The sequence below is a fragment of the Lissotriton vulgaris genome, chromosome 7 (genome assembly GCF_964263255.1).
Source record: "Lissotriton vulgaris chromosome 7, aLisVul1.2, whole genome shotgun sequence".
Lineage (NCBI taxonomy): Eukaryota > Metazoa > Chordata > Amphibia > Caudata > Salamandridae > Lissotriton > Lissotriton vulgaris.
In genome coordinates, this window is record NC_141695.1 from 66350847 (window position 1) to 66422935 (window position 72089).

At 46.0% G+C, this 72089-nt stretch overlaps 1 protein-coding gene across 1 annotated transcript; it reads right to left on the minus strand.

Moving 5' to 3' along the window:
• Nucleotides 1-8769: 8769 nt before the first annotated feature.
• LOC147700747 (olfactory receptor 5G9-like) lies at nucleotides 8770-9723 on the minus strand. The gene has a single exon (XM_086929211.1). It carries the CDS (start codon nucleotides 9721-9723, stop codon nucleotides 8770-8772), a length of 954 nt encoding a protein of 317 aa, XP_086785337.1.
• Between the last annotated feature and the right edge of the window lie 62366 nt (nucleotides 9724-72089).

Sequence of the window (72089 nt, forward strand, 5' to 3'; positions counted from 1 at the left end):
CTCACTCTACATAACTCCTATACTCTAAATACTGCATACTTTCTATCCACATAATTTCACTGCACAAGATTCCACATAATACCAATACACACAACGTACACCCACTGTACTCCTAAGCATGGGCGGAAAATCCGTTCCGCCCGCGGATTTTGCGGATTTTCGGTAAATTCGCAATCCGCGAGATTGGGGTATTTCCCGCAAAATCCGCGAGGGGAACGGATTGGGTCAAAGTTCAAGCTGACTTTTTGTAACTATTTTAGAATGGCGCTGGCAAGTTGCCAGAGCCTCTAAAATAGTTACAAAAGTCAACTTCAACAGGAAGCACTAATAGATAAAGTAAAGCAGGTGCTAGAGTTGAATCTCAAATTCAGTTACACAATCATTAATCACCCCAGACTTGGGGTGATTAATGACTGTGTAACTTAATTTGACCTTCAACTCAAGCACCTGCTTTACTTTATCTATTAGTGCTTCCTGTGAAGCTGACTTATGGCTGAGGGCAGAAGGGCACAAAGTGGGATAGAGGGCATGAGTTAGGCAGAGAGCAGAAGGGCACAGAAACCAGTGGGGCAGAGGGCAAAAGGGCACAAACAAGAGTGGGGCAGAGGGCAGAAAGGCACAAAAACAAGTGGTACAGAGGGCAGAAGTACATAAAAAACGAGAGGGTGGCAGTGATGAACCAGGCAAAAAAACCCGCAAACACGCAAAGCGCCCCGGAAATACGCAAAGTTCTCCACGAACACCTGCGAACACCCGCAAACACGCAAAAAATTTGCATGAATTTGCAAATTTTGCGGATTGCGAATTTGCAAATCCGCAAATTCGCGGATCGCAAATTCGCAAAATTCGCTCATTAGTAAAAAACACCAATAGATGTAACTTTCGCAAATGCTAGACCTATTACATTCCAAATGCTTCTTTAACTACTAGTCGTGTTTGTAGAGTGGTAGAGAAAGGGGGGCTTGCCCTCCAAAGACTTCTTACAAAATCCCACTGTATGGGACTTACTGGAGGCAACAGGAGGGGTGGTTGGCCCCCAAGGACATCCTTGGGGCCAACTATCCCTTCTATTACCTCCAGTAAGTCCCACACAACAGGATTGCTAAGTTCTCATAGCAGGCCATGCACCCATTGACCACCACTCTGCAAACGCACTCCCTGGTGAGCTCTTCGATGGGGATTAACGTACCCTTTGATGATGGGGGTCTTACCTGACATCTCCAGTAAGCCCCAGATAATGGGATTGCTGAGAGGTGGACATAGGCCACTTACCCTTTCTGCACCACTCTGCAAATGCATCTCCTGGTTTTGTATGGGAGAAATGTCCAGCTAACTATCACACCCCTGAAACCTATGTTTTCTTTCCAAAGAATTTCTAAGGATTTTTAAGTGATAATTCCTCACTATAACCTCCTTGAAACCTATGTTTTTTTCAGTGAATATATATATATATATATATATATATATATATATATATATATATATATATATATATATATATATATATATATATATATCGATACTTTGTACAACTATATCTATGAGATCATTATTGTTTTTCCAATATTTGTGTACTTACCATTATAAGTATATAGTTATTACATCGATATTTTGCTCACAATATTTTTCCATTGTCAGTGTACCAACATACGAACCAGGATTCATAAAAATATCATATGACTTAAACAAGAAATAGATTCCACAAAGACATTCCAAGCAATTGATAAGAAGGTCTAACACAGTCTGCAAAAAGGCATTGTTCCCTTACTCCATACTACAGGGGAAGCTCCATGCCCACCTCTGCAGAAGATGCCAGATATGTTCCTCCTTTCTCTACCCTTCTTTCCCTTCCATTGATATAGGCCGCATTCCAAATTACCTATCGAGAGAAGCCGAACTAACCACTGTCTGAGTGTGGGGCTGGAATTAGTTTACGCCACGCAGCACCGGACAAAAAGACAAACTTGGAATGCCCAAGAGCACCCCTTATACTACTATGCACTCGCAATATTATCAGTTGGGAGGTTAATGTAACATCCAGGTGAATTATGAGACAAATAAAGTTGTCCACGTCTTGCATAAGTGGTTCAAGCACTGGACAGACACTAAACATATTCTCAAGATTAGCTTCCCTCGTTATGACAGCGCGGGAAGCAGGTTCCTGCACTTCCTCTCCAATTTAGCCGTTTTTGTCAGGATGTCACACAGATTAAAATTTATAATATTGTGCCTGTAGTCCCTCCGATAATAAATTAGTTTACCCGAATGCATGTGATTGATAAAATCTGCTATCTCGTACCCCCAGGTTTGTCTGCAATTTTTCTGACTGTTTTGCCAGATCAACTGGCATCAACTCCACCAGATAGCCATAGAGATGACTTAAAGTGCACTCAGGGCTGTTACAGATAAGCTCCAACAATACTTGTTTTCCAAAACCAATGGAACCCCCAAACTTTTTAAGTAAAAAATCCTGAATCTGAAGTTATTAAAAAAATTCCCTCTTCTCTACACCATAATCTGGTTGCAAATTCACAAATGAGAGTATGCTTTCTCTATCCTACGGATCTCCTAATTTCTCCAACCCGCTAACCACCCACCTAAGACAGCACGGATCTGGAATTTTTGCTAGCATAAGTGGGGGCCTCCAGATGGGGGAATAATAGATGTAAATCCTTATACCAATATTTCTTCTGATAATGGCCCAGATCTTGAAAGCAGCCCGTAAGGTCTTGAATTTGGTTTTCCACTGTCTTTTTTGCAGTGTCTTCATTGATAGCAGATTTGGCAATCGTCAATCTATTCTAAATTTCCTGATAATTAAAACCCTCTGAATCTTGCCACAATGAGTTGGACTTCTAGCTCGGCTAGTTCTTGTATTTGCCCCTTATAAACAGAGACTGAGATTTCTGGTGGTGTAAACTGAAGCTGAAGGTTTTTGTGCAGAGTTGGAGAGGAGCAAGATGGTGCTCGTGTGAGCAGATGTGTATGGCTCAGCTCCTCCCCAGACTCACTCGGCTGCTGGGAGACAGATGTCTCATTAGGAGCTACAAGACATGTCTCTCCTTGAACTTGGGGAAGCTTTTGGTGGTGGCTGTCCACTTAGTTTGGTGGACTTGGCTGCGTTCCATTCCTTGACATGGTGGACGCCTCTATCCATGACAGTCTGAGTGTTGCAAGGAGCTAGTGCTCTCAGTTGCAAAAATGCCACCTACAAATTTACAGACCACCAGGGATTGGGTAGAAAATAATCAGTTGGAGGTCTCCAGCACTTCTGGCCTATTTTGCATGAAAGTGGAGCATGGTGGATGCGGCACTGGTCCGTCAAATCCCAGCACTAAAACGATTGACTCCTTCACTCCAAGAACAACACAGAAGAGAGGAAAAGCAAGGACACTGCAACTATGAGTCATGAATCTGGCCGTCAACTCTCTATTGAGGATTGTATTTCTCCTGCTGGAGGTTTGCTATCACTCCAGGCATCGAAGGACAACTGCCTAAACACTAGAGATCGGCTTGGCTCAGACAGTTGCGGCAGGTCTCATGAAACAGCAAGCGCAAATCCAGACCCCACTACTCAACTACCAGTAACAGCAATCATGGAGGAGTCTCAAAAGGGGCATCCGGCTCAGCAGTCTGGCTTCACGATGACAATGACCAATCTCCAGGTCAGTTTCTTTTCTACTAGCACTGGGGGAGGTGGTCCGACTGCACAACCTGGCATTGACTCGGTGATTAATAACCTGCTACTTGCTTTGCCTACCTTGCCTGCACCCCAATTAGTGGTAACATCCCCCATGGAAGGCTCATCATCTGGTACTTTAATATTCCCTGCCTCCTCACTGTCCTTATCATAAGTATCATGGCTACATATGGAGTGGAGGGAGGCTGGAAGACCACCAAGGCGCCGGCGGTGGCCTCTGATCAGTTATTTGTCATAACTGGAGGTACTTTGTGCAACAACATAAATTAAGAGGATCTTACCGAAAAAAAGACCAAATCGGGTGCTAAGGACATAAGATCATTGGTGGACAGTGCTTGAGGGTTCAGGCAACCCTGTTGGCTCAGTGGCTTCCAGCATGGAAGACATTGAAAAGGTACCAGTTCCTCCTGCTCATCAGGCAGTATTGTAAGCAGTGCCTCTGATAATTTGATCGGTACTGTAAAGAAGGTGAAGCACCGCCAGAAAATTAAAAATACAAAGACAAGTGGTAAACTAATTGGTGCACTGCATAGGAATGCCACGGCCCCAGCCTTAAAATGGAATTATTCCGCAACTCAACAGATTTATCCTAGATCACATAAGGGATTAATGGACAAGGCTGGGGAAGCCTCATGCATGTTAATATGCAACTGTTTTAAACAGCACCATCATGGGTTAATTGCCAGAAGGCACTGTAGAATAATTAATGTGGGCCAAATAAGATGGTTTGCTGAAATGGCCTTCGTGATGGTGGAGTTGTCATTGACGTTGTCATTGGTAACACTGCAAATCATGCCCTTTAATTTGGGTGGTGGAGCAAGGAGGAGTTCAGGAACCACCTTTGCCTGAAATCTTGTTCCTGCAATTCTTTTAAACACACCCTCACAACGTGATTTCGTTTTCAAGGATAATTGAAAAATATGTAAACCCCGGACAAACTAGAGAAGAATTTGCTCCATCACAGAACTAGTGTGGCGAAGGACATTTAACCAATATTATACAATCCAGATTTAGCACTTCATCGAAAATTCACAAGATTTATCATAACAACTCTCAAATAAAACAGGGGCCTTTATCAAGCACGAAGATATCAATGTTTTTTGGCCAGGTATAAGATGTAACAGAACAGGAGCATCGTTGCATATCTACAGAGCTCAAACCTCACAAACAATATGTAGAGGAAGTGAACCACCAGTTTTCGAACAGGGGACACTCAGCTGGCTCTTCCCTTGGGAATCTTCAACTGATGGCCCATCTGCCATTTATACTCAAGCTAATGAACATCGGAAGGACCACACTATTTAGACCTTCTGAAGTTCATCTTTCCTGCCGGGCTGCAGTGAAATGCAGTACTGGCCTGGGCACGACACAGAATGCGGGAAAACATTTTTGTGTCAATGAAACATCCCCCTCCTTGTAAGTTTGCTACTATAAAGGGCAAGAGAGCTGCTACGGCATGGTAACAAAACTTAATTACATTTTTCAGGAAAGTGCACCCACGTTGTTACAGAAGGGCTTTTGAAATGAATTTACTGTCAAAGCGACAAAGAACTAATAACATGGTAAGCAGACTGCTGATGAGTAGGTGGAGATGGACTGCCTGTTCAGTCTAAATGACCCCTAAAGTGCATGAAAAGTGATTATTAGAAGATTCTTCTATATGAATGAATAAAACCATTGAATGAGTAAGTAATAATCTAGGCTTTAAAAAGGTTGGAGAAAATAACACAATGGAATACCAATACAAACATCTTTAGAAGGATTAGCTTAAACAATATTACTTACATTGACATCTCTTAGAAGCATGGAGAAACATTGGAGAAAATCTCCTTCCACCTCTAATCTCTCTCATTTACGTTCAGCAATATCCAAATACCACAACCACATCTTCGATGAAAAAGCATCACATATCAGATCCCTCCTCGACTCAGCCAAAAACAGACCCAAAAACGTTTTGACTTCATCAAAAACCCAAACTGTTCTCCCCTAACTCCTACGCCTGAGGAATCTGCAAAGAAAGCAGCTGATTTCGCTCTTTTCTTTGATGAAAAGGTCAAAGCACTGGTGAAATAGGTTGCCCAACCCACCCCCTTTGAGGAGCGGAAATCCTTAGCCAGCTGGCAACACTTTGACGTCCTCTTGGAAGATGAACTCCTCAAATGCATCCTCGAAACTAAACCATCCAACCATTCTTCTGACCCCATCCCTAGCATCATCGCCATCGATTTCTACACCCATACTCTCTTTTACTGGACCAGGCTAGTTAATCTCTTCCTCAGTCAAGGCTCTCTCCCTGTAACCCTTAAATCAGGACAGGTTACCCCTCTTCTAAAGTAAACCTCCGCTGATGCGAACGACCGCAACGATTTCCGCCCTATCACCAACCTCCCTTTTCTGTTGAAAATCACCGAAAAATGTGTTGCAAAACAACTGGCCCTACATATTATGGACAATAATCTCCTCAACGTTTTCCAATCTGGCTTTATCCAAAATTGCAGCACTGAAACAGCCCTACTGTAAGTGATTGATGATGCGCTGCATATACTAGACTCTGGGGAATCGTGTCTCCTGATTCTTCTAGACATCTCTGCAGTCTTTGACACTGTTAATCATAGTACCCTCCTCAAAACTCTTCAACAGAGAATGGGATTGGATGGCACAGTGCTTAAAGGTTTGCCTCTTTCCTCAAGGACAGATCCCAAATGATTAAGATAGCAAACAGTCTTTCATCCCCATTGGCTGTAGGTCAAGGCATTCCTCAAGGTTCTATCCTGGCACCCACCTTGTTTAATCTCCAACTGGAACCATTAGGGAACCTCCTAAGCAAATCTGGGATCCATTTCCATCTATATGCGGATGACACTCAAATCTACCTCAAGGTGTCTTCCGCACACGATCTTTCACTACTCAACTCTACTCTCAACTCCATTCACAACTGGATGTAGGCTCACCAACTCATTATAAATCCCGCCAAACTGAATTCCTCCTCATTTCTACCTCTCTCTCACCTCCTCCCGTTTAATCGTGGATGGATCAGCTGAACTTACTCAACAACAAACCCATTGTTGTCGACACCGCTAAATCTTTAGGTGTCATTCTTGACAAAAGACTCAACCTAATCTCCAACATCAACTCTATTACCAAGAATGCACAATACCAGTTGCACCTTCTGTGGAGGATCTGTTGGTTCTTCCAGAAGAAAGACTAAAAAACCTTGGTACAATCGCTGGTTCTATCAAGACTGGATTATTGCAATTCTCTTCTGACGGGCCTACCTGAATCCCACCTCTCCCCTCTCAAATCCATCCTCCATTCAGCAGCTCGCTTCATTTCAGGGTTTAAAAGAAGTGACCACGTCACTCCTATCCTGTCCTCTCTTCGATGGCTTCCAATTGAGGCAAGATCCATTTACATAACTGCCTGCATCACGCATAAAGCCTTGCACACGCCCTCCCCTCGTTACCTGGCAAACAAATTGAAATTGTCCGGAGGCTCCCAACTCTCTCGCAATGCGGAAAAGATTCTACTTGAGCCCCCATCTTCAAAAGGGAAAGTTTGATGGCCCAATCCTTCTCAGGTAATGCAGTGAGAATCTGGAACTCACTTCCCCCATTGCTCTGTGCCACCTCCTCCACCTGGATCTTCAAAGCTGATCTCAAATCTCTCCTCTTCCAAAGACACTTTCAGATCTAATACTTTCAATTCCAGGCCCCTCTTGGAAGTTTCCTCCTCATTGTAAATTTGTGTTTTTTCCTGTACATTCCTCTCTCCTGCGTGCTTTGTTGGAATTTGTGTCTATGCAACTCTCCATTTTAGTCTCCTGTTTTTCTTTGTAATGTTTTATTGAGTTCCACTGTTCTCATGAAACGAAACTGGCTCTTTTGTATAGCACTCCGGTTTTTCTTTGTAACGTTTTATTGTGTTCCACTGTTCTTTTGTAACGTAACTGGCTCTATTGTACAGCACTCTGACACCTTCGTGTAATGTCCGCACTATATAAAAAATGCACTAAATAAATTAATAAATTAAAATCTCTGCATTTTGCACCACCACTGAAACCAGCTCAGTCCTGGACATTAAATGTTTATACATATCCTTTTGTTATGTTGCTTGTGGAAATGTACCTCATCTTTAGGAAGTCTCTCTTCTGGACAAATGTAACTATAGTTTTTCATGCATTGTGGCATGGTGGTCAAACCAACACATTCTGTTTCACCAACAGATGTGTAACCCTGTAAATGATAGCTGTTTTGGGGCAAAACATTTCAGCACAATACTGGGCAACAGAAGACAACTGAAACATTGTCTATCCTGCTCCTATCAATATGGCAAATGTTGTGCTTCTTCTGCAACATTGCTTTGATGGCCTAACTGATTAATATGTAGATCTTAGATGGCAAATAAAGTAGAAATGATATATGTAACTTTATACGTTTTAAAATGTTCATATTTTATATGAAAAGACACTGTACAAAAATTACTCTAACAAACACTCTCGCAGTCATCAAAAGCTTCAACATCTAAAGCAGTTGGTAAATTCTACAATGTTTGTTTGAAACAATACATTAGACAACTCTTAACTCTTCTTCTGCTATAGGACTTCTTTCTTTGGGAAACATCCTTTTACAACGTAGGGCTATACACCGCAAACCATTACTACGCATTCCCATTACAACACCCCTGTTGAGTTAGGATAGTCAATTGCTTTGCAATGGACAATGCGTTGTAATGGATTGCGTTGTAAAGGCCTGCGGGTAAAAGTTTTTGCATAGTGAAAAACGTGGGGTAATGGCACAGATTTTTAATGCATGAGGAGAAAAGTCTCCTGTTCCTTTCTTAATATAATTTTCTTTCTTTACTTTGTAAAATGTCTATACATTTGTAGGCAGTTTTAATGTTTTCAAAAATGACAATAAGCAAAGGAATTTATCTGTAAAATGGTTAGAAAGTCATCTCCTGAATGGAAGATAGTCATGATGAAACAGTCAAAAGTTTCCAAAATAAATATATTTACATCAGCAGTATGAGCAAGCTTATTTTGTTGGTAGTCAAAGATGATTCTGCCAATATTAGAGTAGGGAGCGTTTGTTGATTCCCCTACTATATGCTGTGCATGTGGTCTTCTTCAGGGCTTCTTTAAACTCAGTGTTTTTTAGAGTGTATATGATAGGATTACACAATGGTGCAACAGCAATGTACAAAAGAGAAAATATCTTGTTATCTTCCATTGTTGATGCTGGTCGAACATATGCAGAACAGAGAGATCCGTAAAACAAAATGACCACAGTGAGATGAGATGAACATGTGGAGAAGGCCTTCTGTCTCCCACCAACAGATGCTATTTTCAGGATGGACGAGACAATGTTGATATAAGAAATAATGATTAAAGAGAAAGACATCATTGTCAGAAAAGCACAAATAATGTAAGTAAGTGCTTCGATAATATAAGTGCTGCTGCATGAAAGCTTCATCAAGGGAATCACATCACAGAAAAAGTGGTTGATTGTGTGGGACTTACAGAAGGACAGCTTAGAAATGAGTACAGTGTGTGTTATTGGATCAATTAGACCAACTACCCAGCTTGCAAGGGCCATCCGGAGGCACATAGACTTACTCATAGTAGTCATGTAACGTAAGGGATTGCATATGGCCACAAACCGATCATAAGCCATGGCTGTGAGGAGAAGGACTTCTATAGATAACATGACTGAGAAAAAATACATCTGCAGTAGACATTCTGTGAATGAAATACGTGTGCCTGTCAGAAAGAAGTGGGCCAGCATTGGTGGGAAAATTAATGAAGAGTAAGTGATGTCAATGAAAGACAAATTTGTGAGGAAGAAATACATAGGTGTGTGCAGACATGAGTTAGAGTAAACTGTAACCATAATAATAAGGTTTCCCAGTAAAGTTGACAAGTAAGTTAGTACAAATGCAACAAAAAGGAGTGCTTGCATCTCAGGAAAATCTGAAAATCCAATGATGAAGAAATCATCCATTGCGGTCCAATTTTCAGTGATCATTTCCCAGTTGTTATATCTAAGGTAAAAATGAATAAACAGACCATGTAAATATAACTGCATTTCTTTACTTTTGATGATTTTGTGAACTAATGTCATGGAAGCAAAAACCTACATCAAGCATCAAAGCTATTTTTTGATGGTAGATATGGGGAGAAAGCACACTAGCCCTTGTGGAGAAGTGTGGCTCAATGATTAGAGCGGCAGACCCTGATGCAGAGGTCTAACCCGGGACCAGGGTTCAATTCCCTGTCTCGGCGCGTCTTGGGCTCAAAATTCCACGGACCTGATAATTCTCGCCTCGGTGCCTATTCCAATCATGGAGTCCCACTCTGCAACTCTGGGCAATAGCTTGCTTAATCTCCACAACGCCCCCCACAATGCTAAGGATGCCTGGCGTCCACCTTTGGGGTACCCAGGAGTGAATGCCTCACAGGAAAAGCCAGGATGGGTTCCACAGCGGTATTCGTACAAGCGCCTTGAGACCCTTGCGGGTGAGTAGTGTGCTATACAAGTATCAATTTTAGCCAAGCCTTGACCGTGCACACAATATTTTTGGGCTGATTAATGCATCAGCGAATTTGAGCTTTAGCTCGGGCACCTGCTTTATATCTGTAAGTGCTTCTGTAAGTGCTTCCTGTTGAGGTTTAATTTTTGTTACAGGATCATCATGCAAGAATGAATCCTGCCCAGCATTTATCCAAGAAGGTGATATCGTTTTGTGCAATACCTCTGTACTCATTAATTTCCGCAGTACATCGCGGAATTTTTGGCAATTCCGCATTCTGCCGGAACGGCAGAATGCGGGATTGTCAAAAATTCGCAAATTCCAAGAGAGGAACGGAAATTGCCCCCCCACCCTTACTCTGCATCCACACTGCTGGCACCATGATCAATTCAAAATATGGCAGTGTTTAGACCTCCAGTGCTGTGGGCTACTGGTGGGTGTGGATGCGGTTCTCAGGAGGTCAAACTACCAAACTCATAATAAGGCCCTAACTGTTTTTAACTGAAGATATATCCATTGTGTGGGTGAAAAAATAGCCTCTTATGTCCCTAATGAGGAGTTAGGTGGAATTCCATTCCCAGATTCTCAGGAACGAGATTCACATTACTGTGCAGAAATACAGGCAGTAGTTCCTTTGTGAGGTATTTAAAGTTCACTTTCACCACCTGCTTTGAACAGGTGGTAAATGTGTAAAGGGTTCTTCTGTGTGGAACATGTGTAAAGGGGGTAGGAAAGGCAGAGGAGGGACTTGAAAGGCTTGATCTCAGAAGAGAGTGCATTAAATGTTCCACTATTAAAAGAGAAATATTTAGTATTGGCCATGGAAAAAGGCTTGACTGCAGTACAAATAAATTATCAAACAGAATTGGCAGGTGGTAAAACTAAGGCTGGTGTTCTTGCACCATAAAACAGGGCCAGTTCTGTTCTGACTGACTTATGATCAGGGCCTTAGAAAGACATTTAGAAAAGTGAAAATCCTCTACAGTCACAGTAAGGCTCTCCCCTAGAGTCTGAGTTTAATAAACAAGTGAAATAGTTTTCCAAATTGATTAAAATTTCAGGCATACCAACTGCTAACATAATAACATTACAGAGTGATAACTCAAAGGCCCATAATGCAGATGGGTTACAGGACAATAATTGAGCTCATCAATTGTATAGGGCAAAATATCTCATCTGTTAGCATTTTATTCTGTATAAAATGTGATCAGCCCTGAATAACTTGCAGCTATAACATACTGTTCTTTTTATGAATTATTAGTGTGGGCGATTGGATTACTGGTTGAGGGAGGCAAAACCCAACTCAAGCAGCAACCACAAGTTTTTTCGGGGTGAAGCACACAAACCCCAAATTAACCTATGCTCAGCTCTCTGGAAGCTTGGCATAAAATCAGTGAGGCTTAATAGAGGTAATGCGTACAGTATTTATGCTGTAAACAAACAAGAATGAAATGTAATATATTATTTGACACCAAAATTACAAAAATCCAACAGGATATGCAATTTTCAATGTTTTGTGGTGAAAAACAAGAAGCAAAAAGCCCAAATCGTGTTATCTGGCTGTGGTAATTATGCAGACAAAAAATGTGTTGAGCTGGGCCGATGTCAGGCTGCTTTGACCTCAAAGGAGCAGCTGGGCTCACAAGAACCTGCGTTGATCTACATTACGCTAGGTGGAAGTCAATGATGGTCTGTGCTGTGTCTAGATACCAGGAGATATGCCAATGTCAGTGAAGCTGTTAAGTCCCTATGGCTTTAATCAGGGGAGCAGCCAACTGACCTTTGGAGATTTACTGGAGTTCTGTGTCTACACAAGGAGGCTCAATTCAGCAGGGAAGACCACAGCATCAGAAGAGTTCTGGTGCAGCAATAGCAGGCTTAGGCAGCAAAAGAGTCCTTGATCAGAAAGCAGCTCAGCACAACAAACTTCACAGCTGGGCAGTCCTTCTTCATGGCAGAGTACACAGGTCCAGAAGTGATCTGAAGAGTTGGTTCAAAGGATCAACTATTGATACCTAGTGCCCAATTTGAAATGGGAGAAGCTTCTAGCTTCTAGGGTTCTCAGCCTAAAGATGTGTTCATAATTTACTGCATCCTTGCTGTAGTTCCAGCTTGTGTGGAGGCCAAAAATACCAGTTTGAAACCCATTTTGAGTGTGCTGAGGGAGAACCTATGTGATGTGTAAGTGATACAGCTCATCTTCCTCATCCAGGCAGAGATGTCCCATCTTGCCATCACCCCCTTTGTCTCACTATCTGCAATCAATATACAAAGACCAGCTGCAAGGTATACCTATTCATGTGACCCACAATACAGACTGCAGGCACCAAATGGTTAGAACAAGAAAATGTTAACTTTCAATAACATCATATTTCCAATAAACCGATCAGGGGTTTGTAAAGTGCACTGCTCACCTGTTAGGGTCTCAAGGCGCTAGGAGGGGGGTATATGCAGATCCGTTGTAGTCATCGGAAGAGCCAGGTCTTGAGGTCTTTCCTGAACTGGAGCAGTGTAGGGTTTTGCTGGAGGTGGAGGGAAAGGTTGTCCCAGTGCTTTGCTGCGAGGTAGGAGAAGGACTTTTCACTCAATCTGTTCCTGTAGAAGCATGGGATTGTGGCCAGGGCGAGGTTGGCTGAACTAAGATTTCTCTTTGGAAGGTGGAAGGAGAGACGGTTGTTGAGGTATTGTGGTCTGATATTGTGGAAGGCCTTGTACAAGTGCATGAGCAGCTTAGTCACCAAAATCAACAAATGCCTAACAGAATGGCATATCCAAGGCCTTATTGACGACCAGGATACTACTGTATCTGAAAGTTCATAGACTGGCATTTCCCTGTCTGTGCACCAGGTAGGCCATAGTTTCGGGTATTGGCGGCCCTACTGAAAGGTTAGCACAATATGTGAACCTGTTTCTTGGCCCTTTGATTAAGAACTTGCCATCATACATACAAGACACCAAACACATCTTCGCATCTTATCGGATGCCCACTGGCAACCGGACATAATCCTGTCCACCCTGGATGTAAATTAGAAAATACCAGCAAGGGAATTTACAGAGGTCAGATTGAAAAATGACAAATATCAATTTATCTGACCTAACCACATTGGGATCTGTGCATAATTTATCTTAAACAACCTTATTGTGAGACATGAAACGAACAATCAAATGAGAAAGCATCAATATGGGAAATCTTTATATCAAAAGATTATTTTATACATAAAAGTAATTAAAAATTCAAAGGGTACAAATAATATCATAAATTAAATCAAAGATTCAAATGCCAAAGGAATAAATAAATTGTCCTATCAAACATCTGAATTAAAAGTCCAATCTAAATAGATTAGTGACAGATGACTCCTATTGTTCTTATAGTGAAAGCCAAATGCTTAGTTAATAACCAGCGGGGAGATGTACTTAACAGTAGACGTTTCTGTCTTTTGAATGAATAAAATATTTAATAGAGCGCACGATGGCCAAGCGGCTTCCTGGCGCTAGGGACCTGATCAAGAACTCGGCAGAGGGGACCGAGGGGAGTTTAAGAGGGGAATGCCTGAAGAAAGAGGAAGGTTGTAAGGGCTTTGCGGAAGTGAGAGTAGATGGGAATGGAGCAAATAGAAAGAGGAAGGCTATTCCAGAACTGGGGGGCAAGGACTGAGAATCGGGTTCCCCCCGTTCTGGATTTGCGGAAGCGAGGGGTGTGAAGAAGAGAGAGAGAGGAAGAACGGAGGGTGCGAGCAGGGGCATGAGAAGAGACAAGAGTGTTGATGAACAAGGGTGCGGATCGAGAGTGAGCCAAGAATGCTAGACAGGCCAGTTTGAAGAAGGATCTGAAACGAACAGGGAGCCAGTGAAGTGATTTAAGAGCCGGGGTGATATGAGAGGATTTAGGGAGGGAGAGGATGAGACGAGCAGCTTGGTTTTGAATGGCCTGTAGGCGGCGAGATTCGTAAGCAGGTATGCCCATATACAGGCCATACCCATAGTCAAGGCGAGAGATGATGAGGGCCATGACTATGGATTTAAGAGCATCAGTGGAGAAGAAGCGGGAGATTTTCCGAATTAAACGGAGGGAAAGAAAACAGGAGGACACAGCAGAGCTGATCTGACTGTGCATGGATAAGTCATGGCTGACTTTGATGCCGAGAGTGCGGACAGAAGAAGAGGGAACAGGGGGGGGACCAAAAGAGAGGGGCCAATGTGCGGGGGTCCAGGGGTTAGAAGGGCCACCAGTGAGAACAAGTTCAGTTTTATCTGGATTGAGCTTCAGTTGGTTAGCGCACATCCAGTCAGAAATGAAAACTAAGGTGGAACAGAACTTGGGAAGAGAATCAGGGGTGGAAGAAAGATCGAAAACAAGCTGAAGGTCATCTGCGTAGTTATACACAGAGACCCCCAGCTCAAGAAGAGAAGTGATGAGGGGGTGAATATAAAGATTGAAAAGGAGAGGGGAAAGAGAAGAGCCTTGGGGAACACCACAAGTGACAGGACGGGGAGGAGCGGAAAAACCGGAGAGATGAACTGCCTGGGACCTATCCTGAAGGAAGGACGCCAGCCAGGAAAAGGCCACGCCCCGAATGCCCGCTGCGCTGACACGGTCGAGGAGGATGGCATGGTCAACCGTGTCAAACGCAGCGGACAAGTCGAGAAGGACCAGAGCTTGGGGGAGATTGGAGTCGGCCTTCCCCTTAAGCTCGTCCAAGACTGCGAGGACCACCATCTCCGTGTAGTGGCCCGGGCGGAATCCTGCCTGGTGGGATGCAAGGAGGCCATTCTCCTCAATATAAGAGGAGAGGCAGGAAGTGACATGAGCCTCGAGGATCTTGCCGAGGTAGGGAAGGAGAGAGATGGGACGGAAATTGGAGGGAAGAGAGTGATCTAGACCAGTTTTCTTTAGAATCGGAAGGACTATGGCAGATTTGAAAGAGGAGGGAACGGATCCGAGAGCCAAAGAGGAGTTGAGGAGGGCAAGGGGAGGTCCAGAGCAATTGGTGAAGAGGGTTTTAAGAATGCGTGCTGGCGCGCAATCCATGGGGGAGCCAGACTTGATTTTGATCAGGAGTTTTAGAAATAGTTCAGTGGAAAGAGGAGGGAAGGAGGAAAAAGAGAAGGAAGGACAGATAGGAGGACAGGTGGGGCGGGGTTGAGGCAGTGTGGGAATGTTGGCTTTGATCTTTACGATCTTGCCGATAAAAAAATCGTTAAGTGAAGAACAGAGGGACTGTGAGGGAACCGGGCTGGGGGTAGAGCGATCAGAGGTGGCAAGATTGTGGACCAGAGAGAAGATTTCACGGGGTTTGTTAGTCGCGAGAGCTAATCTCTCAGAGAAATAGGCGGTTTTAGCCGCCAGGATCGCTTTTTTATATTCAGCAAGGAGTGATTTGTATTTGGCGCGCAACAAGGGGCAATAGTTCCGTCTCCAGTGACGTTCCGACCGCCTTAGGTCGAGTTTGAGAGTTTTGAGTTCTGGAGAGAACCATTTGTGCGCGTCATGTGGACGAATCGCCTTGATCTTTCTGAGCGGAGCGACAAGGTCGCAAGAAGAGGAAAGCCATGTGCCAATGGCATTGACCTGAGAATCAAGAGAAAGATTGGTGAGGGTTGGAACAGATGAAGCCAAAGTGAGCGAGAGGGAGTCAAGGTCCGTTCGATTCCAATTACGGGCTGAGATGTTCTTAGGGAGGGGAGGCTTGTCAACCACTCCCAGGTGGATGGCGAAAGAAATGGAAAAATGATCCGACCAGACGCATGGGGAAATAAGAAGGGATGAAACAATGGGGCGGGAGGACCAGATTTGGTCCAAGATGTGACCCTGGACGTGAGTGGGGGCTGAGATATGAGATGTGAAGTTTAGGCATTGAAGAGTGCCTGAAAAATCTTTCGAGGGGAGGTCTTCCCTGGGGTCGCCCGGCCAATAATTAAAGTCGCCGAGCAATAGGACGGAGGAATTATTGACCACGAGGGTGGCCATGAGGTCCTGAATGGAGGCTACAAAGGAGGGCATAGATTGAGGAGGACGGTACACAAGGACAACAGTGAGGGGGGCAGGTAGATTGAGAGAGCGGGCCACTAGATAGTCCACATTAGAAATAGGGGGGTGATTAAGAAGTTGGAATTTGAGGGTTGACCGAATGATCATCGCCACCCCTCCCCCCACCTTGCCGTCCGGACGATCAGCCCGGAGGGCATAATTTGTTGTTTACTCGCAAGACCTTCTTCAGGACAACATATATTTGTAACGGTGACCCCCTACAAAGACATAATGCAATACATTACCATCATATCTTATTCACTTTAAGAAAAGAGCGAAAACACAAATAACCTGTGTGCAGTCTATGTCTAATCATTAGCTAAAAAACATCGCTTTTGGACATCTAACATATATCACTTTATCAGATGTACTTGTTTGACATTGCAATTCATCTTATTCAAAACTATTTTGTCTAATTATTGACTAAAAATCTTTTTTTGACATCTGGTTTTTATCACGTTATCTGAGATACTTTGTATTGACATTGCAATTCATAATTTTGGTAACTATTTAGTGCATCTGATCAACCTATATCCTGACAGTTGTCAGTACTTCAACATATATAGTCCTATTTGGAGAACAACTTACTTATAGAGACTGATAATGGCAGGAATTTCTAGAGTTAATGTAAATGATATAGACCCTGGATGTAGTCTCTCTTTATACTACCATTGAACCAATGCTAGTGTTGAAGGCGGTTACCAGCATACTCAACCATAGACCAGCCAGTTTGTGGCTTCACACTCAGATGCTTGTGACAATGATGGACATTATACTTAAACACAACTTCTTCATTTATGGGGGCACCAAAGGAGCACAATGGGTTGATTCCATAACATACTGGTGATGCTACATAGATGATTGCTTACTTCTCTGGTCTGGGTCACAACATGAACTTCTGTGCACACCTCAATCACTTTAACAAGAACATGAAATTCCCGGAGAACTCCAGCCTCTAACATCACATTTCTAGAATAAAAATCTACATAAAATCTGACACAATCCAGAGCCATTTACACAGGAAAGAAACCTTTTTTTAATTTTTAATTTTTAATTTTTTTTATGGAAGTTTTGTATAGAGCTAAGTAGACCCGAGTGTATTAGAGCGCTTCACAGCAAATACAAATATGTAACAAAGGAAAATGTGGACGGAAAAACAAGAACAAGGAACATAGGCAGGTATCAGAGCGCTTCACAGCAAATACAAATATGCAGCAAATGAAAATGTGGACGGAAAACCAAGATCAAGGAACACAGGCGAGAAGTAAAGTCTGCACAACATCAACTTGAGCGCACTGCGGGACGGAGATCAGGAGCGAATCAACTGGCTCTAGGTTCAAAGAGATAGCGGTCTTTCACAGTTAGGCGTGGGGTTCTCGTTATGATCCAGATCACTCAAGGAAGAGGGCTTTGAGTAGCGACTTGAATTTCGGGAAGGAGGCGGTCATTCGGATATGGGGGGGATGGAGTTCCAGATCTTGGGAGCATTACCCGCAAAGGATTTATTTGAGGTTTTGTGTTTCTGTGATTTCAGAGGGATGAGTAGTAGTGTATTGGAACTTCTGAGGTTCCTGGACTGACCGGGCCTTTTGAGTTTGGTGGCCAGGTATTCTGGTTTGCCTGTATGCAGGGCTTTGTGTGTGAGGCAAGCTGTATGAAAGCTGGCTCGTTGGTCTACAGGGAGCCACTTCAGTTCCTTGAGTTCCGGTACAACGTACCGTCTGTTCTATTCTATAACCCCCTCCTTTCATTTTAATTTTATTTTACTCACCCCTTGTTTTGTATCCTCCCCAGCCCTGATGAGTCATGGGACCTTTCCCAGTGACTAAAAACACGCGTCGGCTGCTCTGCTTTGTTCAATATAGTTGTCCTAATATAAAGAACCTTTTTATGACTTATACTGATGTCGACCACTGCATTGATATAACGCTTTGAAAACTTATTGTAATATTTTAAATATCCTCACCAGGTGTACCCAGAACTGTTCCAACGTTACAGTGTGAATCTTGTGATTCACACATTCCCCCAGGGGTTATCGGATTACTCCTTCGACCTGGCTGCACCGTACCGATACAGGTTAGTAGTAACCACATGCAATAGCGTGAGCGCCACTTTTCTGACTTAACAAAAAACACCACTCCTTTCCTTCAGCTTGAAAGTTATCTTTCTTTTAATGGGGAGCTAGTGGAGGTCGCAGATGTGTTGGGTGATTTTTGTGCCTAGGGATGTTGAGGATTAGTCTGGCTGAGGTTTTCTGGATGGTCTGGAGCTTGCGGAGGAGTTTTTTGTTGACTTCGGTTAGAGAGCTTTGCCGTAGTCTAGTCTGATGGTAAGGAGGGCTTGTGTGACTTTTTTCTGGATGCAAAGGCAATGCATTTGAATGTTTTACGGGGTACCAGAGGGTGTTGAAGCAGGCAGGGGAGATTTTCTGATTTGTGACTGAAAATCCAACTTTACCATGAAAATGGGCTTTCAATTACAGTTCTTTAGAGACCAAAAATTAGACAACAAGAGCTATATCACCAAAATTCTGAAGTAGAAGATTCCACCATATTGACAACTATACATCCACAACTTAATTTTGTAATGCCCCCTTCAAATATTTTTTCTCTACTCAGAAGATGACTTGGATCCACTTTTCAGGGGTGCACAATTAATGAGGAATCCATGCACAATATTATGTCTCTCCTTCTTATCCCTTACTTTACATTAAAATACTTACATAGCGAAGATGGTGGTTGCTTATGACTGAAGTTCCAGATCAGAACTGCATGGACACTCTCTAGACAGGAAGTATTTCCTCTAAAATGAATCAGGAATGGAGTGAAGCATTATAGGATGTGGTGCACCAGCAGGTTCCTTGACAGAATCATGAAACCCTAAGTTAACTCAGCCAGACATTGGATGAGCAGCGGCCCCTTCAGCTACCAAGACAATAGGGCTGGGGCTGAGATGATATTCCTGAAGGGACAGCCACGGTTCCTAAATACATCCCTCCCTGCCCTGGGATAGAGAATTGAGGAGAGAGAAGGACCTGCTAACACAAAAGTGGGTTCTTGAGCACTGGAAAGTCATGTTCCCAAAGTCTCAAACCAAGGGATACAACATGAGTTAGCCCTCACTGAGCAAAAAAATCATGATTGACTAAGTTCCTACTCACAGAACCCTTAGGGCTAGAGGATGGAGAGGAAGAAGTCATAGAGACGGTAAACTGAGTGGGGCCCAAATCTGCTAGTACCATACAGAAAAAAGAAGTAGGGACATCCTGGCAAAGCCATCCATCTTTCCTCAAATCCACAAAAGCAGAAAAAGCTTATTTCCTCCATGTTTCCGCAGATATTAGGGCAAGTTGTGATTACAAGTGAAGAACATTTGGTGACTTTCTACAAACTCAGAGATCAGATCGTTGTTCAATTGTATAATGACATTTAGGGACATATTTACAAGGGGTATCACAACCAGAAGGTAACTTTTTTTCAGGTTCTGGTAGCGATAACCCCTTCACCTTATTTACAATGCCCCTATTTATGCAGAACTTAAAGCGTGAAAGGGGAGGGCGATTGGTGTTGTAGTCGACGTAGAGCAGCAACACCCATTGCTTTTTGACGCTGCCCCATAGTTACAAGGCTGGTGTAAATATGGAGCACCGCCAAAAATAAGACCAGGAAAAACCTGGTTTTAAATTGGTGCAACAAGGAGAAATTATTAATTTCTCCTCATTTTTTCTGTTTATATCTGTGCTGAATTCTGCAGCAAACATAGAAAGAGCAAATCACCATCAGTGATTGTTCATGTGAAGGAAGTTGTTCCTTCCTGCAGATTAACAATCATTAGATAATGACTAAATGCAACTTCTGTATGTGCTGCATTCTGCAGCACACATAGAAGTTACAATTCGCCATTAGTGATTTTTTATGTGCAGGAAGTGACACCTTCCTGCACATGAACAATCGTTCCCTGCAATGCAGGCCCCCTTGCACTATGATGTAAGGGTGCCTGTGCAGGCACAAGGCAGCTAGATTTAGCACCAGTGCTAGTTGAAAGACAGGTCTGTGGCATATTATTGCAAATACAACACATCCCTGCGTTTTCAGAATGTCGGAGCTTGGCGTTACCAATTGTGGTGGTACAGCGCTCTCCGCCATTCTGTTCCTATCAATCAATCAATCAACCAGGTGTTTGTTAAGCACTACTACTCACCCGTAAGGGTCTCAAGGCACTGGGGGGTCACAGGTTCCAGTCCATCAAGGAGAGGGCTTGTCGAAGAGCCAGGTTTTAAGGTCTCTTGTAAAAATGGGGAGCGATGTTATCTGTCCGAGGTGGAGTGGAAAGTCGTACCAGGCTCTGGCCATGCAGAAGGAGAAGGAGCGGCCTCTTGATCTGGTCTTTCTGGTATGGGGACCACAGCGTAGGAGAGCTGGGCTGATCGTAGGGTCATTTGGAGTGCGTGGAATTCTAGTCGGCTGTTCAGATATGCTGGTCCGGTGTCGTGGAGGGCCTTGTGAGCATGGGTTAGCATCTTCAAGTTGACTCTAGCTTCGAAGGGGAGCCAGTGGAGTGTGCGCCGGTGCTGGGAGATGTGACAGTGTATTGGCAGGTTGAGGACCAGTCTTGCAGCGGCATTTTGGATGTTCTGTAACTTGCAGGTGAGGTTTTTATTTATTCCTGCATAGAGTGCGTTGCCGTAGTCAAGCCTGCTGGTGACCAGGGCATGAGTGATGGTCTTTCTGTGTTTGAGGGGGATCCATTTGAAAGTCTTATGTAGGAGGCAGAGTGTGTGGAAGCAGGAGGATGAGACGGAGTTGATTTGGTGGTCCATTTTGAGCTCTGAGTCCAGGATGATTCCCATGTTGCGTGCATGGTCAGTGAGGTTGGGCGGGCTTCCGAGGGTGGGGGGCCACCAGGTGTCGTTCCTGGCATCGAGGTTTGGGCCCATGATGAGTTCTTCTGTTTTGCTGTTGTTTATTTGTAAGCCGCTGTTTTTCATACATTTGGCGAAAGCTTCCATACCTTCTAAAAAGTTGTGTCTGTTGGTGTTGCGTTCGTTGGATAGGGAGAGGAGGAGTTGTGTGTCCTCTGCATATGACACAATGTTGAGTCTGTAGGTTCTGACGATGGGGGCGAGCAGAGCCATGTAGACATTGAAGAGCGTAGGGTTGAGGGAGGACCCCTGTGAGACTCCCTAGGTGGTAGGTGTAGGTTCTGAGAGGAAAGGGGGGAGTCAGACCTGCTGCGTTCTGCCGGAGAAGAAGGAGGGGATCCAGTCAAAGGCCTTCTCTTGGATCCCTTCGTCGTGGAGTCTGCAAATTAGGGTGCAGTGAGAGACTGTGTTGAACACTGCTAAGAGGTGAAGGAGGATAAGGGCTAATGTTTTTCATTTGTCCAGTAAGGTACAGATGTCGTCTGTTGCGGCGAGAAGGGCGGTTTCGTACTGAATTTTTTTCTAAAGCCGGATTGGGAGTAGTTGGGGATGTTGTGCTCTTCGATGAAAGTGGCAAGTTGGCTGTTGATGGCTATTCCAATACTTTTGCTGGGAACGGGAGCAGGAAAAAACACAGTTGATGGACAGAATGCAGATCAATGTCTTACATTCACCCAAGTACAAAGATCTGGGCCTAAATCCATCATTTTATTGCACTCCACACCACCCTAGGTCAGACAATGGCTATATGCAAATCAGCCTTGACCCTGTGCCTCATGGGAACAGTCCAGCTCGAACTACCAAGACCAGAATCAAGCATCCAAGGACCGGTTTCTGGCTATGAGCCTTCTTCAGCCTGGATAGCTTGACTCCAGTGATGTGGAGAGCCTGGAACTCACGCCTGAGCATACCCAGCCCACTCGGGGTGAAAATTGCAAAAAACACAGTTGATGGACTGAATGCAGATTAATGTCTTACATTCACCGCAGTACAAAGAGCTGGACCTCAATCCATCATTTCTTTGCATTCCACACCACCCTAGGTCAGACAATGGCTATATGCAAATCAGCCTTGACCCTGTGCCTCATGGGAACAGTCCAACCGGAACTACCAAGCCATGTCTTTCCTAGACCGGAATCAAGCATCCAAGGACCGGTTTCTGGCTATCAGCCTTCTTCAGCCTGGATAGCTTGACTCCAGTGATGTGGAGAGCCTGGGACTCACGTCTGAGCATACCCAGCACTCGGGGTGAAAATTGCATAAAACACAGTTGATGGACATAATGCAGATCAATGTCTTACATTCACCCCAGTACAAAGATCTGGGCCTAAATACATTGTTTTTTTGCACTCCACACCACCCTAGGTCAGACAATGGCTATATGCAAATCAGCCTTGACCCTGTTCCTCATGGGAACAGTCCAGCTCGAACTACCAGGCCATGTCTTTCCTAGACCAGAATCAAGCATCCAAGGACCGGTTTCTGGCTATCAGCCTTCTTCAGCCTGGATATCTTGACTCCAGTGATGTGGAGAGCCTGGGACTCACCTCTGAGCATACCCAGCCCACTCGGGGTGAAATTTGCAAAAAACACAGTTGATGGACAGAATGCAGATCAATGTCTTACATTAACCCCAGTACAAAGATCTGGGCCTAAATCCATCGTTTTTTTGCACTCCACACCACCCTAGTTCATACAATGGCTATATGCAAATCAGCCTTGACCCTGTGCCTCATGGGAACAGTCCAGCCCGAACTATCAAGCTATGTCTTTCCTAGACCGGAATCAAGCTTCCAAGGACCGGTTTCTGGCTATCAGCCTTCTTCAGCCTGGATAGCTTGACTCCAGTGATGTGGAGAGCCTGGGACTCACGTCTGAGCATACCCAGCCCGCTCGGGGTGAAAATTGCAAAAAATACAGTTGATGGACAGAATGCAGATCAATGCCTTACATTCACCCCAGTACAAAGATGTGGGCCTAAATCCATTGTTTCTTTGCACTCCACACCACCCTAGGTCAGACAATGGCTATATACAAATCAGCCTTGACCCTGTGCCTCATGGGAACAGTCCAGCCAGAACTACCAAGCCATGTCTTTCCTAGACCGGAATCAAGCATCAAAGGACCGGTTTCTGGCTATCAGCCTTCTTCAGCCTGGATAGCTTGACTCCAGTGATGTGGAGAGCCTGGGACTCACGTCTGAGCATACCAAGCCCACTCAGGGTGAAAATTGCAAAAAACAGGAGCAGGGAGATAGGTCTGTAGTTTTTGAGGAAGGTGGGGTCCACCGAGGGTTTCTTCAGAAGGGGGTTGATCTCAGATCTTTCTATCGCCAGGGAATGAGGTGGTTGCCAGGGAGCGGTTGATGGTGTTGCAGAGCATGGGTGCGACGGCGTCGGTGGCTCTGTTGAAAATGTGGTAGGGGCAGGAGTCCGTGGGGGTTCCGGAGTGTATTGACTTCATCATCTTCAGTGTGTCTTCAGTGGTGAGGACTGTCCAGTTGTCGATCACTGGTTTCATCGAGTCGGGTGGTTGGTGAGGGTCCAGTGTGTTGGTTGTCTTCGTCGAAGTTCTCATAGATGCTCTTGATTTTGTGGTGGAAAAAGGTGTTGAGTTTGTCGCAGAGGTCTTGTGAGCGAGGGATGTCGGTGGACTCGCTGGTGGGTTGGGCGGACTCCTTAATGATGTTGAAGAGTTCTTTGCTGTTGTGTGCATGAGTGGAGATTCTGTCTTCAATCACTTTTTTCCTCGTTTTTCTGAGTTGGTGCTGGACGTTGGTGGCGGCTCTGAAGTTGTTGTGGGCTTCTGTTGGTTTGGTGTTCCTCCAAGCCTTTTCGAGGCGGCAACAAGTGCTTCTGGACTCTCGAAGTTCAGTGGTGAACCATCAGCTTTCTTGGTGTGGGTGTTGTTGTTTTTCTTAAGGGGGGCTATAGTGTTGGCACTGTCTGAGATCCATCTGTGCAGGGTGTTGGGGTCGTCGTTTTCCGTGATGGTTGGGGTGGAGTTGCTGAGTGATGAGGGTAGCTGGTCGTTGGTGATTCTGGTCCAGTTTCTTCGTGGGAGCAGGAGCTGGAGTCTGTGAATGATGGGTGTTCTGAAGGTGAAGTGGAAGCATCAATGTAAGTCTATGGGAGTTCTGTGGTGTGGCTGAAGGTGATGGAGGGTTATGAAGAGGCGGTCGAGGGTGTGTCCTGCTGAGTGCGTGGGTTCGGTCACGATCTGGCTGAGTCAAATATTGTGGATGTTGTCCAGGAGGGATGTGGTGTTGGGGTCCAGTTGGTTGTCAAGGTGGAAGTTGAGGTCTTCCAGTGGGGTGCAGTTGGTGGATGCAATGGCAAGCGGGGAGATGATGTCCGTGATGGAGTTGGCAAAAAGTCTACTGTGTCCAGGGGGTCGGTAGATGAGGGTTCCTCGTAAGGTGGAGGTAGGGCTGGCCGGTATCTTAAAGCAGAGGTGTTCCATCAGGTCTGTGGGCTCGTCGGGGAGTGTGCTCCGGCGGAGAGTGGATTTGTGGACGATGGTGATTCCTCCTCTCCCGCCTTCCTGGAGATCTTGTATCTTTGGGAAATGGCGATGGTGATGTCCGGGGCAGCAGCGGCAGGGAAAAACAGGCTGAAAAAGGCAAAAGGAAAAAGGCAAATAAGGCAGCAAAAGTGCAAGAAAGAGTGGAAGAAAGAAACAGAAGAAGTGAAAGGGGAGATTGAGATGAGGGTAAAAACAAGTGAAAATAGAGGAAAGACACAGAAGGAGAGTGAAGAGGGGAGCTTGAAATGAGGGGAAAACGGCAGAAAACAGAGGAAGGAAAGACCCAGAAGGAGAGTGAAGGGGGAGATAGAAATGAGGGAAAAAACGAGTGAAAAGGGAGAGAAAAAGCAGAGCGAGAGAATTAAGACAGATGTCCACTGTGCCACCAGGGTTGAGGTGCAGGTGAAACCTGTGGTTGGAGGAGGGCCTCGAACACCAACACTCGAGAGTGCAGGGGAAGGCTGACTTAATGGTGGAGCTGCGAGGGGGAGAGGAATTTCACTGACAATAAGTCAGTGGTCTTGCTCGCCTATCCCCGCAGTGGCCACCATTAAGTAGGGGTTGGGGAGGGCTGGACAGCTTGGAGTCCGGAGCGGGGAGGGGAGCTGGATTGGGCCAGTCGCACTGGTCATGCTTGGGGGGGAGGGGTCACGGGGGCCGCAGCAGCAGGGGAAACAGGCTGAAAAAGGCAAAAGGAAAAAGGCAAAAAGAGAGAGAAAAGTGCAAATAAGGCAGAAAAGCGCAAGAAACAGTGGAGGAAAGACACAGAGGACACAGAAGGAGAGTGAAAGAGGCAGATTGAGATGAGGGAAAAACAACAGAAAATGGAGGAAAGACCCAGAAGGAGAGTGAAGGGGGAGATAGAAGTGAGGAAAAAACAAGTGAAAAAGGAGAGAAAAAGCGGAGCATGAAAATGGAGACAGAGGTCCACTGGACCACCAGGGATGAGGCGTAGGTGAAACCTGCGGGTGAAGGAGGGCCTCGAACACCAACACTCGAAAAATCAGGGGCTCGGGGAAGGCCTCACTTAATGGTGGTGCTGTGAGGGAGGGAGAGCAATTTCACTGATGTGAATATGCTCTTTAGAGTGTATGAAATATTCAGTATCAGGAGCTGAGGTAGTGGACCCTCAATTCAGTTGATCAAGCAGCCATTACGAAGCAAAAAATGTGAGCATACATTTATACCACATCCTGACAGAAGCACAAACCACAATCCTATTGGAATACATAAATAGGTGAAACATCTTTTATGATGATGAAATTCCAAGAGAGTTAAAAGAGAATGTGAAGGGTTATGAAAACACATATTAAAACACTACAGCACAGAGAGTTTTCTGTGAAGGTTAAGACAACACTGTACTTATCCCCTGTTAGCTTAACCAACATGTTTCCTAGAATATCACTTCTATACTATTGAATTTTTTTTCAATTTAAAACTTTATTGTTTAGTTAATTAAAGCCACAACAAATTTCCTTTGCACTTCTGAAACAATGTTTAAATATAAAATTAATTAAAAATAATATTCAAGATTTGCATCAAGGTAAAATCCAAATACTCATAAATAAAAGTTAAAACAGACAAAGAAAATAAAAATATCATAACACAATACGGTTTTAAAGGTATTAGTTTGCTTCCAGACGTTTTTCAAAAGCAAGCAGAAACTTTACAATCTTACAGTTAATTTGTGAGTCCATAGAGTCCAAGCAGCCAATAATCGCTGACCTGCAGGTGCGCAATCCCTTAATCAGAAAATAATTCTTTAAAAGGAGCATTCGCTCCTGTTTCAACTTTGTACAATGACAAATAATATGAATTATGTCCTCTTTGATATGACCACAGAGCCGACAGGCAACGGATCCCGGATATTTCCAGGCTGGTAAATCGGCCATCGTTGGATATTTTCCGAATCTTAGAGCCATCAACCTTTTTTTGATAAAAACTGAGTATGTAGAATCGAGATAAAGCGCCGGAGTAAGTGATGTATAGCTGTTAATCACAACCCAAGAGTGGAAGTGATGGGAGAAGATTTCCTTGTCAATGAGCAGAGATTGAAATTTAGCGGCTTTGTTTAGTGCCTGTTTAAATGAATTAAATGGCAAATTTTTATCCCATAGCTGGGCAGTGCATGTGAATTCCAGTGATAATGAATTTATTTGCCTCTGATCAGCTTCGCGTTTCGACTTCTTGCCACAAAAATTTGTTTAGATTATTTTCAGAGGCATTCATTTTGATCCGGTACCATGTTTTGATGCACGTATATAGTCTAGACTACATAATTATATCCGAGGTTTTGGAACTAAAAAGCAACTTGGACCAGAATTTTTCCTTCATACCTTTTTTGTACTCCCAGACATTCTTTTTATAGCACTTCCATAGGGACAACAAAACGTCAATTTGACAAGAGTCTTTGGCATACGGTTGCAACTTTTTATGTGTTTTTCTCAGTTCTTTTCTTAGATCTCTCAAATTTTTCGGCAATGTATTATTTAGACTGATTCCTTTGGCCTTCATAATTGGTGATTTCATTTTCAGTTTTAGACTCTCTAAAAAGAGAGACCATGCTTGTATCTTATTCGTTCCGGTATCACCTACGTTGTTCATCGTTTCCACTATTATCGAGAACCACTTGATTTTATTTGAATTAAACCAGTCTATACGTTTTTGATTAATTGAGCATAGTTTTCCTTCAAGGATATATGAAGATTGAGATCTTTCCACACTCAGATTGAATTTAATATGTTGCATTGCGTGATCGCTCATGGGCGAGTAGTAAATATAAAAACTATTTAATAAGGGAAATATCGAAAGACTTGCAATTGTATAATCCAAAGTTGATTGGGAATGCGGACCATAGAAGGTTTTTTCGGGAGGTCGATCCTCATCGGTCCTACCATTCACGGCATGCATACCTAGATACTCTAACTCTGTAACCAGTTGAATGCCTATTCGATCCATTCTGGTCCTTGCCCTCCTATACTAGACTAGACTATGCCAGCTTACGGTAGGATGGTGGAAAGATGTGAGATGAACAATAACAGAAATGTTGAGTTTTCCAGTCTCAACTAACCTAGCCTCTGCTGTCCTGTGGCTAATAATTTGATCAGTGAGCAGAGACTAGTGTTCTAACTTGTACTGTGTGCCAAAATTGTTATTGCAAAATGCTCATAACAGAAAAGCTCTCCTTCATAGAAGAAGTGAATGAGAAAAGCTTGGAATAATAGAGTGCTAGAGAGACATTTGCATCACCTTCTCAATTACAGGTATGACTTTTAAGCCACTGGTCTTCCAGCAATGAATAGATGAATAAAGAAAATAAGAAACTTAGATGCTCTCAACATTGAGAGCCTTGCCTCTCGGTCTACATGATGGAATCCCACCAATCCTTTAAAAGGTTATGGAAGTAGAAAGACAAGGAGTCTTGGGCCCTGTAAATCATCCTCATTTCTACTCTCTCCTCTTCTGCACAGATTCAAAATGAAAACAATTGGCATCCTGCCACACACTTCACCACCCTTAATGACACCCTTATGACATTCTCCTATCCACCCTTACACACTCTGAGCCTTGCCTTCCCATTTCCTACTCAGAGTTGTACTCTACATTCTAAGTGCAAGAACTGGGAGCAAGAATTCTGCAGTCTTCTAAGTCTTCTGTGGAGTGGTGTGGCTCACTTGTTAGAGGCGGCAGACCCGGAAGCAGAGGACGACCCGGGACCAGGGTTCAATTCCCGACACGGCAGGGTCGTGATCCAGGGTCAGCGGACTCTATAATTCTCGCCTCGGTGCCTACTCTAACCAGGGTTCACACTCAGCAACTCTGGGCATTAGCTTGCCTCATCTCCACAACGCCAGGGATGCCTGGTTTCACCTTGGAGATACCCAGGAGGGAACATCTCGCAGGGAAAGCCAGGACGGGTTCCCCAGCGGTCTATAGCACCAGGACGCCTATGGGTAGCAGTGCGCTTTACAAGACACACACATTTACATTTACAAGAAGCCATCCGATGTGACTCAGCATGCAGGAAGAGTTAGGTCAACATCTGGCAGAGCATGAGCTTCAGAGCCTGGTTTTTCACTAATCTAACATGCTGTTTACTGTTCTTATGTTAGTTGTATGATTACTTCTGATCAAAGCCAAACATAATATTATAATATGTTATTCCTTTTATAAATCTGAGTAGCAGCATTTTAAGTAATAGCCTCTGCTGTGGTCAGGAAGTTCAGATCTCCACGGCAGGAGATTTTAAATAGCATATTTTATGACCTTGTTCCTAAGATATAAGCTTGCCAGTACAATGGGGTACAGAAAGATAGTGCATCGATGTTTGCACCACAAGATCCGTTGTTACTTTGCAAACCCCTATACTGCAAATGGGTGACATGCAGGTAAACACATTTGATGATTTTCTGTAGAAATGCATGCAAGGACATTTTTATTATTACAAATGGGCAGGAGCTTTACATGTGCTTATGTTTAACTTTTTTAATTCAGGAGTGTTAGACCTTTAATCCTTAGGGTGGTCTTCAGACATGTTTCCTTTTACCTCCTGTTTTTGCTGATTAATTTTTTTAGGCCTTTTGGCTCTGAGCAATTACCACAGCTGACCAGTGCTACAGTGTATGTGCTTTTCACCTTGTAAAGTGCTATACCATATACCCAGGGCCTGTACTTCAAATGCTACTAGTGGTCCTGCAGCAGTTATTGTGCTACCTGTCTAAGTAGTTTTCAAACCTGTCTTTGGTCTGCCACTACAGTGCCTGCATTTGAAGTTTACTGCCACTTAGACGTGCCTTTTAAAACTACATGCTAAGCCATAAACTCACCTTTTATTACTTATAAGCTAACTCTAATGTAAGCCCTAAGTAAACCTAAGGGCAGGGTGCCATGTAAGGAAAATGTAGGACATGTATTTTGAAGTTTTATTTGTCTTGGTAGTTACCAACTCCCACATTTACTTTTCCCTACTAGGAGGCCTGTCCCTCTCATAGGCTAGCATTGGGAATTCCTTAATAAACGTTTAATCTGTAATTACTAATAAGAGAGGATAGCTATTTCATGTATCATTCCTTTTGAATTGATCTAACATTACTATTTTTGGAAATGCCACGTTTATAAAGTGTAGATATCTCGGTACGTACTAATCTTAGTGCATGACAGTCTGTCTCCAATATTGGTCTGGGGTGGGTGACAGCTACACTTTATGGATTACCTCTAGACAGCCACAACACAGGAAGGATAGGTGTGTCTGAGCATTCATCTACGTACATCTCCATTCTGATACCTTTGCCTAGGCAGGATGGGAGGGAGGTGCTAACACCTCACTTGAAAAGGCTGTGTCCTGTCCCCGAACGAAAGACTAATTACCCCCTGACTCAGTTAGCCTAGCAAACAGGACTGGGTTCAAATGGATCCTTGTGCACTCCAGAGAGCTGCTTTTAGTCAGCACCGACTCTGACCATTTTCCGTCTCACAGACCAACTACCCCTCCAATTACTCTTCGACTGTGGACCATATATAAATATTTACAGAAAAGATACTTTGTCAAGATGTTGCGGGAATTTCATCCCCCCATTACCAGTGACAAAAGCTATAATGCACTTAATTTATGACAAATGAGACATCAGCCATGTCAGTGATGGAGTACTCCATCTGCCAGACTCTAAAGGCCTGTGCCTTTACATTTTACTTTCAACATCACTCCATTGCTTTCAGCTATGTAAGTGCTATACACATAACAACTGACATATACAAAGGGGACAATTCACTATTATATTTTTGAGTAAGTGATGTAGTATTATATGTACTGCCTGAGAAACTCATAAATGCCATTGTGAACTGGCATTATAGGAGGCTATTCACAAAACTACAGTTGTAAACCCCCACCTCTACTTTGTTGTGTATTTGGAGGTCCTTACAAGTCACACACTGCCCTTCTAAAGTTATTACAGTTTTAGGATCCCAAAACAGTAGTAAATGTTCTCTAGATCAGAGCTAGAGTAAGTTCAGCAACACACATGGCTAACACTGCTACTGCAACACCCTTCACATGAATACTTTTACTTAAAGTGAAACCCCATCTGAAATAATGTTAAATTAGATTAAAGTATTTAAATTATTTAAAATATAAAGACATTTAACTCTATGGTTAAAAAAAGACCTAGTAATAGAATATGTGTTATTAAATTTCTACATTTTAATATTCCTTATTATTTAATCATTGATGTGACATTGATGTTTAATGAAAGTCAATTATATTAATTCCTATACAGCACTTTTAATATTTAATAATACATAAGATATATATATATATATAGATATATTTTTACTTACATGTAGATTTTATCAATTTACCCTTCAGACTTTTTTTTGCATTTTAATATATGTATTCAAAATTAAGTAAATAGTTTGTATGTTTCATTTTGTTCTACATTTAAAATTAACATATACCATTAATTTAGGATATTTTTACTATTTTTTGTCAAATTGACTACAATTATTTTGCACCGACTCTGGAGCGGAGATCTTCCTATGGTAAACTAGTGGAAAATGTAAACAGGTTTTGCTGAACTCTCACTATCAATCTCTCTCTTTCTTTCAGTTTCACAGCAGCCTTGTTTTGTTGATGTTCACCATAATCTACTGCATCAACACCGGATACCATGTAAACATGTTTTTCATATTTCACAGCTCTCTGGGCTCATGCATTTGTTCTGATTCTTCTCAAAGCAGAACCCAGTAACAAATACGCGGATGAAGTGACCCTCAACTTCCTGTAAGCTCGAAACATGCATAGCCTCTCATGTAGATTTGTTCTTTATTCAAATTTGTTTTCCGTCACCAGGCTATTTGCTACATGCAGTGAAGTCAGAGCAGGGTCATATCTATACTTAGTGCAGTGTGTTCAGTGGAACCGGGACACAGAGGTATTTATTTTTCATTGTTTAAAGCTTCTAATATGAACCATGCAGTTGGAGATATACATGTCTAAGTGCATTAAATCAAATAGTAAATCAGAAAGGGAATAATGTAGCTATAGGGTTGTTTTTGAAAGGTAAATTCGTGGTGATACAGTCCCCTCATACATTCATTCAGCTGTTTGTTGGCCTTGAAACTTAGTAACTATTATGTAGGCTGAGATAACATTAATGCTCTTTCAGCAAGTTATGAATCAATCCCAAAATGCAGTAAGGGGTTGGCTATACGATGACTAAAGTTCTCATTCATAATGATGACACAGGTGTTATCACCCTTCTGGCATTTCATGACATGATGCTGAAGCAAAGGCACCAGTCAAAAGTTTCAATTCCTTATAGTCAGTGTCAGAAGTGAGGCATGACCGGTGCAACCATCTGAAGGTAAAAACCAACTTCACACAAGCTGGAAAATGCATTTGATATTTGGGGGTGTATACATTTTTTCTCCAAAAGTTATTTTAATTACATTGAGCATGATACGTTGCAAATTCCTTTGACAATTGGAGATGGCATTAAATTAGAATCATGGGGCAGATTCACAGAACTAACTTAAGACAAAATCCTAAACTTACTACTTTCGGTATTCACAGAAGTTAGGATTTTGTCTTAAGACAAACCTAAGACAGACTTAAGACAGACTTAAGACAAAGTCTGTCTTAAGTCTGTGTTAATTTTGTCTTAAGACAAACTTAAGACAAAATCCTAACTTCCGTGAATACCAAAAGTAGTAAGTTTAGGATTTTGTCTTAAGTTAGTTCTGTGAACCGGGGCCCCTCTTTTTAATGCAGTGTGACTGTGGACATTAGATAACTGCCATGTGGCAGTGAGGTGACATCTATTTATCAATCCCAGCTTCACAGCCAGCACTGCACATTCTGGGGCACCTCTCACTGACAGATCCTAATCATCCCAGGCCAGTGCTAGTTGGGACAGCTGTATTAAATGCCTGACGTCAAAGCACACAGTGATGTATTGCAGGTGCACGTTCATGTGATAATGTTTTTTATTATTGATGATAGAGGTAAATGTACTTCTTAAGCAGCCTGATGCAACTCCTAACTGCCAAGCAAACAAGTGCAAGCACTCAGCTATTCGTACACAGTTTATACTTGGTATATGTGCAGAATGGCACAAGGCATAACTGCTGGTTTCTATAGTGTCACTCAAGGGTTGTGAAATGTCACACACAAGCACACTGAACCTAAGAACTGTCACCATAAGCACTCGGAAACCTTAGCAGCTATGCTGTGGCAGAGCCGCTGAACCAGGCTCACAAAGAAGTATGAGCATAAGACTGGGTGAAGGCATCATCTCCTGGCTTTTTTGGCCAGCACATTGTCATGAATGATCAGATCGATGAGATCATATTCTGAGCAGCTGCAGTGCCCCCTGCCCTCTGTTACTGAGAACTGCTGTCATGCTGTCTGTCTCCGGTTTGTGCCCTTCCATTTATAGTGCTTTGCAGCAGTTTTAACATCTTTTAAAAAATACTCATTGCTCAAATAGGTGTAATTTCTGATAATTATGTTTCACCCATCTTCAGTGCTTGATTTTGCTTGCACGAAAGTGTCACTCATAGCCGTTGACATGTCAATCATGATTGCACTGAAATTATACAAATGTCACACATAGAAATCCAACACCTTAGCAGCTATATATGAGGAGTCAAAAATGGCACAATTTGGTGTACAGATATAATGGGATTATTTTCCTTGCATGTTTTTGGAACCTTGAAGATAACTTTTTCTGACTTTCTGGAACATAATATCACGGACTGGCGATAACTAACGCTACCCTAGGTTAGCGCTAGTTTTTCTATTGCTGTCTATTGCCTGTTTCTTCCGCCCTGTTATCGCTCTATAGTCAACATGGCGCTAACAGATGATAGCTTCCGTGAAAACTGCTGCTAACCGCTAGGAGATGGCGATAGGAAAACCTGCGATAGCGGGCAGAATCCAGTGATAAACTGTTAGCGCCAATAAAACGCACGCTAACCCTCAAGTGTGGACTTTGACAAAATAGCCTATCAGTCCACCTACCATAGAAAAAATGTCCAAAACAAGTTAAATGCAGATTTGAGAACCCAGGGCCAAGTGCAGCACACATCAATAACCCCCCTCAAGCCCCCCAACATCCATGTTTACCAGGATGAGAGCCCAGGTGCCCCGCTGGACTCGCGACTGAGACGTCTGCGCAGACCCGCCTTCATCATCGTCGCTGCCTCAGTGGTGGTTCTGGGGGTGGTGGCATTGGCAGGGGATGTTGTTGCCTTCGTGGAGCCCCAATCTGCATGATCACTACCTACATGGCATTTGTGGCTCTCCTTGGGGAGCTTTGGTCTAGTCTTTCCTATGTAGCTCCATTCATCACCAGTTTAAGTCATATTTTTATCTGGTGTTAAATTCCTGGTGCTAACAGGGTTTAGCGCGACTTTTCTCGTCCTTTGGGGGTTCGGGTCGTCATTGATAATAGTGCGATGTTGTGTTAACGACTTTTTCCGTGAACGTTTGATAAGGAATTCCTACTTTGCATGTCATTTGCGATAATTATTGCTGGCATGTAAGGCCATAAAAAATCTGTCTGCAATCACCTGAAAGCTGTAGGTAACGCCTGTTAGCACCAGCTTGATGATAGTGCTATAAAAAAAAAACAAGTTAGCGGCATGAAAATGCATCTAAAGCAGTGAAAACTAGCTTGATAATATACCCCTCTGTTTTTTTTCACCTGGCTTACCTATGTAAGATTGTTGCAAGCTGTCAGCAATATTCAAGTGTGTCTGCTCGATTATGCTGAAAAAAACGAGCCCTGCGTATCATCTGGAACAAAATAGATAAAAAAATGATCAATATTATCGTAGTTGTCATTATTATGATCACTTTATTATAATAATTCAGACATTTGCCATACTCATTAGTTCATCATTTCATTGACGGGAGGGGATAAAAGGCTGAGCCACCCTGAAGACACTTGACACTTCAAAGAGCCTGAGTTATCAAAAGTGCTCAGCCGTATCTGCCTAGTTCAGCCGCATACATGTTACAAGAGGCTAGAGTGGGACCCCTTCTGAATAATGCTGAGCTTGTGCACTTTGTTTATTTACAAATTAACCATGCTTCTCATAAAATACCATCTAAAAGGTCATGTGAGCGATACATAAAAAAGAGATCTGTGAGTGACATTCAAGTTAAGGTACACTCTTGTACAATCAGTGCTCTCGCCTCAGCTCTCTGCCATCAGAGCTCACTCGTCAGTAGGTTCGACCAGCACGTGGCACTCCAGCACCAGGCAATCCAGCACGAGGCACTCCAGCACATGGCACTCCAGCACGTGGCACTCCAGCACGTGGCACTCCGGCACCAAGCACTCCAGCACCAGGCAATCCAGCACAAGGCACTCCAGCACGTGGCACTCCGGCACCAGGCACTCCGGCACCAGGCATTCCAGCATGAGGCACTCCAGCACAAGGCACTCCAGCACAAGGCACTCCAGCACATGGCACTGCTGCACAAGGCACTCCAGCACGATGCACTCCAGCACAAGGCACTCCAGCACATGGCACTGCTGCACATGGCACTCCAGCAACAGGCAATCCAGCACGAGGCACTCCAGCACGTGGCACTCCAGCACCAGGCACTCCAGCACAAGACACTCCAGCACAAGGCACTCCAGCACATGGCAATGCTGCACAAGGCACTCCAGCACGTTTCTTTACAGCATGAGACACTCCAGCACGAGGTTCTCCAGCACATGGCTTTACAGCACGAGGCACTCCAGCACGTGGCACTCCAACACCAGGTACTCCGGCACCAGACATTCCAGCACCAGGCACTCCAGCACGAGACACTCCAGCACGAGGCACTCCAGCATGAGGCACTTCAGCACGTGGCACTCCAGCACGAGGCACTGGAGCACGCAGCACTCGAGCACATGGCACTCCAGCACAAGACATTCCAGCACATTGCACTGCTGCACAAGGCACTCACTCCAGCATGTGGCTTTCCAGCACGAGGCACTCCAGCACATAGCACTCAAGCACCAGGCACTCTAGCACATGGCACTGCTGCACAGTGCACTCCAGCACATGGCTTTCCAGCACGAGGCATCCCAGCACGTGGCACTCCAGCACCAGGCACTCCAGCACAAGGCACTCCAGCACATGGCACTCCAGCAAAAGGCATTCCAGCAAAAGGCACTCTAGCACATGGCACTGCTGCAAAAGGCACTCCAGCAAAAGGCACTCCAGCACATGGCACTGCTGCACAAGGAATTCGAAGACGGCTGTAATGCCAGAAACCGGTCCCCGGGAGCTTGTTTCCTTCCCAGTGTAAGAATTGGCTTTTGTAGTTTGGTTTGCCCTGTTCCCATCATGCACTGGGACAGCAACAGACTAATTTGCATACAGCCAGGTTCTGAAACTGGGATGGTGCAGTGAGCTAAAAAACGGTGTTGGATCTAGCCCTGATCTCTTGACTGGGTGAGAGCTTTCTGCTTAATTCAGAGACTCTGTCCCTCACCACCCCTTGTTGTAAATATATAGCACAAGGAATTCCAGCATGTTGATTTCCAACACGAGGCACTCCAGCACGTGGCACTCCAGCACGCGCCACTCCGGCACGTGGCACTCCAGCACCTGGCACTCCAGCACCTGGCACTGTTGCACAAGGCACTCCAGCACATGACTTTACAGCACAAGGCACTCCAGTACGTGGCACTCCAGCACATGGCACTCCAGCACGTGGCACTCCAGCACGCGGCACTCCAGCACGTGGCACTCCAGCACCTAGCACTCCAGCACCTGGCACTGCTGCACAAGGCACTCCAGCACATGACTTTACAGCACAGGCCACTCCAGTACATGGCACTCCAGCACACGGCACTCCAGCACAAGGCACTCCAGCACGCGGCACTCCAGCACGTGGCACTCCAGCACGCGGCACTCCAGCACATGGCACTCCAGCACCTAGCACTCCAGCACCTGGCACTGCTGCACAAGGCACTCCAGCACATGACTTTACAGCACAGGCCACTCCAGTACGTGGCACTCCAGCACGCGGCACTCCAGCACGTGGCACTCCAGCACCTGGGACTCCAGCACCTGGCACTGCTGCACAAGGCACTCCAGCACATGACTTTACAGCACAAGGCACTCCAGTACGTGGCACTCCAGCACATGGCACTCCAGCACAAGGCACTCCAGCACAAGGCACTCCTTGCTCATTTCTTGTGAGATCAGCATTTACCCCCCTTCCTTCGTGTAACACCAACGCTCACTCCTTTCATGGACAGGATTACCTTGCACTGCGCTACTAATCGTGCATTTTGCACCAGCTAATTGCCTTGGCACATCCCTTAAAAGGCATGTTTTAGTCATGACAGACTGTGCAAATGTTCCTGTAATGATCACTGGCATGCATGTTGTTGCAACGGTACCCCAGGTAAAAACCACATCGTTTGTGCAATGAAACCACAACTGCTGCAGTGCCATGGCCCCCAGCCATGTGAGGAACCACTCTTCACCGACCTGGTGTGGCGCTAGGCCCTCACTGTCCATGCATAAATTATTGGAAAGATAGTATACTGTCCTTTAATAGAACCACAGCTCAGAAAAGAGTGTTATAATTATCCAGCAAACGCTTCTTGTCTATGTTCCCGAACAGCAGACAGACATTTGATACCTTCTGTAATTTCTAATAAGGGGCCTTATCAAGAGCAAACAGTACTAGGGAACTAAAGGTCTCATTTATGAGGAACTGGTGTAGGACAGAGCCGCAAGTCTTCATCCTGCGCTGCAGGACACCAATGTGAAAGGGCAAGAATACACCTCATTTATGAAATATGGTGCATTCCCGTCATTTCCTCCTGTGCTCAGCAACAACAAAGGCACCCTTGCACCATGGAGCAAGGGTGCCTGTGCTATTGGCAGGATTGTTTTTCACAGGAAGGGGCACCTTCCTGCACAAAAACAGTCCTGAGAGGTGCTTTCCTCTTTCCATGTGTGCTGCAGATGAGGAAAATGAGGAGAAATAAACATACTTTTCCTCATTAGGGCTGCTCTGAGGAGGCATAGGGGTTTGGTGCTGCCTAGGTTTACATGATTGAGTAAATCAGGGGCAGCGTAAAAAATCCATGTGTTTTGTCTGGAAAAATCCGAGTGCAACGGCCACGGAACACCTCCTAGATACAGAGTGAGGCGAGGTTGCTTTGTCTTACTCCATATCTATGAGTAAGGGTGGCTTTGTGTCACCTCCTAGATACAGAGTGAGGGGAGGTTGCTTTGTCTTACTCCATATCTATGAATGAGGGTGGCTTTGTGTCACCTCCTAGATACAGAGTGAGGCGAGGTTGCTTTGTCTTACTCCATATCTATGAGTGAGGGTGGCTTTGTGTCACCTCCTAGATACAGAGTGAGGCAAGGTTGCTTTGTCTTACTCCATATCTATGAGTGAGGGTGGCTTTGTGTCACCTCCTAGATACAGAGTGAGGCGAGGTTGCTTTGTCTTACTCCATATCTATGAGTGAGGGTGGCTTTGTGTCACCTCCTAGATACAGAGTGAGGCGAGGTTGCTTTGTCTTACTCCATATCTATGAGTGAGGGTGGCTTTGTGTCACCTCCTAGATACAGAGTGAGGCGAGGTCGCTTTGTCTTACTCCATATCTATGGGTAAGGGTGGCTTTGTGTCACCTCCTAGATACAGAGTGAGGCGAGGTCGCTTTGTCTTACTCCATATCTATGGGTAAGGGTGGCTTTGTGTCACCTCCTAGATACAGAGTGAGGCGAGGTCGCTTTGTCTTACTCCATATCTATGAGTGAGGGTGGCTTTGTGTCACCTCCTAGATACAGAGTGAGGCGAGGTTGCTTTGTCTTACTCCATATCTATGAGTGAGGGTGGCTTTGTGTCACCTCCTAGATACAGAGTGAGGCGAGGTTGCTTTGTCTTACTCCATATCTATGAGTGAGGGTGGCTTTGTGTCACCTCCTAGATACAGAGTGAGGCGAGGTTGCTTTGTCTTACTCCATATCTATGAGTGAGGGTGGCTTTGTGTCACCTCCTAGATACAGAGTGAGGCGAGGTTGCTTTGTCTTACTCCATATCTATGAGTGAGGGTGGCTTTGTGTCACCTCCTAGATACAGAGTGAGGCGAGGTTGCTTTGTCTTACTCCATATCTATGAGTGAGGGTGGCTTTGTGTCACCTCCTAGATACAGAGTGAGGCGAGGTCGCTTTGTCTTACTCCATATCTATGGGTAAGGGTGGCTTTGTGTCACCTCCTAGATACAGAGTGAGGCGAGGTCGCTTTGTCTTACTCCATATCTATGGGTAAGGGTGGCTTTGTGTCACCTCCTAGATACAGAGTGAGGCGAGGTCGCTTTGTCTTACTCCATATCTATGAGTGAGGGTGGCTTTGTGTCACCTCCTAGATACAGAGTGAGGCGAGGTTGCTTTGTCTTACTCCATATCTATGAGTGAGGGTGGCTTTGTGTCACCTCCTAGATACAGAGTGAGGCGAGGTTGCTTTGTCTTACTCCATATCTATGAGTGAGGGTGGCTTTGTGTCACCTCCTAGATACAGAGTGAGGCGAGGTTGCTTTGTCTTACTCCATATCTATGAGTGAGGGTGGCTTTGTGTCACCTCCTAGATACAGAGTGAGGCGAGGTTGCTTTGTCTTACTCCATATCTATGAGTGAGGGTGGCTTTGTGTCACCTCCTAGATACAGAGTGAGGCGAGGTCGCTTTGTCTTACTCCATATCTATGGGTAAGGGTGGCTTTGTGTCACCTCCTAGATACAGAGTGAGGCGAGGTCGCTTTGTCTTACTCCATATCTATGAGTGAGGGTGGCTTTGTGTCACCTCCTAGATACAGAGTGAGGCGAGGTTGCTTTGTCTTACTCCATATCTATGAGTGAGGGTGGCTTTGTGTCACCTCCTAGATACAGAGTGAGGCGAGGTCGCTTTGTCTTACTCCATATCTATGGGTAAGGGTGGCTTTGTGTCACCTCCTAGATACAGAGTGAGGCGAGGTCGCTTTGTCTTACTCCATATCTATGAGTGAGGGTGGCTTTGTGTCACCTCCTAGATACAGAGTGAGGCGAGGTCGCTTTGTCTTACTCCATATCTATGAGTAAGGGTGGCTTCGTGTCACCTTATAGATATGATTAAAAGGCTTGTGCCAAAGGAGCATCAAAAAAAGTGACTCTCCAGGGGTGCGAGACTCCAATAAAGAAGCCCCTGAGTTTCCAATGTATCTGAAATTAAAGGTGTGCGCTGTAGTGTTTCATTGTAGCCAAGCATAGGAAAGTCGTGCGCACTGATTCCCTGCCTGCAGAGTCAGGGTGACTGGTGAATCATGCCAGCTCATCTCTTCTTGGGAATGTCTCCAATCCCGGACGAAACCTTGTTATGAGAGGGTCCCCTACACTGTGATAATGAGCAACAGACTTTTTAAATTCAAGTATGTGACCCCCCACTTATTGCTGAATCCTTGGAGAAAACCAAACAGAAGTAAGCCCGGAGTATGCCTACTTTATTCCTGTAATCCAGTTCCAAGCTTGGGGTTCTACTGATTTTCGCCTTAAATTCAGTAATAGTCTCAGAGTACTAGTGACTTACTCTTGGAATTCAGTAATAAGCCACAAGAACTGGTGGCTTACTTCTGAAATTCTACTGGGCTATTCCTGGAACTAATGAGTAAATCAGGAGTACTACTGGATAACTGCTGGAATTCAGTAATAGACCAGGAGAACTACTGGCTTACTCCTGGACTCCAGTGGTAAGCTTGAAGTACTTGTGACTTACTCCTGAAATTCAATATTTGGCCCAGAGTGCTAATGGCTTACTCCTGGAACTCAAGAGTAAGCCAGGAGTACTACTGTATTATTCCTGAAATGCAGTAATAGACCAACAGTACTGGCAGCTTACTCCTGGAATTCTGTAAGAGACCCGGAGTTCTAGTGGCTTATTCCTGGAATTCAGTAGTAAGCCAGGAATACCCCACCAGTACATCAAAAAAACATTGTGAATCTGGCCTCCCTCTGCACTCAGGCTCCCGGAGGCAATGACACCCTCACCTCCAGTACAATAGCAGGGCACAGGCCCATCTGACCAGGAACAAATAATACGACCTCACATAAACCAGCACAAACAGGGAGACATTTCAAAGGAATCAGTGGTGTTATCTCACAGACCAAAAAGAAAACATTTAAACAATGTCTTCACAAAATAAGTGAACATTTAAGTACTGTAAAGCTTTCATTCCTAACCTTAGCTTGCATTATGTACAAAGAGGGTGCACTCTTGTTAAAAGAACAATTCGATGCTGACGCGCAGCTCTCCAAATGGGAAGGTGTCCCATGCTATGAGACTGAGCACCACCCCGAACACTGGAAGCTTCTCTCTGTCCTTTCAATGAGAACTTACCACATGGCTGATAGATGCCCCTCTACAATACAGTAGGCACTTGATATGTGCAGAAACATGCAGCTCATGACCTCTGTGGGCATCTGCGCTGCCTTCCAAGATTAGAGTTGCTTCACCACTAACTGTGGCATGTTCTGCTCACTGTGGCACCAAAGTCAGAGGTGACTGAGTATTTATCATATCCAGCAAAGACGGTGAAGCCTTTGAATCCACCATGGGCAGGCACCAGAGGCCTCCGAACCTGGGAGTGTCCGGTGGGACCTGGCCCCACAGCTGAACAGTGAGCGTTGCTACAATGCAGCCATCTGCAGAACCAAGTCATTAAGTTCCTCATTAAAACTTTGACTTATTGCCTGTCCTGAGTGTTTTTGACATGAATCACAGTTTCAATGTTGTTCAACACTGCCTACATTTTGCAACAGGTCTTTATTTGACAGTATCCATCAGTGGTCTGAAAGGCGGTGCCCGGGTCAGCTGTGCATGCACAATGCAAATGGATTTGAGAGCGGCAGATCTATATGACACATATTGAAAATGCAGCAGCCACTTCTACTGAGGTTAACACAAATCTCAAATGATGAATGATGCATTGGAGAAAGGTCATCTGAGCCCATTTGCGTTGCTCTTGCACCACGCAACAGAGCACAACGCACATGTTAAATGATATTTATGAAGCCGCGCAAGGCCACCTTGCCTGGCCCTTAGTGGCTTTCTAAATCTTGAGTAATATAATGCAGTGCAAATCACAGCATTGAATTACTCCACGCCAGCGAAGCGTTTCCATGGGTGTAAATGTGCATTCCCAGATTTACAAGACCAGGCAACCCTGGGAAGGGTCCAAAAAGCTAAACATCCCAAGAGAGGCTTACTAAGGAAAAAGATCTCTATTTCTCCATTTTGTTCTATTTTCTAAGTATGCTGCATCCGGTACCACACATACAAAGAAGAACAAGCAAGCCTTTCAGGATAGTTGTGCAGGAAGCTGCCCCTTCCTGCACAAAAACAATCCTTCCTACAACACAAGCAACTACAGTGTAAGGGTGCCTGCATTGTAGTTAGGCTGAAAAAACGGTCTCAGCACAAGGGAAAAGGACAGGAATGCGCCATATTGGATTAATACGTGAGCTCCTGCCCTTTTCCTAGCTGCACTGGCCTTCACCACTAAAGTCATAACTATGTCCCTAAGTGCCAATGCACAGCCCTGATTCCATTGTTGTCCCTGCTTAAGGACTATACTTAGCCTCTGACCTGTTCCCCCTGGTCTAACTGGGATATGATTTTTTTTTTTTAGTCTTATATAGCACGTGGTTACCCTTGGGCATCCCAGCGCTTGTCCCGACATCCGCTGACACACTGCAAAGCCGAATCTAACATCTTAAGACGGGAAGAGGTGTGTCTTCAGAAGCTTCCGAAAACGAAGAGTGCAAGTCTCTAAACGCATTTTTAGTGGAAGCGCATTCCAGAGGGTGGCTGTATGCACCGAAAATCTTCTGTCCCCGGTACGGGCCTGATAAACTCTGGGGACCTGAAGCAGAAGTTTCTGATCAGAGCGAAGAGCTCTGTTCACTTTATAGGGCACCACTAACTTCCTTAGGGAAGGGGGTCCTTTCCCCTGGAGGATTTTATGTGCTGTACAGAGAGCTTTAAACTTAACCCTCTCTCGCACCGGGAGCCAATGCAATGTTTTCAAGGCGGGCTTAGCTGATTGCCTCCTAGACGCATTAGTCAGCATCCTGGCCGCAGCATTTTGCACCTGCTGCAGCTTGCTGAACGTGGCTTCCGGGGCGCCAAGGAATATGGCATTGCAGTAATCGAGCCTAGAAATAATAAGCCCCTGGATGAGTAACCTCCTCGATGGCAAGGAGGTTACTCATCCAGGGGCTTCCCCACGCTGTTAACGCCAGGGCATTCAAACAAAACGCATTGGCAAAGCCAATAGATCTCACTTATGCAAGAGGTATTGGCTTTGACAATGTCTTTCAGCTATGTTGTACAGTAGTGTGACTGCTGTGCATCGTGGCTAAATGTTATTAAAATAAACACAATGACTGACCAGGCTGAGCGAGTCATCTTGCTTTTTTGAGGGAGATGGCAACACGGACCGTGGGAAGCAGGGTGGGAAGTAAGTGATAGGGACTGCTTGTCAGTATTACTCCCCGGGAGTAATACTGACAAGCAGTCCCTATCTTTTTGGTCCTTTATATGGATGCAGTTGCATTTAGGTGAGGCCCCAATTGTTTGAATACTGTTTGAGTGGGGGGCTGCCTTACCTATTCCCCTCCCCCTCTACCCCTTGAGATTGTTCTTTTGGGAAGTAAGTGACACAAGGACAACAATGAGGATAGGCAATGAGACAGGGGGGAAAAGTGCACGGATGCGGCCGGGGCTGACCACATCATGGCATGATTCACAAATGTAAACTTACACTTTTGTGGAAGTTTATGACTTTTTTTTTTCACTAAGGTAACTTACGTGAAGTATCTTGGGGAAATATCCTTTACAACAAAACTTTTACAACGCAGTGCTTTTACAACGCAGGTTTTACAACGAAAACCATTACAACGCATTGCACTGGGGGGGCGTTCTAGGATAGGGAATAATTTTAATTTACTATCCAACACCTTCCCTACTAACCCCGTGGACTGGAGTTGGAATAGTAAATTAAACTATTCACTATCCAGCACCCCAAAGCGCTGTGCGTTGTAACAGCATGCGTTGTAAAAACTGCGTTATAACAGCATGCGTGGTAAAAGCGTGCGTTGTAATTTCATACATCCGTATCTTGTGGCAGAGTCCCCACACTCGTGACGGAGACTCCGCACATGAATCCATTTGGTCAATATATGCTTTAGAAATTACTAGCATTAAGTCCCAAATACGAATGGATTCACTATCTTAACTCCATTGCTGAAGGTCTGACTAAATATGACAAGTGGATCATCAATTGCTCTTTGATGTAATTGTCCATTTACTCTGTGATAGTCACTCATTCATATTTGCTGATTTACGATGTTCCTCTTGTATTTTATTCAATGACCACCTACTTGGGCTGTAACTAGTGCAGAAGACTATTTTTGAAATCTATGATATAAATTAAGAGACAGACAGATGACGTCATTATATGTTGTGGTCGTCTCATTTTCTTGATTGTTTTATCAATTGAAAAAGATATTCTTCTTTTTGATGTGTACTTATTAAATGTATTTCATTATATGAGATAGTTTCCAATGACCTTGGCTCATTTACATAGCCCCTTCTTGGGCAACAATCTTAAATTTCCACCTTCACGCAGCATATTTTTGTGCATGTGGTGCGCAAGGAGGATATTTACAATCCGCTCTGACTCTTTTGTATATTCATGTGTTCCTAACAAGTAACTCCTTACCTCTTTTTCAATCATCTCATGTGTATGACTATTGCCACATTTCCCCTGACTATTTGCATCAATGGAGTGGAGATAGTTTTTCTGGTGAGCTGTGCACCACCAGTTAGATGGTGGCTATATGTTCCTGCACCACTGACTATTATTTCTGGCACATTCTTGAATATTCCAAGATGTCTTTTTCACACAGCTGTGAAGGAATTACATTGTTGTGTGCATTACATTGAGGACTAATTTTAACCTGTCGCCATTTAAATGTATGTCATCCTATTCGACTGCTAAATAACACATATACTTGTGTGACGCTACACTTGTGTACACTGTGAAACTTTATAGGGCAACTAACCCTTTGTAATTCTGTTACATGTGTGTCATCATCACAGCACTGAGTACTTCACAATTTAAGTTTCAAGTATATGTTACTAGGATTTGTCAAACATGACCAACTCACATAAAAAGGAGTATCTGGGTGCTAGGAACATAAAACAACTGAGAACTCATAGCCGCTAAGGTTTCAGATTGCTTATGTGTGACATTTTCATCATTTTAGTGAAATTATGAGTGACATTCAATGATTATGAGTGACAATTTCTCACAACCAAACTCAAGAAATGAAGACAAGGGAAACATAAAATTAGAAATTACACCAATTAGAGCAACACGAAACTCTAAGAGGATCTTTAAACTGCTGCGAAGCACCAGAAATGGAAGGGCAGTAACCTGGTGCCCTTGTACCCTGATCGTACTGTTAAACAAGTGCAGCTGAGCAGTTTGCCTTGGTCAGCGTTCTTCGCCAGTGCCCAGCTCCACAGATCTCACACCAGTTCACCACAACCTTTGTTGTCACAGAATGACAACAAATGCATTGAAGCCCACAACCAAGATTCTATGAGCCCCGAAGCACCACGCATTGCGAACTGGACTCAATGACCGGCCTCCCCAAATAAAGGAGGGCACTCACTGGGCCAAGGGTTTGACGGAGCTGGCACCAAGCCTACAGGCTCCAAAAACAACCACAGAGGGGGACACACGATCCCTTTACAACTAGACCCTTGTCTGCTTGCAATAGTCCCCTGAGGGGGAGCCGTCCTGCCACGCCCCGCGTGCCGATACAGGCAATGCAGCGCTACAGGAGGGGTTGAACCCGGAAGGGCGGAAGCCTCAGCAGGCCCGCCACCAACTCCATGAAAAAGAGGCTGCCTGGCCAAAAGACACTTACTTCCACTAAAGCAGAGACTCAAAAATGTACCTGGGAAGGCACTTAGTCACCCAATGGACGCTAAAGCCGACTGCCACACACTTACATAGACATGGGACAGGAAGCATCCGGCACAACCCGTAGTGAGACTTGCACAAACTAGTCCCAAAGAACCAAACAACAAGATGTGAATATGGGGGTCAGTGGTTATAGGCCATAGGATGTGGGAGCGGCCTGGAGGTTAGGCATGGGCTAAAAGAGTTTTGCTTGAAAGTTCTGGCGGGAGGAGCTAGGCTCTTGAGGTATGGACTGTGATCGGGAGGTCTGACCAGGAGGTAATGGAGGACTGTGGTGTGCTATGGAGTGCTGCAGCTGGGTGAGAAACTGCTCCAGTGGCCACCAAGGTCTGTGGTTCACTCAGATGGTGGGTGACAGGTCATGTCTAACCGCTGGATAATTTTTTAGAATATACAACCAGCTGTGGTGAGAACAGGGAGCTGCACTGCAATTGCCACAGCAGCTTGAGCCAAGTTAACTTTCATTAAACTGTAGCTGCCCGCTGTGCTCATGCAGTGAGCAGCAGAATGTCCTGCCTATAAAGTGTCTCTGACGGATAACTAGGCCCTGACCTCACCTCCCTGACTGTCTTGGAAGTAGCCTTTGGGCTGTGACTCCTGACATCAGTTATGATGTATAATCACTAATGCCATGTGTGGTGTGTCTCGGGTGAATCCTTAATGTTGTTACAATCTTATCAGAGTAGTAACTTAGAGTTGCGAGCAGCTTATCTCTACCCCAAAACCTGCTAGGAGCAGTGCACATTGTGTGCTGGCACTCTAACTTTTCAAAGTAATAATGCATGATGATAATCATTAGCAGCATGAGAGCTCCGGCATGACAGCCACAGAGGCGCTTATGCGTGACTTTACATTTCAATGCGGTGATACAGACCATTACACTTAAATGCTTTAGTCTAACACTTGATGTGTGGATCTTGGCAGGGATGAACAAACATAGGGCACACACAGGCAGCTGAGATGAATCAGCATTGATCACAGGCAAAAAAAGCTAATTTTAGTTAGGAGCACTGCAGACGTAGATACTTCACTCGACCAGGCACTTAATCTGTGAGGTAAGTAACAATTAAGCATGGGCTTCTGCATGGCCACATTGCAAGAACTCGAATTCTCCTGACGCTGCAACACTTGGCATGGTTGAGGGCAACCACTTGACTCAACTCAGCTCATCTGCTGCACTGTTGTGGAGTAATGTGGTGTGCTCTGGGCTGCTCCAGCGGGGTGAGGAACCATCACAGCGGCTGCTGCGGTCCATGGTTCACTCAGCTGGTAGGTGACTTGTTAAAATCTAGTTTGCGACATCAACATTATCGGCGCCATCTTGTCCCTTTTCAGGCTCATATGTGCGCGTAAGTAGCAGTCATTTTGAATGCCATGGCCTCTCTGCCCACTGCCGATAGCCAGCGCGTCTCTCTCTCCCCCTCTAACCTCGCAAGCATCCCCCCTCGCACCCTGACAGCCCCCGCTCTCACATGCTTGGGCCATAAACCTCCCTTTCAGCGCGACCCTGCCTCGGAGCCACATCCCGCACCCAGCCAACACCTCCCTCCATCCCTTTCATGATCATACATCCTTTAATGAACCCCTTTCCTCTGTGCCCGATTGTCCTGCTTGTTCCCAGGGCGCCACCTGGCCCTGTGGATGCAGTTTATTGCCCCCATACAGTAGGAAGCTTCTCTCTTCAAAGGATCTACAACTGATCAAAGCCCCCACCCCATGAGATCCGATCAGTCGCACACATTCCGGGAACCGGCGGAATGCCCAGCTGCGCGACAGTCATCACCTACTGAGACCGGGTTGGGAACTTCTACTGTAAATGTGTGTGTGAACGGGCTTGAAGCGGGGATTCCGAGGATGTATTTCCGTACTTCAAAGTGTTTGCAGGAATGTGCCACATGTAATAAACTGTAATAAAGACCATAAACCTGTGTATAAGAGTCCAGGCCTCAGAGATGCGGTTAGAGCACCTCGAGAAGATACCCTGTTGTCTAATTTGACGTGTTCTGCTCCGTCGGAATAAAATACTGTTTCCTGCCTTCCAGTCTCCAGCGCCTGCCTCTTTGTTTGATAATTTCGAGTGGTATGAGAGGCGGCTAACGCCGAGCAATACTTAAAGGTTCTTGGTGGAAATCGGCCCTACCTTTTACAAATTGTTGTCCCAAACGTGGGGCCCATCAGCGACACGTGGATCCAGTGGGAGAGGTCCTGATGACAGAGTGAACGACTGCAACGATCGGGAAGTGCACTTGCCCGATAGACCCTCGTCTGGCAGCCAATCATCCGAATTTCACCGGTTCTGAGCAGACCTCTCTCGAGTGATCTACGGTCCTGACTGGGAACCATCAGGATTGCCGCGACAATTACGGAGAATAGAGGACGATCGGGCGCTGGAAGCGGAAGACGAGAAACTGTCCATGCGGTCCGGGTAAGGTCGTGTAACACGACAAATTGCGAAATGATTGTTTGATTGTTTCGGAAAATACTAGTATTACTCTTCGATTGTTTTTCTTTTGAGATATTCTCTGCCTGCAAACGGGGAAGAATAGAAATATTCTCTCTTCCCTTGCAGATAGTGAAGGGTAGGTAACGCGGACCTTTGTCCCCGTTGTAATCTGTCGTGCCTATTTTTCTCCCCACTGATTGATTGATTGTCCGAACATTGATTGTTCGCAGTTGGTTCTTTGAGATATTCTCTGTTTGCAAATAACGTAGAATAGAAATATTCTGTCTAGTCTTTGCAAGTAGTGATGGATAGGTAGTGCGGACCTTTGTCCCCCGTTGTAATCTGTCATGCCTATCTTCTCCCCACTGATTGGTAGCTGGTTCAGCCCGGACCGCTTATTAGAGGTGAACCATCCAGCTCCACTGGAAGGCACCCCTAATAAGGACATGTTCATAAAGTATGGACTAGTCACTGTAGCCTATAGCAAGCTATGGCATAAGTATACGAAAAAGGATCAGGAAAGTCAGTGGCCACTGATAGGATCCTTCGACGAAGATAAAATAAACGTGCTGGAAACATCCCTTCGTAACAATAAGACAACGCCCACTATGCTTGATAGTCTCGGCATGTGGCGCAAAGAAGCAGAACAACGGAAAAAGAGAAACAAAGTCAGATTAGAGAAAGAGCTACAAAAAGCAGCTCACCTAGCTGCCAGGAAGTTAGAGGAAGAGATAAAGGAGAGAGAGGCAGCCAAGCAGAAGCAAGAGTCCGAAACATCGAGCCAGTGTCCCGTTAGAACACCCTCTACGCTCTACCCCGAGTTACCGAGCGAACAATGATTTATTACTAGGTCCTCCAATCATCTATATGCCCCCTCCATATGCCCCTTCCCAACCCTTAGTACAGCACCCGCAGCCCCCAAGCACAGATGAGAATAGTGCCAGGGCCTCGGTCCTCACGGCCTCCGTGCCAGCCGAACCCCTCGTACTCAACGCAGCGCAAGCAGCAGCATTAGACAACCCTGAGACCCGAAAGAAAGATTCCACTAGAATGAACAGGTTGAGCAAGGATGAGCAAGCAGTGATCGATAAGATAGTAAAGACACTGGTGGAACGGAAGGAGAGCGAGGAGTACGTAATGGATATGTACAATTCATATGCCGATAGCCACAGACGACACTTTGTCGTGCGATTTTGTTATCACACCCTCAATGCTTATGAGGACCGATACCAAGACAAAGGTCCCGAGAGCCTAACGACTCTGTATAGAAAGGTTGCCATTGGGGATGAGGGCGAGTGCGATGTGACGGACCTCTTCATTCGTACGCTTGAAGTTTTCCGCCACCTCACCGAACAGAGGTTGGAATCTCAAACTACGACTCCTGTAGCGACCGAACCTCGAATAGAACAAACTAATGCGATGATGCCTATAAGGAAGGCCGCTCCCTACTGGGTTCCCCCATGAGGTCTGGGAACGCACGATGACGTTAACCATCAAGATGCAAGAGGGAGGGTAGTTTATAACTGGGCCTACCAACCATGGGATCGACAAGATATCCTGACGTTTCGAAAATCCCTGCCCGATTTACGGAAAAACCCCACTGCCTTTTACACTGAATTAGGTACAGCCTTAGGTGCAAATATTATGACCCTAGCTGACATTGATTTGTTTTTCGGGTTATGTCTGCCAGCTGATATGTGGAAGCAAATCCGTAAAGTCGACCACCTTGAGCTGTTTGGACATACCTGGTCACAACTCGATGGCATAGACAGGCAACGAGAGCCTGGGCAGAAACCTTTGAAATCCATTTTAGAACTTCCAGACAAGATTGTCCAGAAACTGAAAACCCTGATCCCAGAAAAGAAGGTGGACTGGTCGATAGTAACGGCCTGCTGCCAGAAACCCCAGGAAGACGAATCAGAATACTTTTCCCGGTTTGAAACGGTGTTTTCCGATTACAGTGGCCAGGACATGACCACTGCAACCGGACATCATCTGTTTGTCCAGAACTATGTTAAAGATCTGTCACAGGAGGTCTCTCAGAAACTACAGGCTAGAGAGAGTAGTTGGGCGGCCTCCAAGCCTGCGGCTATCCTTCAGATGGCCCAGTATTATGAGCATCAGAAGAACAAGAATGATAGGGCGACTGAGAAACAGAAAAAGGACCTGAAAGAAAAGGTGATGATCGCACAGTTGCAGGGGGTGACTATAGGAAGAGAGCAGTACAATGGAAATTACCAGTCGAATGCTCCTAGAAACCCACCCCCTAAAGACCGTACACCCGCACCCTATGCTGGACGTAAAGACATCGACGAGAACCAGTGTGCATTCTGCAAAGGATTTGGCCATTAGAAATCTCAGTGTCCGGTCCTGTTAGAAATGAATAAGAATAGAGACACAAGAGATGTATCGGGTGGGCCTAGAAATAGAGGACAGGGACGAGGGTCCACGAACGACACCAATAACGACAGGCCATGCAGACCGAACACATTTGACCGTCCCCGACAGAACCAGTACCAGCAGTCTGACTGCGACGACACTCACGACTTCGCATAGGACTGCCAAGGGCAATGGAGGGATCCAGTGGAGCTCTATGTTGACCAGCAAGGTCCTTATGTCACCGCTAAGGTCCTAGGTACGAAGTCTCCATTTTTGGTAGACACTGGCGCAACACGTAGTGCGTTATCTAAACGACTGATTCCAAGAGCACCCTTGTCTGGCTCACTTGTAACAATGATAGGTTTCGATGGAACGCCCTCCACTAATCCCTTGTCCACACCGATCTCCTTTGACTTGGAAAATAACACCACTGACACAACGTTTTTGCTCTCATCCAACACCCCTGATGCCATTATGGGACTTGACTTACTGAAGCATTTCCGAGCTACTATTAGGTGTTCGCAAGACGGATTTCGAGTCTTTTTGTATGACAACCCGACTCTGCTCAGACTTTGTCCCACCCGACGCATATTTTCCATCTCTGATGCTGACTTGTCCCTACTTGACACTCTACCTCCATATCTGTGGGCCAAGACTGACTCGGACGTAGGACGCATGATGATCGACCCAGTGCACATAACTGTTCGACAAGATGCAATACTCCCGAAACTTTCACAATATCGGATATCGCCCGAGGGCGAGAAGGCATTGGTAAAGATTATCCAGTCCCTGATAGATGCAGGAGTGGTAGAGGAAGTAGTTAGCAATGTTTACAACAGCCCTATCCTACCCATTATAAAGAAGCAAGGTGAGGGAGATGAGAAAGCGTACCGCTTCATCATCGACCTACGAGAGGTCAACAAAGTAGTTATACCTCAGTACCCCGTAGTCTCAGACATCACCACTATTCTGACTCTGATTCCTTCCACTGCCACCACCTTCACTGTCATTGACCTCAAGAACGCTTTTTTCTCTATCCCCATCCACCCAGACAGCCGATACCTCTTCGGCTTCACCCTAAAAGCCCGCTTGTATAGATTCTGTCGAGCACCCCAAGGCTACACTGAAAGCCCCCGCATCTATAGCCAGGCCCTCAAGAGACAACTGGACGCAGTCCAGTTACCGGATGGAGTGGTGTTGATACAGTACGTCGATGATATCCTTTTGGCAGTCGACACCCCTCCACTTGCAGTCACAGCCACCATCCAACTCCTGCACTTCCTTGCGGAAAATGGCCACAAGGTTTCCAAGAAGAAGTTGCAATTCTGCCAACCCCAGGTCACTTACCTAGGCCACCTCTTGTCCAAAGACGGGAGAAAGCTTACACCCGATCGAATTCAGACCATTCGAGAAACCCCTGTCCATAAAACCCAGAAACAAGTCCGCTCCCTGCTAGGCCTCACCTCCTTCTGCCGACAGTGGTTGCCAAAATTCAGCCTCATTGTGAAACCACTGCTTTCCCTGCTGGCTAAAGACGTCCCCTTCCCGCTCCCTTGGACCCCTGAATGCCAATCCTCCTTCAAAGAACTACGAGATGCCCTCTGCTCAGCCCCCGTCCTCGGAACCCCCGATTACACAAAGCCCTTCTCCCTCTACACTCACGAAAGGGAGGGATGCGCTTTGTCCGTCTTGACCCAGTCCATTGGCCCAAAGCAACGCCCGTGTGCCTACTTCTCTGCCACTCTTGACCCCGTAGCCAGAGCTTTGCCTGCCTGCCTTTGAGCTGTAGCTGCCGCTGCTATCTCTATCCGACAAAGTGAGGGGATCGTACTCTCCAACTCCCTCACGGTGTTAGTACCCCATGTGGTCGATACCCTCCTGAACCAGACTAAGACGCAACATCTGACTAGTGTACGACTGACTGGGTACAAACTGACTCTACTAGCACCCCACATCACACTGAAAAGATGCACTACGCTGAATCCGGCCACTTTGCTGCCCCTACCTGAGAACGACCCCAACGTGTCCCCTATACATGACTGTGTGACCCTCACGGACGAACAGACTAGGAGTAGGGTTGACCTCCAAGACACTGCCTTCCCAGACCCTGACGGAGAGCTGTGGGTGGATGGCTCTTGCATCAAACTCCCCGATGGCACCATCTCAGCTGCTTATGCAGTTACCACAGCCGGAACTGTAGTAGAGACAGCCCGCATCACGCAACGATCTGCACAGGCAGCAGAACTAATTGCCCTCACACGAGCATGTATCCTAGCAGCAGGAACCACAGCAAACATTTACATCGACAGCCAGTATGCCTTCGGGGTGGTTCATCATTTTGGGCTCCTATGGAAGGAGAGAGGATTCCTGACTTCACACGGCACACCCATCTTACACGGAGATCTAGTCTCTGCTCTGACTGAAGCGGTCCTCCTTCCCAAACAACTTGCAGTAATAAAATGCCAGGCACACAAAAAGGTGACAGACATCATTGGGCAGGGGAATGCACTGGCCGACATCACTGCCCGAACCACAGCCGAGAATAGGACAACAACATGCATGTATGTGACCAGGTCACAAGCAGAAAAATGGACGGACGCTAGAGAAACTATTAGGGATATCCAAATGGCCAGCTCACCACACAAATTGACTGAATGGGCACGGGTGGGACTGAAAGACGATGAAGGCTGCTGGCGGACAAAAGACACGAACAAATGGTTGCTACCCAATTCATACCTGATCCCCATAGTGACCATGGCACACTCCCCTGCACACATAGGATCTGCCCCTCTGGCCGAACTTATCTCCAAAGTTTGGCACAATGACAAGATTGCTGATTCAGCTAAACGTCTGTTCCAACAATGTCTGATATGCCTGCAACACAACCCTGGGAAAGGAACTGTAGTACCCAAGGGAGGGTTTGGGGTCCCAAATCACCCATTTGAAGTCCTGCAGATGGACTACATCCAACTAGAAAGATGCCAAGGTCTTAAATATGTGCTTGTTGTCGTATGCTCATTTAGCAAGTGGGTTGAAACCTATCTAACTCACGACAACACTGCCATTGCCACTCCAAAGGTACTATTGAAAGAATTCTTCCCTCGCTACGGCCTTTGTCGAATTTTGTGGAGTGACAATGGCCCCCACTTCGTAGCCGAAGTTATCCAACTCATATTGAAGGGGTTGGGTGTAAAACAAAAATGTCATGCAGTCTTCCACCCCCAATCTCCTGGACTAGTTGAACGACATAACGCCACACTGAAACTCAAACTAGCTAAGATAGTGGCTACCACAGGACTGAAATGGCCAGACGCTCTCCCACTGGCATTGCTATCAATGCGTTCCACCCCCACCAAACACCGTTTGACCCCTTACGAGGTCATTTTCGGCCGACCAATGAGTATTTGGTCTGCACCAAAACCAACTTCCATTCACGACGTCCCGGACGTCCTAATGTCTGACTATTTGTACAATCTGACAAAGACACTGTCTGTTATCCATCAACAGGTGCTGCATGCCATTCCTGATGCTTCCAGGGGCCCCGGACACGGCATCCAACCCGGTGACTACGTGTTGATACGTAACTTTCAGCGTGAACAGAGCCTGGAACCCCGGTGGACGGGCCTCTGGCAAGTCTTGATCACCACCAGAACAGCTCTTTGAGTGGAAGGAAAGAAGAACTGGCTTCATGCGCACCACTGTAAGAAGATCTCCTCAACCCTGACAACGACCGAAGACGTGACCACCCAAGAAGAGCTCCTGAACAAAGATCGACCATCCCTGAGCTGTTACCCTGATAAAGAGACACTTGAACTGGCAGAATTTCCCGATCCCACTGTGCCATCCAGGTATAACCTGCGACGAAAGGAGGGAGCTTCGGCTAGGCAGACCACTGACTAAGTTACAATTCTCAGAGCGGTGGCCTAACACTACTAAGGCTGCCAGGAGAGAAGCCAAACGAAGTTTGTGGTTCTGCCCGCTACTGAGCCCCTTGAAGATGATGGAAGCACCCGATATGAAGATGATGGAAGCCCCCAACACAAAGATGATGGAAGCAACGGACATCTGAAGACTCACTACAGAAACCCAAAGACTGACAAAATACACAGCTCAAAGACTATTGCTCTCTTTATCGCCCTTCTCTTTTGCCTCCTCCTCATGACCACCCTCTGGATGGTGGAAGAGAGCGCACCAGCTCATAACACATTTCTAACTACTGCACAGCCTACCACAATGAAAGAACACTACCTGGTCTCTCTTTCACCTCAACTCCGAGAAAGACATGAGTTTTGGAACAACTCCTTTGTGCAGTTGCTGCACCAGCACAACCTTGCCACCAATGCCACAAATTGCTGGATCTGTGGGTTGTTACCACACGCCACTGGACATTCCATCCCCTTCATTCCTTCACCTTTCTCTGTTCATGGTTCCTGCCTTGCTTGGCTGATTCTCCTGCAGGAGAGTTACAGAGACAATGCCACTTCCAGCAGAACTATGGCACACTTTTATCATGGAGTCTGGCTGCTCCCTTTTGCCCTCTGACATCCAACAACTCTATTAATATGGACATCCCTGCCAAAGAATGGATTGAAATGCAGGTATTCAACAACCCAACCAGACCCACTTTTTCCTTCCTCCGGAAATGTACAGCTGCCACCCTGACTGTGGCCCTGTCTGTCGTAAATGTCTCGGGCCTTGTATGATTCGAAGGCCTTGGGACACAGCTGGTAGACCATAGCGCTTGCCGCATCACCGGAACTTTGGACTCAACTGATCCACCCTCTTTTGTCACCTCTCCGAACATGTACTTATTTGTGGTACAAAAGCCTACACCTGGCTCCCCAAAGGCTGGGGGGGTACCTGTTACATTGCCTTCATTCTTCCTCCGACCTATGTGGCTCCAGCAAACCATCACCGACAAAAGCGAGCAAAAGACATTGAGCAAGCCGACTCCGCCGGAGTACAGTTCTTGGACGCTTTGAAGGGACTTGTTCCACTCTGGGGTCCGATGGCGAACAGCCGTGCCATCCGACATTTGACCCAGGCAGTTGAAACGACAATGATCATTACAGCTGGCATCCTCACAAACAATACAGCCGAGGTTCAGGCAGTCCGCCTGGTGGCTCTTCAGAAACGCCTTGTTCTAGATGTGGTTCTAGCGGATCGTGGAGGAGCATGCCGTATCATTGGGTCCAGCTGTTGCACCTACATACCGGACAATTCACCTTCAGTTTACAAAGCCATCGAACACCTCCACAGACTTTCCTCAGAAGTTCACCAGGAATAAGAAGAATGGTCGCTTGGGAGTTGGTTCTGGAGTACTGTAAAGAACTGGGGGTGGAGGTTGTTTATGATCATATTAATACCGATTGTCGTAATATGTGGATTCTGCCTGGATGTTCAATGCTTGCCACCCCTGTGCTCACTTTGCGCTAACTGTATCTGCCCCAAGACTTTGGACTTTGAAACCGAACGTATGAAAGCATTGTATGAAGTTGAAGTCCGAAATATAATGGGGATAGATATAGATTGACAAGCTGGCTAGATATGTTCAAAAAGGGAGGACTGTTAAAATCTAGTTTGCGATATCAACATTATCGGCGCCATCTTGTCCCTTTTCAGGCTCATATGTGCGCGTAAGTAGCAGCCATTTTGAATGCCTTGGCCTCTCTGCCCACTGCCGATAGCCAGCGCGTCTCTCTCTCCCCCTCTAACCTCGCAAGCATCCCCCCTCGCATGCTGACAGCCCCCGCTCTCACATGCTTGGGCCATAAACCTCCCTTTCAGCGCGACCCTGCCTCGGATCCACATCCCGCACCCAGCCAACACCTCCCTCCATCCCTTTCATGATCATACATCCTTTGATGAACCCCTTTCCTCTGTGCCCGATTGTCCTGCTCGTTCCCAGGCCGCCACCTGGCCCTGCGGATGCAATTTATTGCCCCCATACAGTAGGAAGCTTCTCTCTTCAAAGAATCTACAACTGATCAAAGCCCCCACCCCATGAGATCCGATCAGTCGCACACATTCCGGGAAGCGGCGGGGGGGTACCTGTTACATTGCCTTCATTCTTCCTCCGACCTATGTGGCTCCAGCAAACCATCACCGACAAAAGCGAGCAAAAGACATTGAGCAAGCCGACTCCGCCGGAGTACAGTTCTTGGACGCTTTGAAGGGACTTGTTCCACTCTGGGGTCCGATGGCGAACAGCCGTGCCATCCGACATTTGACCCAGGCAGTTGAAACGACAATGAACATTACAGCTGGCATCCTCACAAACAATACAGCCGAGCTTCAGGCGGTCCGCCTGGTGGCTCTTCAGAAACGCCTTGTTCTAGATGTGGTTCTAGCGGATCGTGGAGGAGCATGCCGTATCATTGGGTCCAGCTGTTGCACCTACATACCGGACAATTCACCTTCAGTTTACAAAGCCATCGAACACCTCCACAGACTTTCCTCAGAAGTTCACCAGGAATAAGAAGAATGGTCGCTTGGGAGTTGGTTCTGGAATACTGTAAAGAACTGGGGGTGGAGGTTGTTTATGATCGTATTAATACCGATTGTCGTAATATGTGGATTCTGCCTGGATGGTCAATGCTTGCCACCCCTGTGCTCACTTTGCGCTAACTGTATCTGCCCCAAGACTTTGGACTTTGAAACCAAACGTATGAAAGCATTGTATGAAGTTGAAGTCCGAAATATAATGGGGATAGATATAGATTGACAAGCTGGCTAGATATGTTCAAAAAGGGAGGACTGTTAAAATCTAGTTTGCGACATCAACATTATCGGCGCCATCTTGTCCCTTTTCAGGCTCATATGTGCGCGTAAGTAGCAGCCATTTTGAATGCCTTGGCCTCTCTGCCCACTGCCGATAGCCAGCGCGTCTCTCTCTCCCCCTCTAACCTCGCAAGCATCCCCCCTCGCAATACAACAAAGTGAATCACGATCATTTATATATAGTGGGTTCTTGATATCACTATTCGTTTATGTGTTAATTGTACTAGTTATAGACCTTTTTCATATTAGACATTTTTTCCCTATGTATAACTAGTGTTTTTCATATATAGGGGTCCCCTACTTCCTAAAACTCCCCCCTCGCATGCTGACAGCACCCGCTCTCACATGCTTGGGCCATAAACCTCCCTTTCAGCGCGACCCTGCCTCGGATCCACATCCCGCACCCAGCCAACACCTCCCTCCATCCCTTTCATGATCATACATCCTTTGATGAACCCCTTTCCTCTGTGCCCGATTGTCCTGCTCGTTCCCAGGCCGCCACCTGGCCCTGTGGATGCAATTTATTGCCCCCATACAGTAGGAAGCTTCTCTCTTCAAAGAATCTACAACTGATCAAAGCCCCCACCCCATGAGATCCGATCAGTCGCACACATTCCGGGAAGCGGCGGAATGCCCAGCTGCGCGACAGTCATCACCTACTGAGACCGGGGTGGGGACTTCTACTGTAAATGTGTGTGGGAACGGGCTTGAAGCGGGGATTCCGAGGATGTCTTTCCGTACTTCAAAGTCTTTGCAGGAATGTGCCACATGTAATAAACTGTAATAAAGACCATAAACCTGTGTATAAGAGGCCAGGCCTCAGAGATGCGGCTAGAGCACCTCGAGAAGATACCCTGTTGTCTGATTGACGTGTTCTGCTCCGTCGGAATAAACTCCTGTTTCCTGCCTTCCAGTTTTCAGCGCCTGCCTCTTTGTTTGATAATTTCGAGTGGTATGAGAGGCGGCTAACCCCGGGCAATACTTAAAGGTTCTTGGTGGAAATCGGCCTTACCTTTTACAGACTGGTTAGGTCAAGTCACAGGACAATTGTTCAGCATATAAAACGACCTGCGGTGCAGCAGGCAGGGGAAAGCTGTGCTGCCATTTACAACAGCAGCCTAAGCCAAACTAACTTTTTTAAACGGCTTCTACCTGTAAAAATCACAACGTAGGTGAGCATAACAAAAAAAAGTGTCTAAGTCGAGGCTTGGTCCACTGACCTTGGACTGTGTATAACATTATAACTATCTAGGGGCTTGGCTTAGCAAAACAGGCCACCTACGGGTCCATCTCAACAAACTGCAGCAGAAACGGAAAAAGGTCACCTACGCCCTCTGCAAATTACACGCTACTCTAGGAAGCCCATAAACAATGGCCATTCAGAGAGTACTGAGGGCGAAACTGCTACCATCCCTCAGCTATGTGCAACAGACATTTCCAGGGAAATTTGTGCTTAGCCTAGAAAAAATACACTGCACAGCCTACAAAAAGCAATTTTGTCTACCACCCTGCACCCGGAACAACTTACTTCATCTGGAATTCAATCTTAATCAACAAAAATTGGAAGAGATGGCAACCTTGATCAAATACTTTTATCAAACAACCGCGGAACCGGAGAACTCTATGAAGGCTGTTATAAAATGCATTTTCAAGCAACCTGGCAATCCTTGGTCCGCTTGTCTTGCTTCCTCTAAAGATCTCCTGCAACTTGCAATAGAGAACTAAGGGGCATGTTACCAACAACTAGAGATAATTATCGCTATGTTGGCTTAGCGGGAATATTCCTATCGCCGCCCTTCACCTGTTTTTATCGCTGAGATACCTTGCTATTATCAAGGTTTATCTCAGAAGCGATAAAAAACGGATGAAATGCGTGAATATCGCTGTCAATACAGCGATATTCAGGCATTACCGTGACAATGCTCTTAGCCATGTTATCCACTTCTCATTGGATAACATGGCTAAGAACTGGTCAGGGCAGGCGTTAGCTTTTGGAGATATTCGCGCTTAGCTCGAATATTTCCAAAACTACACCTGTGTTGATCATAGGCGATAGCGATAGCAGCAACAGTTTTCAGTCGCTGACATTTTGGCACGCCCACTTTGCATGTCATTAGCGATAATTATCACTGACATGCAAAGCGGGCCCCAAAATGCCCGCTATCGCCTACAAGCTGTCGCTAACTGGTGTTAGCGACAGCTTGGTAATAGGGTGATAATGGCCCTTGGTGATATGCCCCTGGGACCCCAGCATAATCAAGTATGCTTCTATTAAAACAACAATAAAAAAGCAAGTACACCTATGTTATCGACCTTTGGACCTTGAATCCTTTGTAGCAAGAGGCCATCAAAAGACCCAAAGCCTCTCTCACACACTGCCCTGCCTCAAACCTCATCTTACGCAGGCTGTGTGGAGAGAAGCCCTACATAGGATCCTAGCAGCCAGACTACATTCTCTCCCTCTTAAAGAACTATATCCAACTGGGAAAGTAAGGCCTGTCATCACGGAGTGTTGCCTCTGCAATTATAACCAAGAGTCTTTGGCCCATATTTTACTCTGCTGCCCGGCGTTGCGCCTAGTTTGCAGAATCTACCTCAGGCCCATCGTCTTCCAACTGGGCACTCGCACAGCAAATGAGGCAGTCCATAGACTCTACACGCTGGGCACAGTGAAGCATATGGCCAACTTTGGTGAATTCGTCCACTAAACTCATACAAAACTGATGGACATATCCCCCTAGTCTGTCAGTCGGGCACTGCTGGGGTGCTGGCTGGCTACTTTTTAACAACAGACTTATTCAACAAGCATTGGAAATGCAATAGGTCTCGCACCATTAGAGTTAGTGCTTTTAGAATTGTTTATGGGTTTTTTTTGTAAATGTTTAGCATTTTTGTTTCCTGTAGCCAATGCTAAAGAATTACAAATAAAAAAAGCCATAAACATTTCTTAAAGCTCTAACTGAAATGGTCTGAGACCTATTGCACTGTGTGAGGGTGAGGGGTTGAGGGTGAGTGAGGGTGAGGGTGAGGGTGGGTGAGGGTGAGTGAGGGTGAGGGGTTGAGGGTGAGTGAGGGTGAGTGAGGGTGAGGGGTTGAGGGTGAGTGAGAGTGAGGGTGAGTGAGGGTGAGGGTGAGTGAGGGTGAGGGTGAGTGAGGGTGAGGGGTTGAGGTTGAGGGTGAGGTGTTGAGGGTGAGTGAGGGTGAGGGTGAGTGAGGTGTTGAGGGTGAGTGAGGGTGAGGGTGAGTTAGGGTGAGGGGTTGAGGGTGAGTGAGAGTAGTTGAGGCTGAGTGAGGGTGAGTGAGAGTGAGGGTGAGTGAGGGGTTGAGGGTGAAGGTTTGAGGGTGAGGGTGAGGGGTTGAGGGTGAGTGAGGGGTTGAGGGAGGGTGAGTGTGGGTGAGGGTGAGTGAGGGTGAGGGTGAGTGAGGGTGAGTGAGGGTGAGGAGTTGAGGGTGAGTGAGGGTGAGGGTGAGTGAGTGTGAGGTGTTGAGGGTGAGTGAGGGTGAGGGTGAGTGAGGGTGAGGCTGAGGTGTTGAGGGTGAGTGAGGGTGAGTGAGGGTGAGTGAGAGGTTGAGGGTGAAGGGTTGAGGGTGTGAGGGTGAGGGGTTGAGGGTGAGTGAGGGTGGAGGGTGAGGGGGTGAGGGTGGGGGGGTGAGGGGGTGAGGGTGGGGGGGTGAAGGTGAGGGTGAGGGTGAGGGGGTGAGGGTGTGGGGTGAGAGTGAGGGGGTGAGGGTTAGGGGGTGATTGTTAGGGGGTGTGAGCGTTAGGGGGTGTGAGCGTTAGGCGGTGTGCGGGTTAGGGGGTGTGAGGGTGAGTGTGAGTGAGGGGGTGTGAGGCTTCGGGTGTGTGACGTTGCGTGAGTGTGAATGTGTGAGAGGGTGAGTGAGGGTGTGAGAGGTGTTGTTATGCAGAGGGTGTGTGACGGTGTGTGAGGGTGAGGGTGTGTGAGGGTGAGTGTGAGTCATTGTGAGGTGTTGAGGGTGAGTGAGGGTGAGGGTGAGTGAGGGGTTGAGGGTGAGTGAGGGTGAGGGTGGGTGAGGGTGAGGGTGGGTGAGGGTGAGGGGTTGAGGGTGAGTGAGGGTGAGGGGTTGAGGGAGGGTGAGGGTGAGTGAGGGTGAGGGATTGAGGGTGAGGGGTTGAGGGTTATTGAGGGTGAGTGAGGGTGAGGGTGAGTGAGGGTGGGTTTGAAAAGTCCTACGTACATCTCCTATTGTTGACCATCCTCACAATAATTCGGTACTTCAATCACATGCCAACTAACACTATGAAGATAAGGAACTTACAGTTACTCGCGCAAGTGAAATCCCGATAAATGTTGGAGGGCGGACAGTCAGACTTGCACGTGCGTATTCGACAGTTTTACCAGCAATAAACAAGCATGACCTGCTGTAAAAATACGACGAAAAACTAACAACATTCTAAAAGGACGGCTACTGGTTAGATATCCAAATTAGCTAATTCCGAACTGGACACCGAGAAGATTGTAGTCCGTTGTTTATGTCTACCTTGGTGATTCCTCCTTTGTTTCGCTTCGGGCGGAAGTTTTAGAACGTGTACCGGAAGTAATCCATTGTTTCGTTGACCCCCCTCATACACCGCATCAGGTAGGAGGAGCATTTTTTGTAGGGGAAGTTAAATTGGAAGGTATCCGAGCTTATGCTAATATAAACATGCCGATGTAAAATCTGATCTCAATAGATGTCCCTCCAAAAATATCCCCGTTCAAGCTTCGTGACACGACTCGCAGCGTTTTATAGCAGAGTAGCTCCTTTGTGACTCCTTGTCACCCGAACACTTTTTCCACTCTTGGGATTTGATACTAGTAAGCCGGTTGCACTAATACATCTGAACGTTAGTACTGGTAAAAAAAAGCCCATAACTGGGAAAACAGAGTCTTGATGACATGTTCAGCCTAAGATTTAAGTATGTGACCTAAGTCCTGCCAACACTGATTTTTGGCTGCACACAGCTAATGTTTTTCCTAATTGGAACGTGACTTTATTTTACCTTTCTGTCACATTTGTTTACAGGTAGTGGTGTATAATGTAAAATATCCTACCTATTGAGAGGGAATTCAATTCTCGTCTTGTCTCGAACAGACGGCGGGCAATCAAGAAGTGAGGGGGCGGGAGAGTAGGCAAGGCAGGCGGCTGGGGGGAGGGGGGAGGAGAAATGCGACGCGACATGGCAGGCAGGGGAGGGGGCGGAGCGGGGGTGTGGGAGGAGTGCGGGAACAGACGGCGAGGGGAGGAGAGTAGGAGGAGGAGAGTAGGGGAGGCACGGCCTAGCGGCCGTGCAATCAAGAAGTGAGGGGGCGGGAGAGTAGGCAAGGCAGGCGGCTGGGGGCATGTGCACGCGCTTTTAAGCTCAATGCGCATGCGCATTGAGCTTAAAAGTCACGGGCACTGCAAGGAATCGCCACGATTCCTTGCAAGTTGGACAAAGAGTGTATAAGCCCCCATAGTCTCGCTTGCTCGATGCGCATGCGCATCGACAGGCGAGACCTAAAAAACTGTCTATCACTTGCATTGCTTATTTCTAAGAAAGCAAAGGAGATTTTTACGATGTTGTGTACATATATTTGCTCCTTTAGATTTTTATTCTGTCATGTTTAAATGAGTTTTGTAATGGTTTTAAGTAACCACAGATATAAAGAACTCATTCATTCAGGTTGTCTGCCCTGTTAAAGTGTGCCTGACAGAAACAATGCCATGATCTCACCTCTCTGACTGAATCGAGTCTTGAAGCATTGCACACTGAACCACAAGAATTTTCAGATCCAATTGTGGCAGTTGGAATTCAAATGCAGTCACTATGTGGGTCTTTTGAGTATCTTGTGAGGGTGCTGGCACAAGGACATCTTTGTTGAACGTGTCAATGCATTCAAACATGCCATGACTTAAGGCCGGCCCTAAGGCAATGTTTTCTTGACCCTCCATAACAAATGACACATGTGGTGTGCTATTCACACGTGTAGCTTTCTGAGGGACATGGATTTGAATAGCCTCATAGATATGTAGTAAGGCAAGGCTGCGCAAATCACTACATTGCCTTACTCTGCACTCGGGGGGAGTTCCATGGGCATTGCAGTGGGTGTTCACATGATGCTTCCCCAGATTTACATGATAATGTAAACCTGAGGAAGTGCCGAAACCATACGCCTCCCCAGGTGAAGAAGAATGAGGAGAAATAACTTTATTTCTCTTCGTCAGCACACAGAGAAAGAGGAAAATGCCTCTTGGGGTTGTTGTCGTGCAGGAAGGTGCCAATTCCTGCACAAAAACAATCTTACTGGCAACACAGGCACCCTTGCACCAAGATGCAATGGTGCCTGGTTTGGCGCTACGCTGCTAAAGCGGCACCAGCACTTGGGGAAAGGACAGGAATGCTCCATATTAGATAAATGCGGTGCATTCATGCCCTTTCACTTTCACGTAGGGCAGCACTGCCCTATGTCAAATCCCCATAATTGAGTCCCCATGTTTCCATGGTTTACAGAATTGTGTTTTTCCAAAGGATCATGGAGTCTTGTATGAGAAGTAGATCTGCATCATAAACCACCTCTACACCTATGGTGTGTTGTTGAGTTCTAGTTTTCTATTTTTGTTAATCTGACTTTGGCATAATTGCTTACTTGGGTACCATCTTATGTCCCTGAAAGATTAGGGAAACCCCAATCTAGAGGAAACAAAATCTTTATTGACAATGATGTGCTGGAGCAGAGTATCCATCACCTGCCTGAAAAGCTTAGAATTCTCATGTAGCTGTCCTACCGTTCTTGTTCTTCGTCTGCTGCAAAAACGTAGGGCTGTCAGCAGTCTCATGGGATGGGGATTACTGTCCTGATTTCAATGTGTAGGATACTAAACAATGCCTCCTCTAGGATAGTTATTGTTGTGGTGTGCATATCCATCATGTTTGTCTTTAAAATATATGTTTGACTCATGTCAACGGAAGCTTGTGAGGTGTGCAGAATAGGCCTGCAGCACAATATTCCATTGTTGAATTTGCACACATCCGTGAACCATGTGGCCGCACCATGCATTGCCTGCCACATGGTACAGGGATGCTCGGCAGGGCAACAAAGGTGCCCCCCAGTCCATGTTGGAAAGTGCCATAAAAAACCAGATGGCAGAGTTGAGCCTGGCTCCGCAGTCATTCGGGGATTATGGTGGGTTCCAACACACCAACGACTCCCTGAGTCCAATGGAAGTGCCATGGATAGTGACTGCACCCTTTTTTGGGGGGGGATTGTTTTGAAATTTTCGACAAAACAATAAGAATCCCCCCAGCAGACAAATCCCATAAGATACAGCCGATCAGTAAAAACAACTGACTAAAAAGGGCACCAAGTACATAAAGCAAAGAAAGGATAACATCTCTAAATAGGTAAATAGACACCCTTTTTTGGGGGGGAATTGTTTTGAAATTTTCAGCAAAACAGTAAGAATCCCCCCAGCAGACAAATCCCATAAGATACATCGGATCAGTAAAAACAACTGACTAAAAAGGGCACCAAGTACATAAAGCAAAGAAAGGATAACATCTCTAAACAGGTAAATAGATAGGTATAAAGAAATCATATTATAAATCCAAATAATTTACCATTGAACCCCACACCATCAGTTCCTACTCACTAAAGGGGGATCGGATTTTTTTTTTTTTCCAGGCATTCTTGCCTTTCTGAGCATAAATTGTGTTTTCAAGATGAACGTGCAATGAACGTGCAAACAATTGATGAAACACCAGAGTGAAGAGTCCAAGCCAAGCTGTCAGACATAACCTGCATACGGCCATAGCGACAAACATGAAAGGTTGGGTATTAGCTGGGACTATGTCATCATGAACCCCTAGGAGCATTAGGTGAGGGGACAGAGTGGTATGTACCCCTAGTTTATTTACTACAACTCAGCTATTCCAGATTTAAGGCCTTCTAGCACTGGACAGATGGCCAGCATGTGTAGTATATAAACTCCATATTCCTTACAGATTGGACATCTTGTACCTGTAGTCCCTCCCCACTTAACTATTTTGTCTGATTTATGTTAAAATTAAAGCAAGTTTTAAAATCTTGAGCTGTAATTTAACTGTGATTAAAAACAATTGAGGACATTCTAATGTCCTAGCCAGGTCATTAATCTGTGCATTCATCTTTTCTTCCCAGCCCTTTGAATGTTTAATCAGATTGTCTTGCATTTTTTTATTCAATACTCTACAGTCTCTATTTTATCAAATCCCATAAATCCACTTCCTTTCTTCCTTGAAAAATCCCTGCTCTGTAAAAATTAAAAACAAATCCTTATGATCAAGTATGAAATTCTTTTGGATAACAATAAATGTCTTTATCAAATTTAAAGTGAAAGAATCTCCCAGCTTAGATGGCACATAAATCAACCATTTGCTAACACGTGTCCCAAAAAATTTCAGGTAAGATAGGGTTGCAATGTATTGGTGTATAAAAATTACATCGGGCAATACACATTCTTTTACAAACTCGTCCCCATATACGGAAGGCAACCACCAAAACTGAACTCTCTTGTAATACCCGAATTCAATTTGCTGAAGTATTCACCCCCATCTTTTTCCACCAAATATGAGCTCATATATTGATGGTGTCAAAATACCCCCTCTACTGTCTAATCTCCTTCTCATGCAGATTGACTGTTAATTGTTGCATTGCTGCAGCCCCATGGTATAATTTAAGATTGGGTACTGCTATCCCACAGCGTTAATTTGTTAGGGTCATAAATCTTAATATGGATTAGCATATTCCCACAGGAACCATGTTAGCATCCTATCAAGTGTTTTAAATCACTTGTTACAGACTTCCAACAGAATGGCCCGAAGGAAATAAAGGATTTATGACATCTGTCTTGATGGTAGTGTCTCTTCTGCAACCCGTCTATCATAAAATAGCATCTCTTTGTTGATAATCACCTGTGTTTTTCCCTGATTTAACAGGTAGCCAGAAAATTCACTGAATCTCATAGCTTATTTTTCAATTTCTGAAAGAGTGCTTCTAGGCTCTGGGTAACAATAGCCAAATCACCAGTATAAGCCAGCATTTCTGTCTCCTCCCCTTGGCAACCCTATTTGCAACATTGCGGAATTGTGTTGAATCTGCCTGATCAGAAGATCAATATATAACGCAAATAAAAGGGGGGAGCATGGGCACCCTTGCCTAGTGTCCTGTACTATATTCACCACTTCGGTTACACCCCCATTAAAGATATCTTGCTCTAGAATTGTGATAGAGGTCTTTCAGTGACCTAAAAAACACCTGGATAATCCACTTATTTGATATTACAGCCCAAAGATACAGCCAGGAGACCCTATCTAAAGCGTTTTCTGCATCCACAAGTATTAATGCCATATAGTCTTGAGATGTCCCAGCCACATCAAAGAGGGAAATGACCAATCGGATATGGTTAGAGTCCCCCTTCTCCAGGATGAAACTATGCTGGACAGGGGAAGTAAAGCGGCTGATAACAGCCAATAAAAATGCTGCCAGATTTTTTAATAGATCTCAAAGTCACTATTTATAATCGTAATAGGCTGATATGAACCCGATTCTTTGGGTGGCTTATTTTTCTTTTGTAAAACAACTACAACGACAACGAAACGACCCCTTGAACCGAAGCTCCATACGAACCTTGCACTCCCTGACACCAAAATGCATGTAACTAATGCCTAATCCCCCAAAGCTGCCTAAATTCGAGATTCGAAGGTACACTGAACCTGAGGGTCCGCTGACTACGCCTGAAAAGCAACAAATGCGGCTGGATTAAACACCAATATATCAGAGCTCCGGCCAGCAAGATGGCGGCCACCAGCACCGAACAGTGGAACAAAAAAAATACCCCATGCATCTTCAAGAACTCCAGAAAAGATGCAGCATCCAGTGCGCTCACCGGAAAGTGTTTCTAACGCCGCTCAACAGGAGGGAGTGAGCACAACGGCCCCCCACCGGAATTGGACTCAAGTCTGATGCGCTGAGATGCAGAGGTCTCGATGAACCCGAGACGGAACGCGGACACAAAGACCCGGGGAGCTCGATTATTCAGACAGGCTCGCAACGTGTGAATGTGCGTAGAACTCCAGTACCACGATGATTGGAGACCAATAGACGATTGAACGCAAGATGGAGGCGCGGAACTGAGCGGACGCCAGGCCCGGAATGGCTGTGTTTTGATCCGGGTCTTGCTGACCAGGAGGCACAGCAACAGAGCACAAGTAAGCCCTAATGACAATCCCCGGGAGGCCCCACGGTGACAAGACTGGCGGTCGACCCTGGTGGCCTGCCATGTCAACGTGGCAAATATCTACTCCTGGTCGTCCGCCTGGGTCTACATGCCTGAGCCCACTTCGGATGGCATGTTATGGAGGCTGCTGGTTCAGAGACCAGCCTGCCCGGTGAATACATTGCACCGCCCACCGAGACCCAACACTCAAGCTTCGGCGGCTGATACCTCCGTACAGACCCACATTTAACTGGGAGCTGTTTGAACTGGCAACGCCGCCAGGCCTCCGGACTTACATGACAGCGGCCCCGCCTACCAAGGAGCCTGTGTGGCTGACGTGCTGCTCACCACCGACACAGGAGGCCGTTTCCTTGCCCTGTCACTCACCAGTCTCCAACTGCTCATCACACCAGGCCGGGACCTGACATGACCGGTGTGCTTTGGTGGACCTGACGATCATCACCGCTGGCTGCCTCCAGTCGAAGCCCACAACCGGATTCCCCAATACCGGCGGCCTGCACTCGGGACCGTGCCTGCTGTGGGAAGCGAGGAGCACACCACTGCCACGCTGGTGAGTGCCCACTACTCTGTACCACACCACAGCCTGACCACCTCCTGCAGCGCCCACTGCCTTTGTACTTCATGCCAGTGATTTTATTGATTTAGAAAAGGGGGTGGTGATGAACAGAGTGTCTGAATTGAGCAGACCACTCTTACCCAGTCCAAAGATCAGGGCTTGATCCATCACCGTTATTTATCTCACTGCCCCATCCCAGCTCAGAACCTGGCTATATGCAAATCAGTCTGTCCCTGGCCCAGTGCATCATGGGAACAGGGCAGACTAAACTACCAAGCCAATTCTTCACCAGAAAGGAGACAAGCTACCGGGGACCGGTTTCTGGCATTTCAGCCTTCTTCGGCCCGGCTTGCTTGAATCCTGATGGAGCAGTGAGAAAGGTACTCATGTCTGAGTATACCCTGCCACACCTATAGTGGCCAAAAACGATTTAGAAAAGGGGGTGGTGATGAACAGAGTGTCTGAATTGAGCAGACCACTCTTACCCAGTCCAAAGATCAGGGCTTGATCCATCACCGTTATTTATCTCACTGCCCCATCCCAGCTCAGAACCTGGCTATATGCAAATCAGTCTGTCCCTGGCCCAGTGCATCATGGGAACAGGGCAGACTAAACTACCAAGCCAATTCTTCACCAGAAAGGAGACAAGCTACCGGGGACCGGTTTCTGGCATTTCAGCCTTCTTCGGCCCGGCTTGCTTGAATCCTGATGGAGCAGTGAGAAAGGGACTCATGTCTGAGTATACCCTGCCACACCTATAGTGGCCAAAAACGATTTAGAAAAGGGGGTGGTGATGAACAGAGTGTCTGAATTGAGCAGACCACTCTTACCCAGTCCAAAGATCAGGGCTTGATCCATCACCGTTATTTATCTCACTGCCCCATCCCAGCTCAGAACCTGGCTATATGCAAATCAGTCTGTCCCTGGCCCAGTGCATCATGGGAACAGGGCAGACTAAACTACCAAGCCAATTCTTCACCAGAAAGGAGACAAGCTACCGGGGACCGGTTTCTGGCATTTCAGCCTTCTTCGGCCCGGCTTGCTTGAATCCTGATGGAGCAGTGAGAAAGGGACTCATGTCTGAGTATACCCTGCCACACCTATAGTGGCCAAAAACGATTTAGAAAAGGGGGTGGTGATGAACAGAGTGTCTGAATTGAGCAGACCACTCTTACCCAGTCCAAAGATCAGGGCTTGATCCATCACCGTTATTTATCTCACTGCCCCATCCCAGCTCAGAACCTGGCTATATGCAAATCAGTCTGTCCCTGGCCCAGTGCATCATGGGAACAGGGCAGACTAAACTACCAAGCCAATTCTTCACCAGAAAGGAGACAAGCTACCGGGGACCGGTTTCTGGCATTTCAGCCTTCTTCGGCCCGGCTTGCTTGAATCCTGATGGAGCAGTGAGAAAGGGACTCATGTCTGAGTATACCCTGCCACACCTATAGTGGCCAAAAACGATTTAGAAAAGGGGGTGGTGATGAACAGAGTGTCTGAATTGAGCAGACCACTCTTACCCAGTCCAAAGATCAGGGCTTGATCCATCACCGTTATTTATCTCACTGCCCCATCCCAGCTCAGAACCTGGCTATATGCAAATCAGTCTGTCCCTGGCCCAGTGCATCATGGGAACAGGGCAGACTAAACTACCAAGCCAATTCTTCACCAGAAAGGAGACAAGCTACCGGGGACCGGTTTCTGGCATTTCAGCCTTCTTCGGCCCGGCTTGCTTGAATCCTGATGGAGCAGTGAGAAAGGGACTCATGTCTGAGTATACCCTGCCACACCTATAGTGGCCAAAAACGATTTAGAAAAGGGGGTGGCGATGAACAGAGTGTCTGAATTGAGCAGACCACTCTTACCCAGTCCAAAGATCAGGGCTTGATCCATCACCGTTATTTATCTCACTGCCCCATCCCAGCTCAGAACCTGGCTATATGCAAATCAGTCTGTCCCTGGCCCAGTGCATCATGGGAACAGGGCAGACTAAACTACCAAGCCAATTCTTCACCAGAAAGGAGACAAGCTACCGGGGACCGGTTTCTGGCATTTCAGCCTTCTTCGGCCCGGCTTGCTTGAATCCTGATGGAGCAGTGAGAAAGGGACTCATGTCTGAGTATACCCTGCCACACCTATAGTGGCCAAAAACGATTTAGAAAAGGGGGTGGTGATGAACAGAGTGTCTGAATTGAGCAGACCACTCTTACCCAGTCCAAAGATCAGGGCTTGATCCATCACCGTTATTTATCTCACTGCCCCATCCCAGCTCAGAACCTGGCTATATGCAAATCAGTCTGTCCCTGGCCCAGTGCATCATGGGAACAGGGCAGACTAAACTACCAAGCCAATTCTTCACCAGAAAGGAGACAAGCTACCGGGGACCGGTTTCTGGCATTTCAGCCTTCTTCGGCCCGGCTTGCTTGAATCCTGATGGAGCAGTGAGAAAGGGACTCATGTCTGAGTATACCCTGCCACACCTATAGTGGCCAAAAACGATTTAGAAAAGGGGGTGGTGATGAACAGAGTGTCTGAATTGAGCAGACCACTCTTACCCAGTCCAAAGATCAGGGCTTGATCCATCACCGTTATTTATCTCACTGCCCCATCCCAGCTCAGAACCTGGCTATATGCAAATCAGTCTGTCCCTGGCCCAGTGCATCATGGGAACAGGGCAGACTAAACTACCAAGCCAATTCTTCACCAGAAAGGAGACAAGCTACCGGGGACCGGTTTCTGGCATTTCAGCCTTCTTCGGCCCGGCTTGCTTGAATCCTGATGGAGCAGTGAGAAAGGGACTCATGTCTGAGTATACCCTGCCACACCTATAGTGGCCAAAAACGATTTAGAAAAGGGGGTGGTGATGAACAGAGTGTCTGAATTGAGCAGACCACTCTTACCCAGTCCAAAGATCAGGGCTTGATCCATCACCGTTATTTATCTCACTGCCCCATCCCAGCTCAGAACCTGGCTATATGCAAATCAGTCTGTCCCTGGCCCAGTGCATCATGGGAACAGGGCAGACTAAACTACCAAGCCAATTCTTCACCAGAAAGGAGACAAGCTACCGGGGACCGGTTTCTGGCATTTCAGCCTTCTTCGGCCCGGCTTGCTTGAATCCTGATGGAGCAGTGAGAAAGGGACTCATGTCTGAGTATACCCTGCCACACCTATAGTGGCCAAAAACGATTTAGAAAAGGGGGTGGTGATGAACAGAGTGTCTGAATTGAGCAGACCACTCTTACCCAGTCCAAAGATCAGGGCTTGATCCATCACCGTTATTTATCTCACTGCCCCATCCCAGCTCAGAACCTGGCTATATGCAAATCAGTCTGTCCCTGGCCCAGTGCATCATGGGAACAGGGCAGACTAAACTACCAAGCCAATTCTTCACCAGAAAGGAGACAAGCTACCGGGGACCGGTTTCTGGCATTTCAGCCTTCTTCGGCCCGGCTTGCTTGAATCCTGATGGAGCAGTGAGAAAGGGACTCATGTCTGAGTATACCCTGCCACACCTATAGTGGCCAAAAACGATTTAGAAAAGGGGGTGGTGATGAACAGAGTGTCTGAATTGAGCAGACCACTCTTACCCAGTCCAAAGATCAGGGCTTGATCCATCACCGTTATTTATCTCACTGCCCCATCCCAGCTCAGAACCTGGCTATATGCAAATCAGTCTGTCCCTGGCCCAGTGCATCATGGGAACAGGGCAGACTAAACTACCAAGCCAATTCTTCACCAGAAAGGAGACAAGCTACCGGGGACCGGTTTCTGGCATTTCAGCCTTCTTCGGCCCGGCTTGCTTGAATCCTGATGGAGCAGTGAGAAAGGGACTCATGTCTGAGTATACCCTGCCACACCTATAGTGGCCAAAAACGATTTAGAAAAGGGGGTGGTGATGAACAGAGTGTCTGAATTG

Coding starts and splice junctions, on each gene's coding strand:
- LOC147700747 (XM_086929211.1), bottom strand. CDS start 9,723: ATGATCACTGAAAATTGGACCGCAATGGATGATTTCTTCATCATTGGA.